This window comes from Lytechinus variegatus, chromosome 4 (genome assembly GCF_018143015.1).
Source record: "Lytechinus variegatus isolate NC3 chromosome 4, Lvar_3.0, whole genome shotgun sequence".
NCBI lineage: Eukaryota > Metazoa > Echinodermata > Echinoidea > Temnopleuroida > Toxopneustidae > Lytechinus > Lytechinus variegatus.
The window spans coordinates 16,856,184-16,928,272 of NC_054743.1; the positions used below are offsets into that span (position 1 = coordinate 16,856,184).

At 36.3% G+C, this 72,089-nt stretch overlaps 4 protein-coding genes across 6 annotated transcripts; 2 read left to right on the plus strand and 2 right to left on the minus strand.

The window, feature by feature from the left end:
• Positions 1-10,321: 10,321 nt before the first annotated feature.
• LOC121412841 lies at positions 10,322-12,663 on the plus strand. Its single transcript, XM_041605602.1, has 3 exons — positions 10,322-10,451; positions 11,243-11,461; positions 12,505-12,663. The coding sequence occupies exons 1-3, from the start codon at positions 10,322-10,324 to the stop codon at positions 12,618-12,620; spliced, it is 465 nt and encodes a 154-aa protein (XP_041461536.1). The 3' UTR covers positions 12,621-12,663.
• Positions 12,664-29,571: 16,908 nt separating this feature from the next.
• On the minus strand, positions 29,572-42,155 carry LOC121413505. 3 transcript variants are annotated; one of them, XM_041606328.1, is made up of 4 exons: positions 41,431-42,155; positions 36,219-36,724; positions 34,480-34,617; positions 29,572-32,241 (listed from the first exon to the last, which is right to left on the minus strand). In XM_041606328.1, the coding sequence occupies exons 1-4, from the start codon at positions 41,459-41,461 to the stop codon at positions 32,050-32,052; spliced, it is 867 nt and encodes a 288-aa protein (XP_041462262.1). In that variant the 5' UTR covers positions 41,462-42,155; the 3' UTR covers positions 29,572-32,049. The 3 variants fall into 3 exon arrangements, with proteins under 3 accessions (XP_041462262.1, XP_041462264.1, XP_041462263.1); XM_041606330.1 differs by having other exon boundaries at positions 41,427-42,155; XM_041606329.1 differs by lacking the exon at positions 41,431-42,155 and adding an exon at positions 38,300-38,605.
• A 650-nt stretch (positions 42,156-42,805) lies between these two features.
• LOC121412842 (sacsin-like) lies at positions 42,806-59,588 on the plus strand. The gene is given in 7 exon segments (XM_041605603.1): positions 42,806-42,848; positions 44,092-44,174; positions 44,537-44,795; positions 46,426-47,985; positions 48,382-56,252; positions 56,254-56,289; positions 56,292-59,588. Coding segments are annotated over 7 exon segments (13,149 nt in total).
• Positions 59,589-66,754: 7,166 nt separating this feature from the next.
• LOC121412581 lies at positions 66,755-68,018 on the minus strand. Its single transcript, XM_041605367.1, has 2 exons — positions 67,438-68,018; positions 66,755-66,925 (listed from the first exon to the last, which is right to left on the minus strand). Exons 1-2 carry the CDS (start codon positions 67,867-67,869, stop codon positions 66,767-66,769), a joined length of 591 nt encoding a protein of 196 aa, XP_041461301.1. The 5' UTR covers positions 67,870-68,018; the 3' UTR covers positions 66,755-66,766.
• Between the last annotated feature and the right edge of the window lie 4,071 nt (positions 68,019-72,089).

Below are 72,089 nucleotides of genomic sequence, written 5' to 3' on the forward strand. Positions count from 1 at the left end.
AATTGTATCAAAGTTCGATTTTGTCATTGTATTCAAATTCACTAGATAAGATTTGATTTATTCATTTATTTCTTTAATGATGTCTGATTTTTAAACAGTCTGTCTTGATGACCCACTCTTTCGAAGTACAGATTTGTGCTTTGATCGCAAATACTTATTGTAGTATTCTCTTACTATCGGAGTTTAAAGATTTGTTTTCGGGCTAAATGTTTTTACAAAACCAGAACCCAGTGATCAAACAAATAATAACACATTTATTTTCATAATTTTCTTTATTCCTTTGGGGTATATTCAAAGTAATATGTAGTAAATTAATGTTCACTGCAAGGAGAAAGATGTAAATGCTTTTAGGTAAACGTATGATAGTGTCTTCTGCAGGTTCTGAGCTAGATTTACACTGCAAAATGGGTGTAAAGTTACCAAGAACGTCTGCACAGTACACCACATCAATCTTTACATCAGTGTCCGATGTGTAAATTGGATAACTAAGGTTGTGGTCTAAACATCAGAGCCTCGTCTTTAATACAAAGATTTACAATTGATCCGATCAATCTCAAGTATATGGAAATCCATGAATGTCATTTTTTTTTTTCATTTTGGAAATCTATTTTATGTCCTTTGGAAACAAAGAGAATTATACTGAATTGTCAAGAAAACAGTGAATGTATGAATTTACATCATTTCTAGAAAATATTTTGATCACATGCACGGGCATTTTAGATGTTGACGTTGCTGCTGACGTTCCATAGATACGATTGATCAATCGCAACCTCTTGTAAGACGGGCCCAAGATGTGGGGTTATTGGTAGAAATAAGGTTTGGTAGGTCTGTATCGATCCCCATCTCAGGAACCTGCTATTACCTGTGAAAAAAAGAACACACAAAATAAACACTGTTTATATTTCATGAATCTGTCTTTCATTTTTTTCCGAATTAAGATGGGTATCGATTCCAATAGGTCAAGTCTACCCCAACAGGAATTTTATTTGAAAATAAAGGAAAAAACAAACAAGAATGTAGAAAAGAATAAAAAGGAACAAAACACAGGAAAGTTTAAGATATTTTAAAGTGATTTGCATAAAGAAGTTAAATGCTTGGTGTATTGATATGTCGACGATGTCACCAAATCGCTGTGACTTTTTTGCATTGTATGAATTATACAATGTTTTGATTCTTGCACAAATACAGTAAGGAATCACTTAACCAAAATACAGTAGTATGCACCAATTTCAATTCACATTTTTAGGGAGGAAGTAGAAAATTGATTAGTTATATATATATATTATTGGTTCCCTCATTTGCATACCAAGCAATGCATATGAATTTAGCAAAACTTTGACATGTAATAACTCCCTCGATGATATTTTCAGCGTTAAGATGGTTTGATTGTTTTCTTTTAATTCAAATCAACCTTTTGTTGGGGTGAATTTCCCTTTACAGAAGCAATATCAATTGTTTTCACATTTGATTTAGTAACTGGACTTTCCCGTGGTAGGCCTATTTGATATACATGGTAAAAATGAAATTGGATATTTAGCGCGACATCTCGCAACCCGAAGAATAAATTCATATTAACAATAAAGTTTTTGAAGAGAATGATAAGTTCTACATTACGAAGCATAAGATAGTAGACCACTGGGGGCACATCAGGCGCATGCCCCCCCCCCCTCCATTGAGAGGCATAATCAAAATGTGTACGGTAATGTAAATATGCCGTTCTAACACAAGTGACCCTCCCCTTTGAAAGCGAGAACATTTTTTTGCTTGTCAAATTGGGGGTGAAAACCTTTATTTATTCATCGGGGACGGGGACTTGGATCCGCCCCTGGCCCGTTACAGTAATAGTACTCACTTTGATGAAATTATCCAATGATGCCACAAGCCTTGCGAACGCCATTTACAAGCTTCTTAACATCGGCTGTCTCATAGAGGCCATATTCCATGTCTTCTTCTGAAATCATCTCAGGAAACGCAACCGAAATTCTATAGGCTAAAACAATTAAAAGGAAAAATAGACAGGAGTCTTGCTGATACATCTATAATACTAAATTTATTCCAGTTAAAAGAGGAAAGAGCATCAGCACATCAATAAGATGGGACTTTTTCATTCAGATAAACGAGCTGTTTTGAATGGTCTTGACTTACAAAAATCGGTAGTGAAATCATGATGTTTAATTATACCCCTTTCACAAACTCATCCTCCAAATATCTGCATATATATCCCTTTCACAAACCCAATTATGCGGATAATATCCGCATAATTTGGTTGTAAAATCGGAGCGGGATCAGAGTTATCCGAATAATAGCAGCATCGGGACCAGATTTTGGCGTTGTGAATGCATTTCCAAAGTCATGCTGATAATGGCCATTGTGCGGTCAAAAAGGTCACCCTTTTCCAGCACAGGTTTCACAAGCCTAATTCATTCCCCATAGACTCATGTGTTAATTTGGCACTTTAAAAAATTCATAAAAAATAAGGATGAAATTCGGGGGTCAAATGTTTACTACCAGTGGATGGGATATATATCTCGCAATTCATATCTGACCAGAAAAGGGTCCCTCGACCGGCTCATTTTAAAAATAAATTGGCGTGTTTGAAGACATCGTCGGGGGGAGCAGATTCATCACCTCAAACAGCTAAATAGCCCTAATCCTTCCGCCAGTCAAAATACAGTCCAAAATTTGTGATATTTCTTCCCAATTTGGGAAAAGGAAGTTCAGTAATTACCAAAAATAGAATCAGTGTTAGATGAACAATCATATGCATACACTTTGTCAATCAGCCATATTAAAATTTAAAAAAATAGCAATGGGTTGGCTCGAATGAATATCTATGGCATGCCACCAGTAATTAGGCCCGTGAAACCTGCACAACCCCGTCGGAGGGGGCTTGTGCAGTTGCCATGACAATTATCCACCTTTTTCAGGTCGGGTGCTCGTTAAAAGAGTGCGGATTATTTTTGGAGTCTGTGAACGCAATTTTTATTGAATTATATCTGAAGTTGGGGGAATGATTGAAACTTCGTAACACAGAATCATGAACAAACATGGACAAAAGAATGAGAGATGTGATTTCATCAGCCTGATATTATTGAAAATCCAAGATATCTTACAAAGAAATTTTAGATATGCTGCTTTGTATAGGGTTGTGTGGTATCTGTCCTTTTCTTCTGTTAATTTAATTTCAACATAGTTTTATATCTTATTTATTTCAATATTGAAAATACTTTATTTCCCCTACTAGGGTAGCCTGCTCGACAAACCATCTGGCTTTTTGTGGCTTTCTCCTAATTAAATATGTTAACATTATTCGTATATACCATGTATACCAAATTATTGTTTAATCTTTGCTTTCCTGTTGTGTATAGATATATGTATTTTCTTAATGTTATTTTTGTATGGAATTTGAAATAAATGAACTGAACTGAATAATAATAAACAAAATCCAACAAAGGCAAAAAACAATGAATGACTTTCAATGTCAGTTACTATTTTAGTGTTTATCTTATAATCTGCCACTATTTACTTATATCAAGTTAGGTGACAATTACCCACACGTTGTGGGAAATGTTTCACAGAGTAAACGAAAGGGACTTGTAGGGTGTAACAAAAAACTTCGTTTGACAACTTTCGATTTTTATTTGATTTTTATTTGATTTGATATCTGCATTCATCAGCTCATGATGAATATGCAACATAACTATACTAAAGTATAAAACCTTTCAAGTTTTACAAAACAATAATACAATAGTCATATAAGCATAGAAAATAGTATTAACTTGAAAGTAAATATCATAGTTAGAAGGAACGCAGGAGATCGCCATCGCGAGCGATTAAGCATGAAAACGATGGCGGCCTCGTAAATATATTGTCAAACGAAGTCTTTTTTAATCCGTCAGTTACCGTAGTAACATTGCTTCTCAGTAAGCCAATTTTTTAAGGTGAAGGTCTGACAAGTTGTCGGGAGAGAATATTATAGTGAAACGCTCCCTGAATACCGTTTCACTGAACATTGACAGTTGATGGCGCACTTACCTAAATCACGTGAAGGAATTTGATTGACTACATCACACCCAGACTGGACCCCTTTCTTGATGTCATTGCCGATCGACTTTCCTACATGTTTCACCTTGTTGAAAGCCCTCTTAAACCAGTTCTGTAGCTCCACGTCATTCAAATCTAAATCATCATCTTCTGTAAGCAAGGTAAGTAGAAGAATTTTAACTTTTTGTCCGTCAGCTTCAAAATACCGGATGAATTGCCATTTATGATTAGACAGTCTCCATACTATTCAATGTTCAGACTATCATTTAAAACCCATCTTTTTTTTCTAGTTTGTATGTACATAATAAGCGTTTTGGGTCAAATAGGAAAGGCGCACACATTATAACTAATGCTTGATAATAATTGTAAAAATAAGAAATATTTGATATGCTAAGCGAATAGCACTTCTAAAATGAAATCGATGCAGATGTAATAATCGAGAATGTTGAACGCCTGTACATTAATGACATAATCAAATATTGCTAATCTACTAACAAAATGATTAATCAATGTAAAATTGGGACAAAATGTTGATCATTATTGATCGTACATTACTAATAAAAAAATATGAGATTTAAACAGTTCTGACAGCTTGTCAGACGACAAATGTCCATCAAAATATACTCCCCAGAAAAGACTAACATGAGACTAAAAGATTCGTCCTTAGAACATGTATAATATTACGTCATTATACAAAACTAACCCTTTCTCCTCATACCAGCTCTCTCGCCCCCCCCCCCCTCTCCTCCCTATATCTCACTCTCTCCCCCTCTTAATACGCACTCTCTATCTTTCTCTATCATATCCATCAATCTATTTTATCTGTCTACCCCTCTCCGTCCCTCTTTGTATTCGTTTCTCCATATCATTTTCTCTCACACCCCCCCCCCCCTTCTCTCACCGTACTTGTCTGTGCGATGATGTATATATATATATATATATATTGTTCATTTATATTTTTATTAGGTGCTCAAAACTGATTCACAAGGTACAAATACAGGTTTGTACAAGTTAGATAACAAACTTTGGAAAGTGTTCCGTAATCTCATCATGTTTTGCAGCAATAAGATATTCAGGTCTAAACTCCTTTGTATAATGAAGGAAAGAAAGGAATGAAACTTAGGCGGTTATTTTTTTCTATTTTACATCGACAAATATGAAAATGAGTACAAAACAGGAGAAAAAGAATATACATTAATAATGATTATTTTGGTCTTTGCTTCATTAAAATATTCTTTGGAAAGTCAACATTTGCACTCCCTCTTCAGGTTTTGAGCTCAAGGACTTTTCCAAGCATTTCCAGAGAGGTAACGATCGCACACAAAGTAAGGATATTATTGATCTTACCGAGCATATCTTCAAGCATGTATTCATCAAATTCTTCCTCATCATAACCATATCCCAACGACACTGCCAACGCCAAAGCTAGGAAGAAAATCGTCACCTTCATCCTTTTTAATCTGCAAAGGAGATAAACAAGATGTTTTTAAAACTGTTTCAAATTCATTTTTTTTAATCAATTCTCCACTGAAATTGAATGTCTTCATTTTGTAATAAAACCTGAAATTTGAATGATTTTGATTTTCCTAAATGTTTGCCTTTTCAACCTACACAATGTAATGAACTCCAATGATTATCATTTTTATGATTGTTAACCTGTAAACATTTAAAACAAAATACACAGACTGCACTGGACTAGGTCAACTTATACAAGTAAGATTTTTATTTAAAGGGATACTCAGGGCTGAGAATATTTATATCTAAATAAATCGACTAAAATTCACAAAGCAAAATGCTGAAAATTTCATCCAAAGCAGACTACAGATAATAAAGTTATTGAATTTTAAAATTTAGCTATATTTTGTTAAAAATGTATGCACGTCGTCATGAATATTCATTATAGTTGGGCTGATGATGTCACATCCCCATGTTACTTTTCCTTATGTTATTACATGAACTCATAGTTGCTTGATTTTTTTTCATATATGTGTAAATGATGTGTCTGCACTATATTAATTCGCAGTAATAAATAACTAAATAATGCACTTAATCAGTTGTTTATCGTATTATTATAGTTTTTGAAAGAAAAATTATTAATAAACCTAATTTCATATAATAAAATACAAAGAAACTAGTGGAGATATGACATCATCAGTCCACCTAATGAATATTTGTGAAGACATGCCTAGAACTGTTTGAACGAAATAAGGCATATTTTTAAATTGAATAACTGCGTTATTTGTTATGCAATTTTGATCAAATTCTCAGCATTTTGCTTTTTTGATTTTACTCTATTTATTGTAATATAAATATCCTCAGTCATGAGCATCCCTTCAATTTAATATTTTTTTTCATTTTTAAATCTTCGAATGATTTTTAATTCAACATTTGTATGGGATGCAATATGCCAGTCAAATTTTGGATTTGTATTGGTTAGGATAAAAATCATTTTGCCAAATAATTGCACACTGGCTTAACCCCGTATCTATCTGGTCTGAAGAACATTATTTATAAACTGGTTAATTATATAAGATAGTCGAATCGTGGAATCAGGATTGCATGGTATTGTAATAACAAATGATTTTGCTCATATATTTTAAAACGAATCACATTTTCAATACAATAAAATTAAATATGAACAAGATATCACATTAGTATTGTCGTTGAGGATAAAAAATGCTCTAATGTGGAAATAAAATACCCCCAAAAAAAATTGAAATAGATAATACATATTCAATTGATTGATTGATTTCATTTATTTTTCTTCATTTCAAACAAATTTACAAAGTAGGTAGGAACAAATCAAAATATGAATAACAGAAATAAAAAAAAATAACTCACTGGAAAGCATCGCTTGTTTACGTGAGTCCCCTAAAATTAAATAACTTATTAAATTTATCAAATACAAATAGAAATTAACAATGTTCAATAGAAAAATGCTAATGGGGTCAAGCTTCGTGTGTTTTATGCACTATTACTTAATACAATCCTTAACACATGATCATACCCATGGCATACAGGAAAATATACAACACAACGATTCAATAGTGTTATAAAAGAAATTAGACAAGACAAGACGGAATATTAATAACAAGAACAAACAAAAAAAGACAGTGTACACAGAGGAGGACAAGACAAGACAAAACAGGACAGAGAAACCACACACAAAAAATACTACAGAAAACAATCCAAAAGACCAAAACAGACAACATAAACAAGTAAACTGCACAATAAGAATTAAAAGAGAAGACAGAAGTATGAGGAGAGGGGAAGAGAGAATAAGAAAAAGAAAATGAGAAGGAGGCTGCTTAAGTAGAGCCGTTGGAGATCGGCGGCTTATATTTTTGGAGAAGAATTTTCTTTAACCCTTTACTGAAACTAAGATGTATCGGTTTATTGCGCATTATTCCAAAAGAGAGTTCAAAAGTTTTGTACCGGTAAAAATAAATGTTTTATTCAGGATGGTTCTAGCTCTTGATGGGTGACATAGTCCGGCGAACCGTGCTGGATAATGATGAATAATTGACATTTTAGTGAACATGGGATAAACAATGTTTGGTAGTTCATTTCTATCTAAAGTATACATAAGCTTTCCAAAATTATAACTATATTTTCAACATCTATATAGGTTACTTAAGAAACATAAACAAAAAGAAAATCATATAATGGTTACCCGTGAGCTGTAACGATGATGAGATGAATCTATCTTCCGATATACAAACAAAGGTGATTCTTTGATATAAACTGCAGCAATATATCATTTAGACCAACGTGCTGATCTTGCCCTCTCGCACCTTTCACTTACTCTGACATCAAGCGGATGGAGACTTTGATGGCGAAAAATATATGAATATACTTGATACATGCCTTTTTATTTCACGATTTTCATACACTGCAATAAAAGGTAAGCAGTGAAAACACATTTCATCGCAATGCCCCGCTATTATTGGACAATTGTTGTGATCACGTGACGAGGAGCAGTGTGGAATAGAAAAGAGATAGGCTACTGTTAACTTCACTGTCGTGAATAGAGCTATCTCAGCATATGGCCGTCTAACACATCTTGTGGTAAAATATTACAGGCTATGTTGAAATAATAGATTTACAGGAATTAATTACATAAAAAAAAGATAAATAAGAATCGTTTGTGCTAGTTTTCTTCTACTCCCACTTTTTTTTATATCATTTACTTTTATACGTGCTTGGTGGGTTCTTTTTTGTGAGGCCCAGTGAGGGTGATGGAGATGAGAATCATAACACTTTATATTTGCTGTCGTCAGGGCCCTGGGAACAATTTTAAATGGGGGGGGTACTGTGGGTCTTGTTTTTAAAAAATTGTTCCAAAATGAAGGGGATGTTGGTAAGAAAAAAATGACGAACATTTTCGCTTGTCTACCTGATTCGCATGGGGTTGTTGGCTATGATAAATAACATTCGCATCACTTCCTGAAAAAATATTTTGGTGTGAACAGCATCCCCAGCATCAAAATTTAGATGACCTAAAAAGTATACCACGGCGAAAAGGTTTATAGCATTGTCCATATAAAAATGAAATGTGTCCGTTATTTTAGTTACTTCATGATTTTATACGACTTATGTTAAATGAGGAAATAAAAAAAAATCAAATCAATGAGAATTGATTTTGCTACACTCAGACAGTCATGGCAGTAATAATCATGTAAACTGCATTCATAAGAAAACGTATTACGGGTACAGGCAAAATAACAAAAAATGTTTTTTTTCGGTTTGACCATGAGTCCACTTTAGCATTCATTATTCTAATGAGTTCATGGAGACAATTCCATTGTTCCACTACCAATACATTGCACGTCATGTATATTTATTATTTGCTTGTTCGTTAGTTTGTTTGTTTTTGACTACCTAATGCCTTCCCATATTCTAAAGTATCCACCTTCTTGGTTTTTTTCTGAAATGGCATGTTCACTGTCTCGATATCTAAAATCAGAAAGCTTCATAACTTTCATTCTCACCCCTGGCTCATCCATCTCACTCAAGCTTGAAGGAAATCGTGAAAAAAGGGTGACCATATGTAATGATTTCTAGGACAACGCGAACATCTTTCTAATATATCTGGTATACGTCCAATACCAGCTGTTTTTATAGAGTGTGTCTTGGATTCATCTCATTTGCAATGCAACACCATTCTTGATTCTTCCTGAGTGTACGGGTAGGCGATCGATCAAATTTGAAGCACGATTAGTTGTTATAACGTTACATTCCATTGGTGATGAAAATGATTGATGATTGGAGGTATATCTTCTTTAGAGGGCGCTTTATCTATCTACAAATAGATGAATTCTGATACAAGACCGGTAGTTTTCATTTTCAGGGTTATTTTCCTCCTGTAAACCTCGATTCCAGATTGCAACCGTAAGGTAAGTTTGTCCATATTTTTATCCATTTTGTTCATATGTTATTTTTTTCCCTGATAATTGTATAGATGAAAGAAAAAAAAGAGGAAGAAGAATCACTGTGTAGGAAGGAGTGGGAAAGTCAAAAAGAAAATAATTTTAGATGATCAAAGTTTTTTGCTGTATATATCTAAATCTTAGAAATTCATTTTAAAAGGTCATGTACGATTATGTAGTAGGGCACAGTGACCACATTTTGGTGACAGTACTTTCTGAACTTAATCATTAATCATTATGCATCGCTTCCAGTATTAAACGTAATAGCCCATTGAAATCATTTATACCTACGATTCTTTACATTGAAAGAAGACACTTGCCTCTTTTACAAGCACTGCTCTTGGGCTTTTAGGCAAGCCTCCTCCGTTTTGTTACTTCATTTTGTTTTCTTAGCTGAGTCAGATTCGTTATTGTTAAATTGGGACGTTTTAGATTCAAACCTGGATTAATCACTGAATGATTTATTCATTATTATACATTCACAGTGTTATGGTTGATATATTTTTCGGTAAATATTTGACTCTGTAGGACTAATGTTAGTTTGCCTTTTGCTGACGGAAAATGAATTTAAAAATAAGCAAATGAATGAATGAATGAATAAGTAAATAAATGAATAAATAAGTAAAAAGATAAATGAATAAATAAATGAATAAATAAATAAAGAAATAAATGGATAACTAAATAAATGAATAAATAAATGAATGAATGAATAAATAAATAAGTAAAGTAGAAATAAAAAAAAATCTTGGTGAATCCTATTAATACGTAGTACTGAAATGTAACTGTACTGTTTTGCTTCAATGTTTTTTTTCCAGGGAAAGTTCACATCAGCGGACGGTCAATTCATAATGAACTACTCGTCAGTTGTCATCATAGTGCTGCTAGCTGTGATCGGGTTAGACCTCGGGCAAGCTACTTACAATCATGACCTTGAATTTACAGAAGATGAGTTCCAAACTCTAATGGATATGATGGAAGGTGAGTGTTCTTTCCCTTCTTTTTCAACTTTAACACTTTTGAATTTCAGATGGGAGGAGAGAACAGGGCTGACTCTTTATCATGAATAGAACAATGTCAACCGAAAATAAGAGCGGGGATGGGTCTGGCTTAAGTTTACATTCATAACCTAAACTAAAATGTGAAAAACCGAAAGAGGAAGATAGAGAAATGTTAATGTAACGACTGAGGTAAAGGCAGAATAATAATTGGTGTTGCGGATGGGGAAAACGACCGAGAGAGGGGGTCAGAGAGAGTGAGGGGCAAATTTGGATGAAGGGGCGACGCGGCGGCTCCCTGTATGCTAGGTTCATAAACTGTACCAAACCCACACGTAAAAACGTATTTAATCCCCTTATTTAAGATCATTATTTAAAGCTATACTGGAGACAAACGATGAAAACGTCAATAATGTGAATAACGAAGAAACAAAACGGACACAACAGCGACACTGTTAACTTTTACAGATCGAGAAAGATTTTAACTTGGAAGAAAATAAGTGAATGAAAGATTGATGAATGATTTTCCTGGTTTTAGGTGAATTGTTTGATTTGTACAACTTACTGGTAACATGACATGTGTATATGCTCTACAAAGACCGTCATTTTTTATAGCGCTGCAAGTTTTTTTTTATTTAATATTAAGACGATCGTAACAGATTCGGAGGCTGAATGCGATTGATTCTATTCATTAATACATGTACAAACACTATCATTTTGGGGGCTTGTTTTAATTGATCCATTTTCTTTTCAATATCTTAACAACTTCAAAAGATTCTGAGAATGAACGGGATGTGCGCCTTTCTAACTGGTTTAAAAAGGCATTTAATTCTGCCAAAGATTGGACCAAAAAGGCTGCCAGTGACGCAGGGAAATGGACGAAGAAGGCAGCCAGCGACGCAGGTAAATGGACCAAAAAAGCCGTCAAAGACGCGGGCAAAGCAATCAAGAAAGGGTGTGGATATGTCAACGAGATACCTGTCAAAGAACTTGGTAAGGAATTATCTTTCCTGTTTTTTTTTTTTTTGCTTTCATAAAACAAAATACAATGTCAAGATTCAGAATTTGATATTCATTTGCTGTCATTAAACCAGGGCAAATTTTTATTTTCGTATCTCCGTTGACTCAATCATTAATTCTAACTCCTTTTCCAATTTTACTGATTCAGACAATGTGAGCTTGTATGATGATGATGGCGGTGGTGGTGATGATGATGATGATGGTGATGGTGATGATGATGATGATGATGGTGATGATGATGATGATGATGGCGGTGGTGGTGATGATGATGATGATGATGATGATGGTGATGATGATGATGATGATGGCGGTGGTGGTGATGATGATGATGGTGATGGTGATGATGATGGTGATGATGATGGTGGTGATGATGATGATGACGATGAAGATGATGGTGATGATGATGGTGATGATGATGATAATGATGATGATGTTGATGATGATGATAATGATAATGATGATGATTATGATGGTGATGCTGCTGATGATGACGATGTCAATAAATCATGGTGATGGAGATGATGATTATGATTAAGCGAAGGTTGCAATTATTGTCTGACAATTGTCATATCTGACAACTTTTCTTGATTTTGATTGGCTGAAGCGCAGTTGTTTGACTGTTGCGAAAGTAACTTCTGGATAAAACAGACTCTATAAAATAATAAATTTTAAACTTATAAATTGTCTGACAAATCTTTTCAAGGAACTTCCCTGTGCCCAGTCTTAAGAATTGTAATTGATTCGATTGATCTCACCTATGGAAAGTCAGCAAAAAAAAATCGTTTTTAAAGTGTTTTTTTTAATTATGGCATAATATGCATGCAACGTTGTCTTAAGAAATCAGTCCGCCTTTTTCCTTTCCAAGTGGATTATGCTGTGTACGTTTCCTACATGAATTAATATGACATTGGTGGCTTTCCATAGCTGATTTCAGTTTCAACCTAAAACATAATATATACGTGTAATAACATGACAACAAATACTCAAATATACATTTTTGAATATATTTTATTCAGTTTATCACAGAACGAAGGAGATGACAGAAGAAGAGTTTATGTCGGATGTCGATGAGGCTCAGCTAGCAGCAGCTTACAATGCTTTAAAATCAGGTTGCAAAATCATTGGGAAGTAGAAGGATGTACATCGACTAACTCTCCCTCCTACAAATCAGGGCCCTGTCTTTCAAATAGTTACAATTGATCCAATCAATCGTAACTCTATGGAAATCCGTCATTGTCATAATTTTTTTAAAGGAAATTTGCAAAATGTCCTTTGTAAACAAAGCAGAGCACACCAATTGTCAAAAATAAATGAATTTATGGATGTACATTCATATCTAGACATTTTTTTGAGCAAGCATGCATTTTATATGTTGACTTTGCTGGCTTTCCATAGTTGCGATTGATCAGATCAATCGTAACTCTTTGTAAGATGGGCCCCTGGTGTCTCTTATGCTACAGTCTGACAGTCATACAAATGAAACCCCGTGCAAACCGAACGATTCTATGTCATAGGACAGACTGAATTAGGTTTCGCCGGTGTAACCGGTTATTACTCTATAAGAGAATAATCATTATCCCCAATAACATGCAAGAATCAGTCCATTCTATAATAAATTTTACCGGTCAGATGTCTAAATAATAAATACCATTATCCATTGCCTTTGGGGTCCAAAATTTGTTTGCATTTTATTCTTTGTTACGTTTTCAAACTTAAAGGACAAGTCCACCCAAACAAAAGAGAAAAATCTAACGAGCATAAAACTGACAATTTCATTACAATCGCATGTATATAGGAAAGTTATGACATTTTAAGATTTTGCTTAATTTCACATATCAGTTATGTGCATATTCTGGTCGGTATGCAAATGAGAGGACTGATGACAACACTCACTCACCCACTATTTCGTTTGTATTTTATTATATGAAATATTCTCCTCATTGGAAAATAAGCTTTCTTCCTCCATGAACATGGAGAATTACAAACGTTTTAACATCTTATGGTTCAGTCAAGCTGGTCATTATTATCAAATCTGTAAAATTGAAATATTGTAGAATTCAAACAATAGATATGGTGAGTGACGGACATCATTGACCGTCTCATTCACATGCCACTGACATGACTGAGTTGTGCATATAACTGTTTTGTAAAAGAAATTAAGCGAAAATATATAATATCATAACTTTCTAATTTTACATTCGATTTTGATGAAATCTTCAACGTTATTCTTGCTTGATTTATCTCCATTGATTCAAAATCAACATTTGGGGGGATGGACTTGAGCTTTAATCCTCATGACTCTCGAGATATTCTCAAATGGTTTGTTAGATTTGATTGAAAAGTTCTTGAAAGAGTGGATCATCCAGATAAAAATGTGTCAAGATATAATTAAAAAAAGAATGCATTTAAAACATACGAAACTGAGAACCAAACTTTTCATCATTACGAACAATACAATGTTATTTCATGAGATACAAATTTCCTCTTATTTCATTTGATTCAACTTATATTTTGTTTGCCAGATCACAGGCATATACATGTTTAGTTGCACTTGTTTAGTTTCCAATAATGATCGGACCTAGCTGGTCTATATAATATCATTAGAAAAAGGTGTTCATGCGTTCATGATGGTTAAAGGACGATTGTTGTTGTTTAAGATCTTGACGACGACTACGATGATGATAACGATGATAACAATGATAACAATAATGTAGGTGGTAATCATGGTGTTATGTGGTCGTTGTAGTCATGATGATGATGATGATGGTGATGACTTTGATGATGATGATGATGATGATGATGATGATGAATATGATAATGATGACGATATTGATGACGTTGTTGATGATGATGATGAGATGGCAATAGTGGTGGTGGAGATGGTCATCATGATGTGATGTGGTGGTGATGATGATAATGATGATGATGAATGAAGATGGCGCTGATGATAAAGTTGATTATGATGACGATAATGAGACAACGACGACGGTGATGATGATGAATATACTTATAACAACTAGACCTGTACAGGGATATTTTTGGAATACACGAAGACAATAGTTACTTGGCAAATCAAATGCGAGCACACAGCCAGAGCTGAAAATGTTGTTATTCAGACAATAAAAGGGATGTTTTCACAGAGCATTTTTTTTTAATCAATTTGTAAATCATAGAAAAAAATGAAAGCTCGATGTCTGAGCTGAACAGGGGCGGAAATCTCTCCCAAAAGGTAGGGGGGACACAGGGGCGGATCAAGCCTTCGCCAAGAGGGGGGCGAAATTTGTTTCAGCCATATTTTCCCCGATCGGCAGCTCGAAGATGATTTTTGTTTGTTTCTTTGAAGGGGTAGTCCTCATTAGTCACTTCTTAGCTTTATTCGTATAAATTGATATATAATATCAATCATAATTCTTATTTATATGATGCGAGCGCGAAGCGCGAGCTAATTTTTTGGAAATTTCATATATTTGAACTAATTTTTTGGAAATTTCATATATTTGAACATTCTGGGCAATGTTTGTTATCCTGAAAAAAAATGTGTATGCAACTTAATAATTACTAGCGTCGCAATGCGCGAGCAGAAATGAACTGATGGAAAAGATACCTGTTACAAAGTAGCATTTAACAGTCGAATAATGCGAGCGAAGGGCGAGCTATTTTTTTACATTTTCTTTTTACATTTTCACCTAAAGAATTGTAACTCAAGCAGAATAGGTATATAAGTAAACAACTGATGCGAGCGCGAAGCGCGAGCAGAAAGTTTCAAGATTTAGTCCTATAATATTTACTGAATGAGACATTCATGTTTTGTAAGTCATGAAAAGGACGAGTATTAATGCGAGCGCAAAGCACGAGCAGAAATTGTTTATATACCTTTTGAACTGGTACTTGTTGAAAAGGTAACTGTCAAAGAATGCTTGCACTTAGCCATGAAGGTGTTACATAATTCAACAATCAAAAGAATGGAAAATTGTAATTAGTTTTTGTAATCGTGAACAGAATAGCTATACAATTTAATAATTGAAGCGAGCGCGAAGCGCGATCAGAAAAAAAATCGAGATTTAGACCTAGAAATGGGCCACTCTGTTCATGTTTTGTAAGTCATGAAAAGGATGAGTAATATGGGGTCTTCCTACATTAATAATAATAAATTTTGATATTGTGATCTGAAACTGGATAATGATTTAAATAGAAAACAACTTGAGTATCTTAAAAAAAAATGCGCGCGTGTGTTTCATATTTAGACCTAGAATCTAGGCATTCTAAATACATCATGAAAATCATGAAACTTTGATATTCCGATCTAAAAAAAAGAGTAAATTTCAGCTTTGTATTTGAAGCACTTTGTAGAAAATCGAAGGTGGATATGGATCGCACTTAAAAAAGAGCTGATATTTCCACTATCATTACTCCGAGTTTTGACATAGGACCGGGACATCCTTACGACATGTCATCATATGAAAAAGATGACTATCTTCCTATTCCTATTGCTAGGCGAGATGAAACAAAAAGGACAATTTGATATTAAATTAATATCATATTTATTAATGCCTATAATGAGGGCGCGAAATCTGATAATATGGCATAAAAACTGGACATTTTACTTTTGTAATTATGAATAGGATGTTAATTTCTAACCATTAATGCGAGCGCAAATCGCGAGCTAAATTTTTGATAAACTGTCATGAAAAGGGGATTTTAAGTAGTTTGTTGTATAATCAATATTGAAACATATATAACTCGCCAGACCTATGAAGGGATATTTTAAAACTATATGAAATACACGAAAATAATAGGTACCTGATAAATCAAAATTTGCGAACGCGCAGCGCAAGCAGCAAATGTTAATATTCAGACCATAAAACTGACATCTTTACAGAGCACTTTTTAAAAATCAATTTGTAAATCACACAACATAATGAAAGTTCGATTTCCGAGGTGAAATATGTTTTGTATATTGACTTCCAAACTTGACATTCGAGCTCCATATTGAACAAGATATGTAAATCACCTAACAGGCAATGTGAGCGCGAAGCGCGAGCGAAAATTTTATATAATGGCACGAGAGTTCTTTTTATTTTCCAAATCTTCCCCTCATCTTTTTATGCACTTGTTGTCCTTCTCTTCTTTTCCTCCTCTCTTTTCCCTCCTTTATTCCTTCTTTCTTTCCCTTTTTTTTCTTTTTTTGGTCCGCCAAGAGGGGGGGGCAGGCCCCTCGGCCCCCTGGTCCGCCTACGGGGACAAGGGGCGGGAAAATTTGACAAGCAAAAAAAAGGTTATCCAAAAGTAAGGTCATCTTGTCCCAACTCGTCCCAATCATAAAAGACCAAAAATAGTAGGGGGACATTTGATATTGTGTCCCCCCTACTATTTTGAGTAGGGGGACACGTCCCCCCTGGGATTTCCGCCCATGGAGCTGAAATATGTTTTATATATTGATTTTAAGACCTGATATTTTAAGCTCCATATCAGCCTATTGAGCAAGATATGTATCTTATCGAATAGGTAAAGCAAGCGCGAAGCGCGTGAAAAAAATTTGTAAAGTGACCTGAAAGATTTAACTTTCTCACCTTATTTTGTTCACTCGTCTTCCTCCTTATTTTTCATCCTCTCTTTCAGCTTTCCCTTTCCCCCTTTCTTTCCCCCTTTTTTCTTTTTTTTTGTTCCGCCAATAGGGGAGGGGGCTCGCCCCCGCCCCCATGATCCGCCTACGTATATCAATAATAATAGTGAAATTGTTAGCGTTATTTTTTCATCCCGGTATTCTTCTGGTAGCACCCACAGTAAGCAAACAAAAATCCGACAATGTATACTATGAACATTATGTTTGTAATAATAATTTGTAAAAATTCACTGGCGTATAGATGGGGGGCTAAGGATAGCACCTGCCCTTTATAAACATATTTTTCACAAATTTCCACTGATTCAACAAACAAATTATTCTGTTTAGGAAAAAGGAAGCAAATTGACAAGGCAACAATAGTCAAAACTGACTAGTTTGCCTATTCAAACTCAAGATTCAAGGTTTATTCATAACAACATTTCACATTTTCAACAAAATCAACAACTCAATACAAACAATGTTATACAATACAACTTATCATAGATAAGCATAAATAAATATCGTAAAATATGAAATGTATACCTAATATAACAATATAAAAAATGGTTCTAAGATAATGACAAAGAAAGAAAATGTAGAAAAATAACAACAACAACACGGGGAACATGTTTTTAGGAATAAGAGGAAATAAACGAGAAAAAGGGAAATATCATTAATTTACAGTTATGTCAAAATGTATCACAAATATAGATTTTGGTTCAAAAAGCGTCGAAATTCTAATTTGCTTGCGACTTTTATAGAGATTTTGCCCCACATACCAAAGGCATATAATTCCCCTAGTAATTTTGACTCTTATGCCGCTGTTATTGTAGAATTGAATGGTTTCTGACACCATCATGGCGCCTTCATCTTTAGACATAACATGTACAATTTTTTGTATTATATTTTCTCTCTTTGTATGAATGTACACATTTGGTTAGATGGTAGAAAATAAGTGTTTATTTGAATTGCATTGAATTGAATTGAATTTAATGACGTGGGATGTTTGCCCTGTTGCAAAGAGTACAATAAAACATCTGTTAATAGTGAGTTGGTTTTCCCCACTTGTTTAAAGGGAAATGTATACAGTCAATTGACTATAATAAAACAGTACGCTCAAATAATTACAGCGATTTGGATTGTGAATCTGTTTTTTTTTTAACCGGGATAAGTAACATAGCACGGACATTATGCAAACGGGTTACCCGATAATTGATAGCGCTAAGGGTTATTTTCACGAAGCACTCAATGAGTTAAACATATAATTATCATATTATATGCCTCAAAAGTTTAAACTTTGTCGCTATATTGAGGATAATCGGTGCCTCATGAATGCCAAGAGTAGAATAAGTATAAGAATAAGGATTTATTTACCGTCCAAAAATGGAAATTCTTCTTGTTTACATGCCGTGCAACAAAATAAAGACAACAAATTATGAACAATGAAATCTGCATTTGGATCATGACAATAAACATAATAATACGTAATAAGTCATCGCAGTGTTTTTTTTTATTATTAAGAAAGGCATTAGGTAAGTTTATTGCAATTATCTGAAATTTGGGAGTTATTAAAGAAATACATTATTGGATTGATTCAATTACAAAGTGAGTTATAAACCTGATCCAACATACATAAACATTTCAGTGTAAGTATTATTATACATATGTATTTATTGTCATGTTCCAAATGTAGATTTCATTGTGTATGAATTTACATAATTTGTTGTCTTTATTTTGTTGCACGGCATGTAAACAAGAAGAATTTCCAATTTTGGACGATAAATAAATTGGAAGGGATTTAGATTATGATTACAATTAATTTGCAAATTCATTGAGTGATTTCTTGAATTTCAACAAGGTTTAATATCAAACTTGGTTTTATATTTTACATTTAATGTGAGTACTTCTTATGAATGTATTCATGTATTCTTGCTAGCATGGATCATAATCAAATAGGAAAGAGGAAGAGAAAAAGGGAGAGAGAGAGATGAGAAGAGAATGGAAGAGGGAGAGAGAAGAAAGAGAGAAAGAATAAAAAGATAGAAAGAATAGAAAGAAAGAAAGAAAGAAAGAAAGGGGGAAAGAGAACAAAAACAAAGATAAGAAAAGAAAGATAGATAGATAGATAGATAGATAGATAGAAAGATAGATAGATAGATAGATAGATAGATAGAAAGAAAGAAAGAAAGATAGATAGATAGATAGATAGATAGATAGATGATAGATAGATAGATAGAAAGAAAGAAAGAAAGAAAGAAGGAAGGAAAAAAAAGGAAAGGAAAGGAAACAAAAGAAAATATGAGAAAAGAAAGGAAGAACACAAGACGGAAAAATCTACTTTAGCAATTGAGTTTAGGAGACGGAGAGAAATGGGCACAAACGAGTTAGGATATCGGATGGTATTAGCCTTAACACACCGCCATTGTTTCCCATTTCCTAACATAGCATTACTGATATTTAGAGGATGTGATTTTTTTTGGATACTTCAATTTCCTTATTTAGAGTTATTTCCTGACAAATCAGGTCCAGATCAAATTCTATATTCAGGATTGTGCCTGCTTGTTTTACTTTTCTTTTTAGTTTCCTCTTATCTTAAAGTCTAGCACTGTTATATCACAAGGAGCACCCACAAATCATCACGCTTTCAATCACTGATTTATGAAACAAATTCATTATCTTCTCGTCAATTCTAAAGCTATAGCTTCCGAATGAATTACATACTTTTGTTTTCTTTCTTAGATAGATCATTGATTTGATTTGCAGGTTAATTTGTGAACTATCTGTTATGTATTATCAATATTATTATTATTATTATGTTTGCCCTGCTACAAAGAGAACAATACAAACATCTGTAAAAGGCGAGTTGGTTTTCATCACTTGTTTAAAGAGGAAATTATTATCCCAATTAGTTTCTGTACTACAAGAGTGCATTCAAATAAAGAAAAAAATATTACAGCAATTTGAATTGTAGATTTGTTTGCAAAACAGTGATAAGTAACATAAAACGGACATATTATGCAAATAAGGTACCGATAATCGATCTTGCCAAAGAATTATTTTAAACATATAATTATCATACTATATGCACAAATTTTGTGTACACTTTGTTGTTGAATTGCAGAGTGGATGGCAGGGGTATAACACTTTCCATTAAAAAGCACGCCCACGTTCTCCACTGTAAAATATTGGGTAAAATTTTAACCAGCAGGAGGGTAATTATGTGCCCAACCAATTTGGGGCAGTATTTTAACCAAATGCGGTATTATTGCCCGGTAAGGAAAAAATAAGGCGCAATAACTTTATAATGGACAAAGTGTTCATCACACTGGATAACTAAAAATGCCAAAAAGAAATGCCTAATGTTGGTTGGATACATAATTACCCTCAAGGAGCATTTTTACCCAGTATTTTTTTAGAGTGAAATGAAGACAGTTTCCCCCTCTGAAATATCATAACTTAATTATAACCACATTTGTAACCTCTTCCTCATAATACATGTCGCGGTCAAACGAGCCAAATCGACTATTGGAAATAAATGCCCTAGTCACGTTGGCAAACCTAGCTTCAGACCTATCTTAGGTATCGAGTTACTCTCTCAATGGCATACAATATAATATCGGTCGGTTTGAAATATGGGAAGGGACAAGACAACAAACTCCCCCCAAAAAAAAAAAAATTATAATAATAATAATAAAATAAACAAATAAATGAAAAAATAAATAGATAAATAAATAAGTTAAGGAATAAATAAATGAATAAATAAAAAATAAAATAAAAAGATCAGAAATAGCAGAAATATGAAATAATTGTCTCAATATTATGTCAAAGTATATCATAAAATTAGATTTTCATTTCAGTAAGGTTAAGATTTTCACTCGCTCGCGATGTTTTAGAAGTTCTCCCCTTCCGCCATGGCCCTAGGAAGAAGGGCTGCTGAGGATGCTGAAGCACCCCAAAATTTTCCCTTGGGGTGCTGCGTGTATTATTCCTCATAGGCAGTACCTCCTGGAATTCTGGTAGGTTTGTCAAATTTGAGAAATGTATGGTAAATGGCTAAACTTTAGCATCAAAACCCTTTCTTTCGTTTTTTTTTTGGGGGGCATGTTCACTTTACTTCAGCACCCCTAGCCCCCCAAAAAATGGTTCCCAGGACCATTCCTTCCGCCTGCATGTTTTATTCGCTTCCTCATAATGGTTTTGATCATTAGACAGTTGCCTATCCGAATATAAAGGAAAAATGACGATCAGAAGTAATAAAAAAAGAACCCTTTCCGGGTCATATCTGACCTTACTCTGGGTCATTGGTGACCCGAGATTGAATTTAATTCCGACTTCATTGCACTTACACTGCAAAAACTCTGGTGTTGATTCAACACCTGCCCGGAATAATTATGTCCACACCAGAGTATTGAAACAACACCAGTTTGGAATCAAACCGATGCTGTTTTAATACTAATAATTAATACTTTCTGGTGTTATACCAAAACGAAACTGGGGCTGTTTAATACTTATATGGTGTGGACATATAAAGATTCCTGGCTGGTGCTAAATCAACACCAGAGTTTTGCAGTGTACTGATCAGTGCATGGCCCATCTGACACGGGATATGTTTAATTTACTTTCAATCCAATTCGAGTAGTGTACATGATTGACACAAAAGTACCTAAATCATGTATCGGGATGAGTGCTAACAGTATCACGCCTTTAATATGTTAACCAAACTTGATTGGGGAAGGACGTCATGGTGTTGTTCTTGATCTCGATCGCACACGAGGCCTCTGTTACCTCGAAACAATGTATTGTGAAATCATCCACTGTCAAATCCTTTGTCTTTCGCAATACTTGTGTTGTCACGCCCCGCCTAGCGAAGATCTTTCACATATTTGTACCATTTAAAGGGGAAGTTTGCTCTGACAAAATTTTAGCCTCAGTAGAATTGAGAATTGAAAAAGAGAAAAATATATTGATAAAGGTTTGATAAATATTCGTCAAATAATGACGAAATGGTTTTTTTTTATTTTGACGTTTAAATTGATTTTCACGATTACATTAAAGGTATTGTTTGACTTTGTGAGAAGCCGATTTAAAAAATTCTCAAACCAAGATGAAACATGTGTACAAGTGCATGTATTAGAACTAATAAACCATGAAAACAACCATTATTGAGAACGGAAAGCTAAAACTACAAGGCAAACCCCGATTTTGTAAATAGGCGTCTTATAGACACCTAAATAATACACATAAGTGTATAGGATGAAATTAAGATGGTGTTTTTGGTCACTTTATGTTTCAATTTTTGAAGCACTAAATAATTATTTTCGAACGCAATTTTTTCTGGGTTTCATTTTTGTATCATATCACAGACACAGGTGACAAGTGTGACCTTAAGGCTCACATTTTTTAAAAGTCAAACCAATGTTAACCAATCACTTTAACCTTTACCTAATTTTCCATCTTTCTGTTATTGAAATAATCAATTTTCGTCAGGGTGAACTCCCCTTTAAAAAAAATCAGTTATAACTTAATACATAGGCCCCATTCCAATGCTTCGTCATACCCTCGCTACAGCTATACAGCTGCGACGGTCTGACGTAGTTGCAGCCAAGCAAACGAAAGCTTACAAAAAGGAGTAAATTTTCGTTATCATAAAATAAAGAAAGTTTTCTTATAGTTGATATTTTGTTTGAAATGGATAAGGTGTACGCCCTAGCCACTCGCAAGTTAACACGAATAAGACATCTTTACAGTTATAAACTTCAATATTTCCCAGACTTTCCAACAAAATTTGTAAGCTGTAGTTTCTTATGCTAAATAGGGCACAGTGAGTCCTCTTAATAAGTAGGCCACCTCTGTAATGGACGAAAATGGATAAAACGACACTGAGCAGTTGCCCCTTTAAACACCTTTCCTTCAAAAACTGTCTAATCACTTACTGGGGATTCCCAAAGACAATCCCATTTCAATAACCGGTGAAGCATGATCCAAATGAGGGATTTTTTTAAAGAAGAATATCAATGTGTCTGCTTTAACTCCATTGAGAATGGTTACTGAAACAAATAAAAAGTAACTTTTCTCAAAATTAAATTTGTAAGTGACTTCAGCGTTCATTTGAAAACACGCAGTTATCGTTTCGAAAAAAAAATTACTTCCCTCCTCCGTTCATACTGTAAGCCTACTAAGCACGCATGCGCATGTATCATTCCAGATATTATTCGTATATCACTATCAGCTTTTGTAAAGATCACCTTCTTTGATTGTTGGCTTGATGTGGAACATGTTGCAAGAGAACCATCTTGTTACTGTCTTCTACACCTGAAGGTGATTGATCTCTCCACAAAATGGACTTCACAGCATTACCAGAGTGATAAGGTGAGTACACTCTCCCTCCCCTCTCCTCCTCCCTTCTCCCCCCCCCCTTGCCCCCCCCCCCCCCCCCTCCTCCCCTTCTCTCTCCCCCTTCTATTCTTCTCTCTCCCTTTCTCCCTACCTCTCCCACTCTCCCTCTCTCTCTCTCCGGCTTAACACTTCCATTACCGATTCCGTTCCTCCAGAAAAGGCTCTTCCACACGATCACTTATTTTATTTTTAAGCGCTTATGTTTTGCGATAAGCGCTATACAAATAATATTCTTATAATTTGTATAGAATTCCATCCTTATTATTTTACGGACGGAATCATGGAATACGCATGGAGGTGATGTTGAAAAGCTTTTTAGGGCTCAAAGTTAGTCTGAATTTCTTTAGCTTAGAGTTTGACATGTAATGATGCACTTGGATAGCATTGCAAAATAGTTTACATTTTCAATGCGATATATGCAATTTTTACATTCATTTTATCTCTGTTGAAGTTAAATTGTATCGGAAACTATTGAAAATGCACCCCTCCCCCCAAAAAACAAATCAAATCGAAGATCGAATGAAATGACACGAAGATTGTACAAGGGGGGGGAGTATGCCCCGACAAGTGCAAGTTGCACCTTTCGCAGAATGTATGTTGAGTGGAATCAAATTTATCCATGTTTTTTTATGATGATAAAGAAGAAAAAGGACAAGAAGATGAATAAGATGATGATGGTGATGATGATGATTATGATGATGATGGTGATAGTGATGATGATGGTGATGATGATGATGGTGATGGTGATGATGATGGTGATGGTGATGATGATGATGGTGATGATGATGATGATGGTGGTGGTGATGATGATGGTGGTGATGATGATGACTCTAATGATGACGATCTTCATGACTATGAAATTCGTTGTCTTTATTTTCATTTTTCTCTGAGTCAACATGGCAGGCGCGTACGCAAGGGGGGGGTTAGGGGGTTCAACCCCCCCCCTTTTTTTTTGCTTGTCTCCCCAGAGGTCGGTCTGGTCAAGGAGTTATCGGGCAAGCGCCTGATAACTCCTTGGTCTGGTTACGGACAGTTCCCCTACCCAATAATGTATATGACAGCAATAATGAACAGAATCTCATGTTTCCGACGAAAAACACAGAAAAAATTTCCGCTCTCTTCGCTCGCTCCATTTTATTATATCTTTTATTTCCGCATGTCGCCGACATGATCACGGTATCGCCATTAACAAGGCCATACATGATTATCATGATGTATACTTATGAATACAAGTGAACCAAGACAAAGACATACGTTTTCTTACAAAATATGTTTTACCAATATGAAAACCAAAATGACGGAAAACGCTAAAATGTCGGTTAGCTCGCTCGTAATAATTTATGAAATTCCATAAGTATCTAGTCTCCTGTTTAAGGCCGTATTATGAGTGTTACGAATAGAAGGACATGTAGCATCGACTAATACTTGATTTACTAACAAACTATTGACAAGAAATGTATGTTTTGACGGGAAAACGCGAAAATTTCGGCTCGCTCGCTCCGCTCGCTCGTAATTATTCATGACATTTCTCAAGTTTCTAGTGTTCTGATCAAGGCCATATCATGAGTGCTACGATCCGAAGGACATGTAGCATCGACTATGATACCAACAAACTATTGACAAAAAGGTTATGTTTTCAACGCAAAAACGAGAACATTTCTGCTCGCTCGCGGGTCATGACCGCACTGTTACATACCCCATCCCCACTTAAATGTTATTGTCTTATTTGCAGTGCTGAAAAAAAGAAAAAAAAATCATCAGCTCCCCCCCCCCCCCCGCTCATCACTTTTTAGAGACTGGGCGGGAGATTTAAAAAAAATCAGCTCGAAACCCCCCCCCCCCTTTCAAAAATCCTGCATACGCGCCTGCAACATGGTCAATGTCAACCACAAAAATGCGCCACTTTTACTTTTTTATGATAGAAGTCAATTGCAATTCAATAGGAATAATTTATTTCCTACGCATGGAAATCACCATCAATTTATTCTTTCAAAGAATTAAAAGGCATTTGGAAAGCACAGATATGGAGTGAAATGATTTTAATCAAAATGATTGGGCATATATGGTCTCTTACCCTCATCGTCTAACCTATTATTAACTTGCGCTTAGAAATTATTATTGATGCGTCAGGTCTGAGAGAACATTATGCAGTGCGTATAAAAACGGGACATTTTTTAAAATTCTATAAAAATTTGGTTTCAAATTATGATGTTTATATTTTGATATTAATAGATGCTTTTAAGTCTTGTCCTCCAAATGTCATTCAAAAAATAAGTTTCGTTCACGCTTGAGCGAACATGGAACATTATTGCGCCAAGTGGCAGAAAATGAGAAATTATGGACGATCATACATTTTGTTTATCAGCAGTCTTCAGTAGACATTTCGAATTAGAATTCTGCTTTCAAATCCATTTACAAAGCGTTAATTTATTTGAATTGTTTGTTGTTGATTTTTTTTCATTTAAATGTGTTATCTTTTAGCATTGAATATTCCTTCATAAGTAAGAAAAAGAAATGTCAACTCATGCAAAGAGATAAAGAATTAAGTTTCATCGTAAGCCTGCATACTTTTGCATAAGGCACGAAACATGACACTAATTTGATGCCCCCCCCCCCCTTTGAGCAGATACTTTGCCAAAATTTGCTTGTAAATATAAAGCGGAAGAACATCATTTTGGGGACTCGGGGAGTGATGGTAGTGTTTATCCCCGCCCCGATCAGAAAAGCCGAATTTGTGTGTTAATGCAATAATAAAAAAATACTTTTCATACTCTTTACACCCAGTCATAAATACTTCATAATATCTGGCAAGAATATACGGTTCCTATAGCCGGGGTGGAGAAAAACAGAGTCGAAAAAGGTGTGGGGAAGAAAGGGGAAAGGCACTGTTTTTCCCCGCGGGTAGCACTGAAGCAAAGGTTTGTATGAAGAGAGAGAAGAACTTCTCGTTAAGCTTTTATATTTTGGGGGCAAAAAAAGAGAGAAAAAAATAAAACTATTCTCTTCTTCCCTTTTCTCCCTTCGCTTTTTCTTTTTCTCCCTTTTCCCTTTGCTTTTTTTTCTTTATGGGGTGTTTTGGGGGAGAGCGACCGCCCCCCCCTGTTACTCCCTTGGTAACGCGGCTAATTGATTCATCTAGCTAGACAGATTTCTTTTAAGTAAAAGTAAACGCATGTTGAGAAAAAAACTAAAGTTTCACTTCCTTTACGTAGCACTGATGAGTCAGAGCACTTTTATGATTTGAATGATTTAGGTCTAAGGGCCTTTTCACACGTGGGAAGATCTGTCTAGCTAGGGATGTAATAAGCTACAGATATTTATATTTAAAAAGGGACAACTCAATATAGGGCCTTTTCTCACGTGAATCTTTGAATCATCATTGTATTGATTGCAATTCGTCTTAAGAATCATCGGACCTTTCACTACGATTTGAATTCGAATTCCCGAGAGAATTGAATTCGTGATTGTGATTAGCGTTCATTCCATACATTAAAACCTTATACATCCGAGAATCTCGATTGTTATTTCGCAATTTTCTTCCAAGCTTCAGGGTGGTGTTCATTCATTCCCTGTCATGGCTACTCATCATCACATATAGTTATTGATAATAATATTATTTTATTTACCCAGGGTAGCCACTTCAGTTAGACGGTTAGAAAACTGCTCTTCCAGCGGGCCCTGCTCAAATAATTATTATAACCAATCAGAAATGATTTGGGAGCAACTGGGATGATCCTTGTGGTTGAAAGGTAGGATTGAAATCCAGTATTTCTGCTGATATTTCTCCTTTTTTTTAAATTGAGGCGAGACTTTGAAAAATTCAAATACATGTAGCCTGGTTCGAAGAACTGTAATAAGAAGACAAAAAGGGGGGGCAACGACAAAAATGTAAGAAAAACCAATTCGAGTAGTACGTAGGGATAAACTCACCTCCCCTCGACCCCAAACTCTTCATATTTCTCATAACTTAAGATATCTGAATTTTATTAGGACGAATCCTATACTTTCAGTGAACAAGATCGATTTCTAATAGACATTGAAATATATAACTTTATCACTGAATTTCACAGATATATCAAGCCAAGGCAATCATGGCGGGGGCAAGAGCAGATAGCAGTAAGTGAAAATTCTTTCTTTTTACACCCCCCCCCCAAAAAAAAAATGATGGTGATGTGATGATGATGATGATGATGATGATGCTGATGATGATGCTGATAATGATGATGATGATGATGACAACAATGATGGTGATGATTGTGATGATGGTGACGATGATGATGATGATACGTATTAACTGGCATATTCTAGAATAATTTCAGAGGTAGACAAAGCTTGTGTATGGGATCTGAAGTTCTTTGTCAGTGACATTCACCTACAAAACCATCCTCAGCTGCAGCATGGGATACGAGGGTTTAAGTACAGCTTATAATAGTAACAACTGACATTAAATATCACTGACAACCCGCTTCTTGAAACACCCTTAGCAGAAAATAGAATATGCCATTTCTGCAAGAACAATATGGATATTATTTGATGTAGTTGGGGAGAAAAAATCCAGACACGAGTGTCGAGATTCCTGCTTTAAACCCGGGGAAGGGGGGGGGGGCACTTCCATTGACGAGTGGATACCACGCGCGACCACCGAAGAAACGAGTAAAATAATCTCTTTTCAAGATACGGCAAAGTAATAAGGGTGTCAAAAACACTAAAATACTGAAAAGAAAAAGTGTATAATATTTCGCTAGGAAAGCTATGCGTGTTTAAGGTCAAATTTACGAGGGTATAAGCCAGACTAAAATGTTTTATTAAAGGGGAATGAAAACTTTGGAACAAATAGGCTTGTGTAGAAACAGAAAAATAAAAAAATAAGAATAAAGAAAGTTTGAGAAAAATCGGACAAATAATGAGAAAGTTAAAAGCATTGGAATATTGCAATCACTATGCTATGGAGATCCTCCTATTGGCAATGCGACAAAGATGTGTGATGTCACTGATGAACAACTTTCCCTTTGGTGGACTATAAAATACCCTCAAAGTGTCTCTTTTTGCTTTTTCTTATGATGATACAAACTCTTTATCCATGATGTATTCTTAAAAAATATGTATTACATGCCCTCATGGAGAAAGAACACATGATCTATGGATAGATGTGATAAAAGAGGCAATTCAAGTGAAATATATACTAAAGTAATGGGGAGAGTTGTTCACAAGTGACATCACACATCTTTGTCGCATTGCCAATTGGCTATCTCCATAGCATTAGTGATCGCAATATTCAAATGCTCATAACTTTCTCATTATTTGTCAGATTTTTCTCAAACTTTTGTTGATCTGTTTCTTTGATTTTTCTGCTTTCACACAAGCTGTCTTGTTCCAATGGTTTCATTCTCCTTTAAGGATGATTTTTTTTTGCCCCAGCACAGTTAAGAGTCCGATTTCAGCGAGGTGAACGTCAGTAAAGGTAAAGCCGCAATCCATAATCGCGTCCGTGACATTGATTAAAATATCGATGCTGTTATATATTTGTTTAGGGGTCAATATTTAGGGAATATTAAATTTGTCGTTTTGTTTCAAAAACTTATTAAGGGGATTGTTTCACACGCAATACTTGTTAAGGGGTGCATGTTAGATTATGTAAAATACTTGTTTAGGGTGCTTTTCGAAGCCGAAAGGTCTCGCCTGGTATCCACATGTCAGTGGAACCCCCCCCCCCCCCCCCTCCTATGAACATGATTGATAACAACTGTTTACTAATAGAAATTGTATATTGGTATTACTCGAAATGTGTTGCTTAAGCTTCTCAAATATCATCTGTTTTATGAATATATATTACCATAACTGTTTGCATAATATGAAACGACCGACAGGCCTTGACACGCTTTACGGGGAATGTTCGCTCCCGTTGCACCCTGACCCATAACGATTTTCCCAAATCAGAAGATTCCCTAGAAGCTTTAATCCTCTAGTAGTTTTAAATTATGATTAAACACTTTCTTATAGAAAGTTATTTTACTACAGGCTAAATGAAAAAACCTGCACTGAAATAATGAACACTTAAACATAAAAGGGTGCAAGTATATAAAAGTGTGAAAAGTTTTTATTCTCTAAATAAACAAATGAAATTATAAAATGACTGCATAAACCTCAATATATGTATAACTGAGAATTGAAAATCAAGTTTACATTATTATCACGATTACTTAAGATAGGGGTTTGTTTTTCGAAATCATCGATCTGCAAAATGGCGAAATACATGCCTCTAACTTAAAAAAGCACATAATATCGTTGACCATATGCATAATAATAATAACCACCATATTTCTAATGCGCACATATCCACTCCGAAGAATGCTCAAGGCGCCTGACAATTCATCATAATTAAAATATAAACAGTAAATTGGAAAAATATAAAATCATATATTAACAAAAAAAATATGCTCAAATTCATAAGGAGAGGGGGGGGGGTGAGTTATTAGGGTATTATTGGACGTTATGAGACATAAGATAGGTTTTCAAGTTTGTTTGGAATGACTGAAGAGAGGATGAAATTTGAACAGTGTGGGGAAGTGAGTTCCAGAGACGGGTGCAGCAGCAAAGAATGCTCTGTCACCCCATGTCCTCTTTGTTCTGGGTTCTTTTAGTTTGATAGAATTAGATGAGCGAAGACCAGTACGAGTAGTAGAAGAGGAATGAAAGAGAGAGGAAATATTTGAAGGGGCAAGGTTGTGAAGTGAACGGTAGGTTAAAAGCAGTATCTTATATTTAATGCGTTGTTCGACGGGAAGCCAGTGAAGGTTTTTAAGTAGTTTGGTAGTGGGGGTAGAACGTTCAGATTTTGTGACAAGTCGGCATGGTCGGGCGGCCATGTTTTGAATTTTCTGTAATCTGCGAATTTGATACTTTGGAAGGCCAAAAAGGAGTTAAATTATGAAGAGGTTAAAAAAGCATGTATCAACTGTTCAGTCGTTTTGGGGGTTAAATAATTTCTTATTGCACGGATGTTCCGGAGATTATAATTAGCAGACTTAACAATATTAGAGATATGAATATCAAGAGTCATGGTAGAATTCAAAATAACACCAAGATTTCTTGCCTTTTCAGAAGGAAAATATGAGCTGAGTCGACCAGTATATGACTGATATGCTACTTGTTGTCTAGAGCCTAACATTAGAAATTCGGTTTTATCATCATTGAGTTAAGAAAACAATCATTCATCCACTTCCGTGTATCTGAGATGCAATCCTCGAGATCCTTAATACATTATCAAAGTGCTCTTGTATTGGAGAACATGAAAAGTACAATTGTAAATCATCAGCGTACATATGATAGCTGATATTATGTCTTTTAATCACATCATGAAGTTGCATGGTATACACGTTAAATAAGTGAGGGCCTAGAATAAAAGAACACTTTTGGCACATTAATCCACGCAACGCATGATATTCTCATAAAGATTACTTTGAATTAATTTTATTTTCATTATCAGCAGCAAAGGATGGCATTTGTTAGAATATAAGAATATAAGCAAACAGGAAAAAACACTATTCGCCACATAAAATGGCGTAACCTTTTGACAAAAATGTTGTGAGAAATATAACTTGGTAGAAGTTATCTACATTATTTATTGTCTACCCTTCATCTTAAAATATATTGACCTATCAAGTCTTGTCTGAAGGAGATTTTCGACGTTTAAAGGCGGAAGTTTTAACACCACTATATAATAAAGAATAAATTTCAGTATTTCTTTTTTCGTTTAGTTCAATGTGTGCTCACAATTGCCGTACAATAAAGATGTTCATAAATACAATACAATTGAAATTTCATTACAATTATTGGGTACATAGTATTGGGTACATAGTATAAACTTGATGGATAGATTATATCAAGCTTACTAAAAAATAAAAAAAAAATAAAAAAAAAGCTTTTTCACTATATTTACTATATGGTTTTCTATTTTTCTCATTTAATACCATCATATATTTTGAATAGAAATTGGTTGCAAAAAAACATGTTGATCAAAATTGTATCCCACTTTAAAAAAATTTCAAAAATCAACCACAATTGTGGTAGATTCTTCGAACACATTTTGGTCAGACAAAATTCACCAGCACACCCTCCTAGTCTGCAGGCACAGACCCTGATTAGAACTTTGATCAACAAGTGTGTCTCCATGCAAGGACTAGCACATACAAAACTTGATGCTCCCTTCGCGGGAGAGCCTTCAGTACACAAGGCATGAGTAGGCTGCACATTCAGACTAACACCCTCCCGCCTCTGTGTTTTGATCAATCGTTTTTTTTTTTCGTTGGGTGAAGAAGGTACTGAAACAAAATGATTCTCATAGCGATTTTTTTTCGTGAGTTTCCAATGCATAAAAATTAATCGCGAGTGACCATTACCTCTTCCACCATTATACCTTCGGAATACATTGTACAGGCAGGAGAAGAAGATAGCCGAGTCACAACGCTTCAACGGTTCAAAGAATCCATAATTCTATATTGCTAAGGCGCATGATTATTGTAACCTGTCATCGAAGATCAGAAACTTCATCGAGTTCACTTCATCATACGCCCTCAGGGCATATTCCCTGAAACTGCAATGTTCTTGTGAGAGGGCAAGGACTCACGAATAGAAGGAAGAGGAAGACGATGATGATAACGGCGCCGCTGATGAGCGCGAGGGTGCCCCAATTCCGCGCAGAAGTTGAAGACTTTTCCGCTCCTTCGTAATCACCTGCTTCGAATTTGACGGGAACCTAAGAAGCGAAGTAATGTAAAAGGTGAAACACATCAATGGTGCAATTCAGACATTAATCCGAAGTATCAGAATTCTTCTACAAAATTATTTTGCAACGATTATTTTTTTTTAACTTGAGAGCCAACCCCGGGGGGCCACTTCCATTCACGAGTGGATACCATGCGCGACCACGGGGTCTCGAAAAGCACCCTAAACACGTAATTTCCATATTCTGAAAATGCACCCCTTAACAAGTATTGGCGTGTGAAACCCTACCCTTAACAAGTATTGGAAACAAAACGATACTCTTGGCAAACATTCCCTGAAATGAACCCCTAAACAAGTACAGGAATGGTTTATTGTTACGGGTCCTTTGATTGTCGGCTTTACCGGGGCTTTACCTTTTTGGTTTAGTACGACCCCACCTTCTACACCTCGTGCAAATAGGACTCTAAACACGTAGTGTTGGGGCAAAAAGGACATCCTTTATAAAACATTTTAATTTTGTTTTATCATCCCCGCAAATTCGACCCTAAACACGTAATTTTCCTAGCGAAATAGATACCCTTTTTTCCTTATTTTTGTGTTTTTGACACCCTTTTCACGTTACGTACGTAACGTGCCCTATCGTGAAAAGGACATCCTTTTTACGTGTTTTTTTGGTCGCGCATGGTATCCACTCGTCAATGTAAGTGGCCCCCCCGGGGAGCCAACTTTACCGAGAAGACGTTATTCATTAATATGTCTCATGAAAGATGCACGTGACAAGGAGATAGTATTTTCGAAATAGGATCAGACTCGAAAGTTATGAAGTATTGATAATTATTTCCATTGATAAGCGCTCAGTTGAGTCGAGACAGATATGTACGGCCGATAGATGGCGTAGTCGATTACGTCAGTATCATGGATTGAGTATGCCAACCGTGGTTCGTCAACTCAGTTCAAGTGAGAGACATGTAGGGGAAGGAGGGGTAAGTTGTGACACTTTTTTGCTTTTTGCATGTTAGAATTGATATGACAAATAATCTTGTCGAAGTATGAACCTTCCCTTGAAATTTAATTCTTCTGAAATATTTTCCACCTATATATAACTTTCTACCCCCACACTGAAAGTCATTGTCACCTTTGAAAAAAGAGGTGTCAAATGGCTCAACTTGCCCCATCTGCGGGGTAAGTTTGAGCCACCTTCTGGGGTAAGTTGAGCCACAAAAACTATGTACAAAATGTATGGGGGAAGAACCAGCATATCACTTTTTTTAGTCTTTTCACTTGCTAATTCTCTAAATTCTAACATCCACTAAAAGGAAAAGAGCAATCATGTAAATTTGCTCCTTTCAGCCTGCATTTAGATGGATTTTTACGGGGTTTTTTGTAATACTTTACCATAAGAATTACCATGGCTCAACTTACCCCAGGTTACCTGGCTCAACTTACCCCAGTCCGAACTTAGTGCGATAATTTTGTATCCACACATTTCTTATGCATCCATCATATAAAAGACTATGACAAGAATGAAGATCCGTACCTGGACTAACAATGTTGTTATCATGTCTTTATCATATTCAAAGACGTGTGTGTGTATAAAGCACTTATCTATTTCACACTCTTTTTTTATACTGTTTTGGCTGAAATTCGAATTTTTCCCTCTAAAAAATTACTTTTTGTTTCAAAGTTGAAAACAATGTGGTGGGGTTAAGGGTTATATAAAGGGTCATCAATACATGACACCACCATACTGTCTGACTCGTTCATTACTGGCCTGGGGCTGGTAGCTCAACTTGCCCCTATGCTCAACTTACCCCACCTTCCCCTACTGTACTCATAGTTGCTTGACAGTTCTAAGCCATGAAAGTTTTTACAAATTATAAAAAAACTAACCCATCCTATGTTTCTTGAGTGGCTCTGAAGTGTTTTTTTAATCATTTGATGATAGAGAGTAAATTATATTCACATTCACCAGGGATGGCGCCCCAAAATGGGAACAGATGAGCAACTACCCCTCCCCCGTGTGTGATTTTCAAATGACCCCCTCCCCCAAAAAAAAATAAAAATAATAAATAAATAAATAAATAAAAATAAGAAGAAAAGACAGGGCTAGTTTGAGAAAAACACAGCGTTGCCCCCAAATAAATGTCCTGCATACATATCAAGCCATTAGAAGAGTTGATATCGATTAGATTTAACATCTAACATTTTTCAAATATTTATTTATTATAAGAGAGGAGACAACGTGACATTTTTTTTTCATCCAACTTACCTCTTTAGATCGTATCAAAGAGAAAATTCCAAAGAAGAAACAAAAGGCCATGCCCACGAAGGAGTACCACATATAGTCATTGGGTCGAATTGGTCTCTCAATTACCTTCTGGGTGTTCGGAGTTTCGTGATCTTCGGGCTTTATTCAGGAAAAAATGAGAGACATAAGTCAGAAGGAGAGGAAGTGAGAGGGGGGGGTGGGCAAGAGATCGGGCAGAAATCAAAGGCCAAGGAAAACACGCGAGGGAAATGCAGGATGAGACACAACATTGGACGAGAGAGAGAGAAAGAACAAAAAACACTGATGAGTATATAGGATCAAATATTTGTAATGATGAAATATTCTAATATCACAAATCGACAAACGCCGACTTGCTTTAATAACGGTGCAAACATATTTAAGTCTGGTAAAAATATCATAAAAGTTGTTTGCGTTATCCTAATAGGGTCCACTGATGTTCAGTATGTTTAGCGAGTTACAGAAATAGAACATTTCGACATTGTCATTCCTTTCGCTTTGTGCAACCCAAGAATATTTGCTTAAAATCGACACTTTGCTTTCTAATGTGAAATACAGTGTACATGTACAGCAATGTAAATAAATGTGTTAAAATGTGTTAGTAATGCAGGAATTCGCAAGTACAATGTACCGTAGTATAATAAATGTTTTTTATTTTACTTATTTTCCCAATTTAATTGTTATCAGGTAATATAACTGGAATTACCCAAGAGAATTTTAGGTGTTCGTGATCCCTATTTAGAAATAGTAAAAAACCTTATTTTGGCATAAGTCGTCATCAATCGATGGAAATTAATGACTTATGAGGGACAAATCGATTCACGCGAAATCTTTGTCATATTCACATGATAGAAACGAAACTAAGCGTTCTTTTGGGGCTTTGAGCTGATAACATCTTTCCTTAGAACAACATTTAAGTGGAGACTGAATCGGAAAAAAATCATCCAAATAAAATTCACATTCATGCTCCGAGAGCTTTAAAAATGAAATATAATTACATTAAACCGAGACCTGCGTGAGTGGCATGCCAACGGTGTATCAAGGGGACAGAAGGGCAGGAGGTGTGAAAAAAATGATTAAAAATGAGAAATAATAAAACAATTTTTTTTGAAATATTTAGAGGACCCCATTCCCGCCGCATTTGGCAAATAATGGACAAAAACTAGTCTTAACAGCCTGAAAAGGGTAGACATTCTTATATAGTTCGGTCTCGTTGTTTCCTCGCAAGAACTGCATAAATTCGGAAACCCAGTAGAACATTATGAAGCTATGTACCTCTTCATATAGGCATGATGGGAGGTTACAATTTGAAGCATTTTAAGATTAAAATTTAACCTGAAATCATTCTAACCTCTGAGTGCAATAAATGCGAAGACAAAAAAGAGAAAATTAAAAGAAAGATTTGAAGAAAAATCAAATCTTTGAAATATACATCAGAAAAGAAGCAATCAGGCTTTAGAATAACAATTTCAGGAGCTCGGTAATTTTGTATTCTTGCTGATCGAAGTGAGACCTAAGTATTTGTCAAGGATTTTCATAAATTTTACTTCTGGTCGGGGAAAAGTGGGCAACTTCAATAAATGCCTAGATACGGCACTGGTACATGATGTAGTATGAATGTAATACTAAAAGTTCATTTAAATTGTAGCTCAAGTTCCACTCGAACTCAACTTCAAAACCGTTCAATGTCGATCGATTTACCAACCAATAAACATCCATACCTGAACGACAACTATACTGGTATCTCTTAAGTATGTCCTTCCGTCCGGTCCAATCCGTGTTACCATCGGTCGTACGAGGATAGGTTCAATATTAGGATCAATCGTAACCGGTTCTATCGACGACCAGTAATCAACGCTCTGTTGGTTCTCGTAAGTGTAAGTGTTCGGATCCCGTTTCGACGTTGATCGGGAAATCAGTTTCTTAAATCGGCTTTTCTTCGGGGATCCTCGGGGAGGTTCGGGTGATGGGGAGGTGGCTGTCGAGGTTTGGGGCATGAGATTTGCGTCATGCTGTTTGTAGTTCGGTTTGACTGTTGTGTGTGAGATGGTAGCGGGTTGGTCTGACTGGTATTGCGGGGTCGTTCCAGCTTCATCGTAACCGACATCATCGACGTCGGTTCTTTTCCTGTACACGCCTTGTCCTGGTGATGTCGGGTCGTGTTTGGGGTGTTCGCCACTCCTCCTCCGAGCTAATTCCTCCATTGTCTCTTCATACGATGGCGGAACTGCAAAATAAAAGGAAAAACAAAGTGATAATAATAAAAGAAAAAAGGAAGGGAGACAAACGATTACTTTTAAGTACAAATATTTATATTTGTTTTCATATAAATATATATGAAAATTATTTTGTATGCATGAATCGAATTTGGGGATAGGCCTACCAGCGTATCTTTCATTGGCATAATATATATCATGTTGTTTACAGACGTGGCAGAATAAGGAAAAAAAAAAAAAGATGACATCATGGTAGGAATGGTAGAAAGGAAGGATGAAAACCAAGATCAACAAATAAAAATCACTGATCATGGTTCATAACAAGTCTCATGAACATGATGAAGCTCTATCGTCACACAGCTTTATCAACGTGATCAATATCGTAACATATTGTCATCATTATGACAAAATTCATGTTCTATAGAAAGTAGTATTGTGTAATAATGACATTGAACAATCACACTGGGAGTAACTAGTATATTGTTTATCAGTGTGAGAATACTCGGATGAATCAGATCCAGTTCTCATACAGGATGCTCTAATGAAAGACTTCATTATTCTGATAAACATGGTAGTAGTAGTAGTAATAGAAGTAGTAGTAGTACTAGTAGTAAAGTAGAAGTAATAGTAGGCCTAGTAGTAGTAGTAGTAGTAGTAGTAGTAGAAGTAGAATTAGTAGTAGTAAAGTCGTAGTCGTAGTAGTAGTAGTATATAGTCGCAGGAGTAGTAGTAGTGGTAGTAGTAGTAATAGAAGTAGTAGTTGTAGTAGTAGTAGTAGTAGTAGTAGTAGTAGTAGTAGTAGTAGAAGTAGTAGTAGTAGTAGTAGTAGTATATGCACTCTTAAAACAAATCAGTCAAATTGACTAGACCAGTAGTCAGCTGGGAGCAACTGATATGACAATCACTGATATTCACATTTCTGACATATATTCTAGCCAGAAATAATTATGTTCTAGTACAATATGACTAGAAAATAGTCAAATATGACTAGAATAACAGTTGCTCCCAGCTGACCCTATTAACCAGCATAGTCGTAGTAGTAGTAGTAGTAATAGTAGTAGCAGGAGTAGTAGTAGTAGTAGTAGCAGGAGTAGTAGTAGTAGTAGTAGCAGGAGTAGTAGTAGTAGTAGTAGTAGTAGCAGTAGTAGTAATAGTATTAGCAGGAGTAGTAGTAGTAGTAGTTCTAGTAGTAGTAGTAGTCCTAGTAGTAGTATAGTAGTAGTGGTAGTAGTAGTAGTAGTAGTAGGAGTAGGAGTAGTAGTTATAGTAGTAGTAGTAGTAGTAGTAGTAGTATAGTACTAGTAGTAGTAGTTCTAGTAGAAGTAGTAATAGTAGTATGCCATACTAGTTGTGGTAGTCTTATAGTACGGTGCCAATGGTGGTGCATGGTAGCTGTAATTGTTTTTGTCATAGTAGACATGTAGGCAGCAGTAGCATATAACTTAAGTTTTATAAGAAGTAGTTTTTGTTCCAGTATCAGCAGTAGTTATTTTTGCGTGTGCTGACGTACATAATCTACAGTATAGTAAGAAGACAAACAACATAATTAATGGTGTTCAACAATATTATCATACTCCAGTACTTACATTATTAAAATCCAAAAAAACGATATTACTGAGGCAGCAGTACGGTGGCCACTGGAAATTAATGAGTATTATCCCGGCAAAACGCAATCCCACCTACACCCAGCAAAATCACTAGGAACATTGCCACAGCTCGAGTGTGTGGATCAAAATGGTAGATTTTCTCTGTAATCATCCGTGTTCCTATAAAATATCCTCCTTTTTTGGCTGCGCCGAGTAAATACAAATATGTTTTGATACAATTACTTGGCACATCGGCAAGGTCGTGCTATTGAACGAGATCACAACAGTTTGTTCAAACACAAAACAATGCTAGCTAGTGGCATTATATCAATATAATCTCTGAATTAAAGTCAGTCCTAGGAGTAGATTATCGTATCCAGTCTGAACGTCTGGTATGTATTAGGGCAGAGCATGTTAAAAAATAAAACATTAAAAACAACGAACGGATATGAACACCAAACCGCACGGTGACAAATGTGTCAAGGTCTGCTGCAGTTGACTTGATATTCTAATGATCCAAGTTCAAATTAGTAGGTACGTAGCTTACGTGAGTAATAACAATATCGAGTAATGAACCCAGTTATATTGCGATAAAACATTGCTACAAATATTTTTAAAATCTACGAATTGAATCGTATTACGACTTTGTTAACATGAAATTCTGGAAATGAAATTGAAAAAAAGGCGAAATAAAAAATGCAAGAGGCAATTTTGTGTATTTATTTATTTATTTATTAGAACATATTTAATCAGGTACAAAAGATCAGGGACCGATTGCACGAAATGGTTTTTCCAAGGACCGTCTTTCGTGTCGCCCATCTTTTATGATGCGCTATAAGCGAGGTGTTTCTGAAATTTATGATAAAAATGAGATTCGTTACTTACTTTTAAATCAAAATTTATACAATTTCATGATATATCACATCATTTTATGAACAAATATTTTATTTTAATGGACGAATACAATATGTTTGCAGACAATTTATTTAAAATGCGTTTCACATGGCGCATCATAAAAATGGGCGACACGAAAGACGGTCATTGCAAAGACCCTTTCGTGCAATCGCCCCCAGTATAAAACTGTTTTTCATCAATGACCTGATGAAAACATAAAGAACAACATAACTCATCACATCATACATGAAAATAAAGTCAAAATCTAAATCAAAGATAACAATACTTAGTAAAATAAATAAACAAATATTGTTACTTAAATGATAATATGAATCAAACTAAAATATTTTAAATTAAGTTATTAAATTATTAAAATGAAAACATAAATATTATCTTAAAATGTTTATAGGACAACGAATTTGAATTTCAATTCTAGAGAGATGTACTAGACATGATACGCAATGTGATTTAAAAACTAAGAAAAAAAAACATTTGTGATAATTGACCCTTACAAAAAGAAGAGAACGTTAACATAGTTAATTAAGATTATCAATATACTGTTTGCTTCATTAAAGGTCAAGTCCACCTAAGAAAATGTTGATTTGAATCAATAGAGAAAAATTAGACAAGAACAATGCTAAAAATTTTATCAAAATCGGATGTAAAATAAGAAAGTTATGACATTTCAAAGTTTCGGTTATTTTTAACAAAATAGTTATATGAACGACCCAGTTACATCCAAGTGAGAGAGTCGATGACGTCACTCACTCCCTATTTCTTTTGTTTTTTATTGTTTTAATTATACAATATTTCAATTTTTACGAATTTTATGATTAGGACCTCCTTGCCTGAAGGCGGCGTTAAAATAATGGAATTCCACGTGTTCAGGGAGGAATGAAACTTCATTTCACATGACAATGACAAGAAAATACAAATATTTCTTTCATATTTCATATAATAAAATACAAAAGAAATAGTGAGTGGGTGATGTCATCGACTCTCTAATTTGGATGTAAGTGGCTCGTTTATATAACTATTTTGTTAAAAATAAGCGAAACTTTGAAATGTCATGACTTTCATATTTCACATCCGATTTTGATGAAATTTTCAGTGTTATGCTTATTGAATTTTTCTATTTTTATTCAAATCAAGTTTTTGTTGGAGTGGACTTGTCCTTTAACAGCGTATAGCTTTTTTTTTCATTTTTATGTTTTAGCTCTCTTGATCAGTGGTGCTTTGTCATATACATTTTAAACTGGGAATAATGTTTCATAATAATTGCAACATCCTTTGAGTATTATAACTAAGTCATCCACCTGATTTTTTTAAAGGACCTCCTTCAAAGGGTCACTCTTGGTTTTTAAAAGGGAGGTAGTCTGTGTTTGAGGGGAGACTTGAAAAAAGAGAAAGATGGTAGTTTTAAAGAATTTGAACATGGACTGATATAGATATGGTTATTTTATCTAAAAATGAGGTTACTAATACTGGTACCACTTTAGTAGACATGATAGATAATGGTATGAAAAGCTTTCTCGTTTGTCATGCATTCTACTTCCCATCACAAATGTTCTAGATCAGGGCTAGATTATATAATTATCATTCCAAACCTCCATATTTTTTTTCAATTTTAGCGGGGATACATAATTATGGAACTCGTTTCAGATAGTTCATACCATGACACTCCTTGTGATGCGACTAATTGAGAGGCCCAATATAGTGTTAGACTCATACAAAATACAGGCTCTGATGATGTTTCGAAATCACGCAGCATTTCCTACTTGCCCCATTAGAAAGATGTTTCACACGCAATTTAATTCATCCGTTCGGTAAATATATGTTAAATTGGCTTAATGTTTTTATAGGAAGTTCGATCATGACCTTTTGCAGCTGTGCTTTTCTGTCTAGATCAAATAAATTATATGCTAAAAAGAGAATTCTAAGAAAACTTATCTCATTTTTATGACTCTGGGTGTCTTTCATATGTAAAGAGCTCACGTGTTTATTTATTACCTCATATCTATTTGGAGTACCAAGTACATGAAGTATGTAACTCGCTATTTTTGTGGGTCATTATGCAAGTGGTACTTGCATTCTTAATGTTTTTACGATTATTATGTGAAATAATATTGTCGGGAATAATAACACAAAATTTTTAATATATGGTTACATTTTCGATCAATCATTTTAATCTGGGTGCCTATATTGGATAAAATGGTATTGAAAATACATGTACCTACCTCTCCTCCCTGAGTGTTTGGACGATGCCATGCTTGAGATTCAATGCTGGGGGTATGTCGCAATGAAAAGAATTGTAATCATAATGTGTTTATGGCTTAAAATATCCAGAGGTTGTATCATAATATGATGCATCCATTGTCAAATAACCGTTGCATGGCGATGAGTAGGGATGTTTACACACGTCTGTTCATGTGGACTCAGCATTCGTCTGCTACTGATACTTTGCTGTGTGAAGAACGAGGACGATTTACAGCGCTAAATCATGTAAATGTCTGTTCTTCAGGGTTCTTAGGAGCTGAGTATTGGTAGCTTCTGCTAGCTGCATCGGTTTCCCTCGGTTATTATGAGACCAAATTAGTATTACAATTCGGCAATATTTCATGCTACAAATGCTGCACATGAGTACATCCTTGCACACAGCTTGCGATCTAGGCACTCCACCACGATATTCTGAACGGCAAAGGAATGGAACATTATTATGATGTATAACTGGTCGTGAAATCTATCGGTATTATGTTGCCTAGTACCACGGGTTCACATGTTAAACGTGCTGCATTCCGATAAAAAGAGTAATTCATAAACGATAATATCCATCAATATACTGCCAATTTCGCGCTGTTGATAGAGTGTGGCCGACTTTCCTTCTGTAGAAAGAATGTAATTCCTGAACAGAAAGCCTTCAGCTCGCTCGGGGCGTTCAGTAGCCATGAAATGCACAATACATACCGAGAGCGACAAGGAGAGTCAATACAATAATGACAATAGGTGACGTATCGTCACCCCTGACTGAAGTTCGTCAATAAAAGTGAAGCGTTGACCCCGCCCACCTTCAAACGTGCCCGACAGCTCAGGTTCTTTCACAACATTGGACTAGATGTTTCTTGCACTGACCTGTTCCTCGTTCCATATTTTATACCAGAATATTCTTATTAAAATTTAGTACAGACAAAGACCGTTATCTGATCTAAACGATCTTCACTACACACTACAAAGCAGACGCATCCGAGAATGAATCAACAATTCATTCTAAAACACGACCTGGGCCCCTTTTCAATCCGATATTTTTAGCAAACGAATCGACGAAAATGGGATAAGATAGCTTTAAAAACTCTTTAATGCTACATGATCGCATTTAGGTCACTGTGTTTGCTAAAATATCAGACTGGAAAAAAGATATGTATGACATTGCGAGAATGCTATCACAGATCTTGAACATATTATATTTTTTCAAGGAAAACAATGCAAATTCATTTTAGATTCATTCTAAATTAAAAGCTCAATATGCTGTCTGAATGTCAAATGTTTACATTTCGAGTTTGCAGGAAACTGGCAAAACTTGAAAGCGTTTAGAAACTTCTTACTTCCGCGAGCGACATGAGCGACGGGGTCTGTGAGGTGTCCATTATTCTAACGAATGGTGAAGGCCAGCATTACATCGTAACATATAAACAATTTTCAAAAGGAAAAAAATATCAATATCATCGATTAAAATATTGGAAAACCCTGAATATAGGGGAGGAAGGGGAAATTGTTTTAAGATATTTCATTATCGAATCGTTTATTTCATCCATTACAAACGGTGGGAATAATGATGACGACCAATCGTTAGATTATATCATATGTTATTCTCAAAACTTTTTAATTCTTCCTCCTCATCCTCCTCCTTTGCCGGGGAAGGAGCCTTCATGAGAGGGTAAAAAATGTGTTTAGCTCCCGTACCACTTGTTAACAGCCCCTTCCTCTTCCAGTGGCCCTGCTTATGTGCACAGACATTCTCTCTATCACGGTTCCATGGCATTTGATCTGGCGACAATCGCTCCGCTACAAATTCCACGCGCTAATGAAATGACCAAATTCATCCCTGAGTTGCTATACCCTACCATAAAACCCTTTTGTAACCGTTACCTTATCTCTTTGACGAATTAAAGCCGGGGCAATTGTCACTCAGTGGAAATATTGTTACACCCTCTACACACACGCACCTACCCTCACAGACAATAAACAAAATCTAAATGTGTGATAGAGAACGGGGAATAATTATATTCACGCATTTTGAAGGAAATATACATATTTCCATACTCATTTGCGTAACATTGTCACACGTTCCTGTCTAAAAATTATAGTTGTGTGACATTTTGCTTTTATATGCCTTTGTCTCTAGGTCCCTGATAAAATTATTTTTCTCGGAGAAGCAAAGTAAACGAAGCTCATGAATTCTGCGAGTATTATTTGTTTCATTTAAACCTTGGTGTCAAGTAATAAAATGTTCATGATAAAAAAATCCTGATGCCATAAGAACCTGCTTCCACTAACCCAAATGTGAAATTCACATTTGGGTTAGTGGAAGCACCGTGGTCGTCATTGTTTCGTCTGTTAGTTGAAAACTTGTTTCACGTAACACATGTATGTTTCTGTTTTCTCCAAATACAGTATTGAGTACTTTGAAACTTTTATGACAATAAAGGCTTATTATAAAAGGTTTATTTTCGTTTATTGACATGGGCTCGAACAAGCTGCCAAAGAATTTTTGATAATTTCATGTTCTAGCATGATTCAATAAAAGTACTTTTTGAGTGAGCAATTGACACTCCCCTAGTGACTCTCACATGAAGATAAAACTTCTAATAATTTGATTCATTATGGATTATATATTTTCCCAGCACGCTTTGGTCCCTCTCCACCATCTCTTCTTGACTTCTTGAAGAAAGTTTTAAGAGAATACACCGATGGACAAATAATGAAGGTGAGCATAGCAGAATATATTTATGCACATATACCTCCACATTATTAATTCATTGTAAACTAATAATGGAAAGGGTCGTAGTATAATGATCTCATTATTGATTATTATAATGGGAATGAGTGATAGTGAAAATCATTAGAATAAAAGATAATAAACGTCAGTAAATTGGTAAGCTAAATGACACATCTAATTTAGTGAAGAACTAAAAGTCCTTTTTATGTGATACTGATCAGATATCATTTTCATGCAATAGATTAGAGGGAGCTTAATAATGGCAAGTTTTTGTGTTCAATACAAAATCAGATGAAACGACTTACTCTTATTTACTCTTAATTTTCCGGGGTTTTTTTTAAATAACAAAGGAAATAGTACAGAATGCCGAGGACGCGGGAGCCAAGACAGTTCGCTTTCTTTATGACTGTCGCGAACATGGAACGAGTCGTCTTCATTGGCCTTCTCTCGCCCCATTCCAAGGCCGGGCTTTGTATGCTTACAACGACGCCTTGTTCAAGGACAGAGACTGGGAGGGAATCCAGAGGCCAGCCAGAAGCAACAAGGAAGATAACCCACTCAAAGTTGGACGATTCGGTATCGGATTCAGCTCAGTATACCATCTTACAGGTACTTTTATACAGTCTGATTGACCAATGAAACCGACTCCAGACCGATCTGTCATTGGAAATAATATAGTCTGGAGTCGGTTTCACAATTGTCGTTAGAGAGCGTATCAAAGGTACACACTTCATGCCCTTCCTCTTACGTGGTGTAACGTCAATTCTTCTACAACCACTTCATTTTGACCATTTCGTTTAATTTCCATTCGACTACAAATCAAGTTTTTCTGGGCCTGGGCGGATCCAGCAACAGCAAACACGTTCGCCACAAAGGCATCCACGTTCAACCTGACTGAAGGATCTAAGAGGGGGTATAACATGCTCCATGATATTCTTTGTGCTCAAATTTGACTCAAAGAAAGGACGGGACGTGCATCGTGTGCTGGCCAGCCCCTAGACTTATACCAGAACTATCTGATATCTTGATCTTGTAATATCAGGGGCAGATGAAGAATTTTTCAATTAGGGAGGGGCACATTTTCATAAGGAAAATTTGAAAGAAAAGGAAATGTCACTAAATGTGAAGGTAATGTTGTCCCGCGTAATATTTGACAAGAAAAAGGGACATCACTTGTGCATGAACGACACTATTCCCATTAACACAATATTTTCAATTTGCTGTGACTCTCAAGGTGGGGGGGCAGGGTACGAACGACATATTTATAGTAAAATATTGACTATGACTTTCAAATGGGGGTCACGGGCCTGAAATTCTCCCACCTCCCCCTTTTGTTCTTGTAATGTACTCAGTTAAACAGTGTGACACGTTTCTTGGGGTTTGCAGCCTTTGCCTTCTTGGCTTTTACCTTCTTGGTCACCTTCTTGGCTGGATCTGATTGGTTATAAGCCCTTATTGACACAGCTCATCTGGAAATTAGAACAAGCGGTTTTAGATAAAATGTGTTGAACCAAATAGAAAATGCTTTGATATTACCGTTTCCCAATCTCACTTTCAAAATGAACATCATATAATTTTCATTGTTAAAACCCAATATCCTCGTCCTAAATTATATGGTGTATATTTCGATTATTCTGCGCGCTTAAAATGATTGACTCTAGTTACGGGTTAATGTCTTATTTTTGTTATTGTTAACAAAAATTATTTTGTCTGAATAAATAGACGAAAGGAAAAGCTATAATCCAACTTGGTTTCTTCGTTTACACTTTTGTGGGATATGAATTTAAAAATCCCACATTATTAATCCGAAATATTTGAGCACTTTGGAAATGAAGCCATTTAATGTTCAAATTTCTATCAAATTTGCTTTATGTCCTAATGAAATTTATCAATGACCCAAGTGATATCAATAGCAATACTAATTTTAACTCATTATAGGCATATGCATAATTCCTCCATTTATGAATTGAGTTTTCTCTTATAAAAAAATTGTTTTGACGACATATGTGCATAACGGTTTAGTGATTGTGATAACTTTATTTTCAGGCAAAATGCCAAGTAACTAGGCAAAGTTCACATTCACATCAGTGTACTGTCATAAGTCCTCTTAGCGGCCACACGTTCTTAATGAAAACTCTTGAAAATCCTGACCTTACTGGCCCTATGCTAATATATGATAATAACAAACATGATTAGTGACCTTTTATTTTTTTTATCTATGTTCTCTCATAAATCATAGATCTTCCAAGCATCCTAAGCGGTGACACACTTGCCTTCATAGATCCTCATGAGCGTCACTTTGGAAAGGGTGAAACAGGAACAAAACTGAGTGTGACCGAACATGCAGACACTTTCAATTCGCCAGACTTCGTTGATCAATTTACACCATACAACACCATATTCCCAGAAAGCACTTACACCATGAATTGTGGGGAACCATACGACGGAACTTTGTTCCGATTCCCAATACGGCAAGAAGGAAGCACTCTCTGTGACAATGAGTATGATGACGCTGCTATGGAACGCCTCCTTGAATCCTTCATTGATGATGCTGATGTTGTACTTTTATTTCTTCGATCACTGGAGACAATCGACATCAGCAGAAGGCTTAATCGAGGTCAAACCCAAATCCGATCAAGAGCAGAGATATGCCCCATATCTCTTGAGGATATGAAATCAAAGCGAATAGGGTTCTCCAGAGCATTAGAAGCGAACGGCAAGATGGAAATTAGACAGAGAGCGAGAGCTTCTTTAACCCATCAGCTCACGTTGACAGTGGAGGTTGCAGAGTCGAAACGTCGAATGGATTGGATCGTGAGTCAGGTTGTTGGAGGAAAAGAGATGCCAGACAATTTAATGAGTATCGCTGACAAAAACGGATACCTACCTTGGGTCGGTGTTGCTATGCCTTACAACTTATCCCGGAAAAAACGAGATGGTTTCCGTGGACGAGTGTTCTGTTTCCTCCCTTTACCTCCTGGTGATGAGAGTTTGACTGGACTTCCGGTTCACATTCACGGGTTCTTCGGGGTTAACAGTGATAGAAGATCAATCAAGTGGCCTGGTGCTGATCGGATTCAAGGAGATGTTGATGCGCGATGGAACTTCCTACTGGTGACGAAACTGATGCCAGATGCATACATGGATATGCTGATGTTTGCAATTAGAGAGCAGAAGTTGTCCCCTGATGAAATCTACAGATCTTGGCCCGACCCCGATAAGGTCAGACCACAGTGGAAACAGCTTCTCAAACCAATTTTCCAATTGCTAATCAAGCTCCCTGTTATCTATACAACCGTTGATAACGAAACAGGTTTATGGGTTAAGATTGAGGATGCTGTCTTCAACTTTATGACAGGTGAGGACAAAAATACCGAACGAATCTTGTTGAATGTCCTCAAGGCTGCCAAGATCCCTGTTGCTGAGGTACCAGAACACATCAAGAAAGTCATCAAAAGTAAAGAATACGCCAACTTCAATGCCAAAGTGATTTCACCCGAGATTATCATCGATTGTATTCATAAGAGCCAGCATGGAGTCTTGGAGACCCTGAGTAGTGATGACAAAATGTCGCTATTGGAGTACATCATGATGAAGACTAAGACCCCTCGACTTATTGGTCTAAGGCTCCTTCCGTTGGCAAACGGTGATTTCGCCCAATTTTCAACTAGATCAGCATCAACTCCCTCTGTCTTCATACCCACGAGAGAACTTGACAAGAGCCTTTGCTACAACATGGGTAACAGGCTTATCCTGCCTAACATCAACGAGAACTTGCATAAACTCCTACAAAAAGCTGGTGAGAAGTGTTTATATCTTAAATCCAGTATGTACTTATGACATGTTTTCCAGCTCTTGCTTGCTCATTAAAAGTGGATTTTTTTTTATCATAATGAATTGTTTCTTAGTAGTGTATTGCATGATTCAATGTCAATATATCTCTTATCAGCAGTTTTAATTTTGATTTCCTAGATATTGAGTAAATTAGAATTTCCTTTTCAAATACGTTTATTATTGAATCGGAACTTTGATCATATTTCGATATGTTTTCATTATGACTTGATATCTACCCGTTGTACAGCCTTATGATTCATCGGAATTACTATAATTATTTTTTTTTTTACCTTTGTGTGATCTTATTTCAGGAAGCAAATTTCAACTGTACTATTTTTTCCAATGTTCTTTTGATTCTTAGCCGGGCATGGATCCGTCCAATTGCAAATGATGTCAGATAAAAACCTAGCTCGACTGATTCGGGACACCCTGCCAAAAGAATGGTTCTCGTCAAACCGAAGTAGCACTATACTCTGGCATCCTGGCAAAGGAAACCAACCTCCACGAGAATGGCTGCATGGGATCTGGAATTTTCTGAATACAATTCAACGTAAGTCAATTGGTATATATGAAGGACTTCCATTGATACAGGTTGAAGAGAAGCAGTCAGGTGAAGTTGTCCTTGCTTTCCTTAAACGGAACGCAACTAATATCTGCCAGAACTATGGTTCAGATAAACTTGATCGGAATGAGAATTTGGTTCTTACCAAAATTGGCCTTGTCGTCTGTTCTTGTCCTTCATTCATAGATACTGCTCGACTTATAGGGGAGGGTTACCTCAGAAGTCCAACAAGAAAGGGTGTAATTGGTGCGTTGACAGCCGTACAAAATGGGAAATCACTACAAAAGACTGTCGAGAATCTTCCAAAGGAAGAAAGACGGTTACTAGTAAGGTTGTGCACCAACTGTTCTCTCACTGATGCAGAGAGAAATTTTCTTGCTCACATACCCTTCTTCGACACAATACCAAGAAGCCCATCGATCAGAAGTAAAGTTATGTCTGCAGGTGATGAACGTGTTTTCTTTTGCAGAATGTCTTCAGATCAACTGCCGAACTTTCATCTTCCAGATTATGACTTGATTTGTTGCCTTGACAATGCAATCCTGAATTTCATTTCCAATCTAGGAATGAAAGAAAAAGAAAGGAAGGATTGGTTGAAAGACATTGTAAATTCTATTTGCAATGGTAGTCAAGACAGGGCAGCTCTCCAGGAAGTAGGGCTATGGATATTGCATGATTTGAAAGCTATCAAAAGAGATATTGGCAGTCACCTGTTGAAGCTGAAGTCGTGTGACTTTATTCTTACCCGTGCAAATGGGCTCAAATCACCCGAATGTTTATTTGATCCAGAAGACCGGCATGTATCTGCACTATTTGGCAATGTATTCTTTCCATCTGGAAGGTATGTGAACGAAGGCCTCTTGGGATCATTACGGGAGCTTGGTCTTCGTCATAAAAGTAGTGTCACAGCAACTGAATTAGGCAAGTTGGCTGAAGAAATAACTAAGGAGAGCAATGCTAATAAGGCAGGCATCTTGATGTCTCTCTTGGGAGAATATCCTGACAAGCTTAAAGAACCCATTGCCAGTGAGAGTGGCCTGACACTGCAGCAGTTCTTGGCTGACAAAAAATGCATCCCATGTCTTCAAGAGAGCCCAGACTTCTATCCTCAAGACATTCCATGGCACAAGTCTAAGGGAGAGAAAATGATCAGTCCGGGCGAAACAGTTATGTCTACCAAAGTTAACATTCTCGCCTCTGGTGCAACCACACCATTTTCGAAAGAAGGAATTCCAAAAACCCTACTACGTAGTCTAGGAGTGAAACAGCATGCTAACATCACATCAATCATTCAACAAATAGCCGCTGTTTCAAAGTCTCTTGGAGGAGTCGAAGCTTCTGATAAATCAACGAAACTGGATAAAATGGTTCATGCTATTTACACCTTGCTGTCAGGTACGGATAGGAATGAGCAAGTGATACCCCGACTGACATCATCCTTACCTGCATGCATTTGGACTGGCACACAGTTTGTGGATATTCATCGGGCAGTATTATCGAGCGATGTGGACGATTTCCATCCCTACATTTATTCAATACCAAAAGAGTTCAGGGAAAAATATCAAACTTTGTTCCTAACTCTGGGGGTCCAGAAGAGCATATCCCTTCAGCAGATTCATGACACCATCATGCAAATACACAAGCTCGAGCCTAAACTTGGTTCTGTGACAGAACGGATGAATTTCTGCATAGAAAACAAGCGTGTTGTGCTAAAGGCGCTCAGACTCCTCCATAAAATCTGCGAAGGTAACCGTTGTAGATATCCACCAAATACCTTGGTACCAACGAGTAACGAAAACTCTTTAGAATTAGTTAAACCTGGCGATTGTGTTTATGAAGATGGCAGCAGTCGCGGAGATTCTGACGAAGTTCAGGATAAGCTGAAGGAAGATAAAACTTTCATCGTCGATGGGTCATTGCCTATAGCCATAATTCGATCTTTGGGGATTCCACCCCTTAGTCGAAAGATTCTTGCACCTGAGGATTTGATAGGTATAGAACAAGCAGGCCAGTATGAACCACTCACCACAAGACTGAAGAATATCATTAAGGATAGCTATCTGGAGAGTGCAATACCAAAAGAAATGATTCAAAATGCTGAAGACGCAGGGGCAACTAAAGTACATTTCATGTTAGACCTTCGGGAAAATTCTGAAGTACGTTCAAGTTTGTTTGACAAAGGTATGACTGATTGTCAAGGGCCAGCACTGTGGGTATTCAATGATGCATGTTTCTCACCCGACGACTTTCAGAACATCACTAAGCTTGGTGGTGCGACTAAGGAACTTGACACATCCAAGATCGGGCGCTTTGGGCTTGGTTTCAACTCCGTTTATCATTTAACAGATGTTCCCAGCTTCCTGAGTAGAGAATACTTGCAGATTTTCGATCCACATACAGTACATCTTGGTTCCATGCTACGAAGCAAAGAAAGCCCGGGGATCAGGATAAAGCTACAAGGAAACAACGCAATATCTATGTATAGAGACCAGTTTGCACCATATGAAGGTGTTTTCAATTGTTGTCTGCAAGTGAGTGGTGGTAATGTATATTATGATGGTACACTTTTCCGGTTGCCTCTTCGATCAAGACATGCAGCACTGAATAGTGAGATCTCTGATCAACATTACGATGAACATAAATGTAAATCACTACTCGTGGATCTTTGGCGTTCTTCAGAAGATTTATTGGTGTTTACTAATAGCGTCCGTGAAGTCAAAACATTTGTGCTTCTTTCCAATGCAAAGCAGCCATCTGAATCAAGTCCACTCTTCGAAATTGCGAAAGAACATGTTGCTGGTCGAAATATAATAGCAGAATTCATGCAGAGTAAAGGGGATGCAAGAAAACAGAAACAGATCAAACCTTTGATCAAAGAAGAGTGTGTTGTGCGAAGCTTAACTCCGTTTGGAAAGCAATATCTCAAGATTCACGAAGAACCAAGAAAGCGTGAGCTGATGTCAGTCACAAGCGTCGGAACAACATCAGCACACAAGATGTGGCAAACATCACAAGGGCAGAAAACAGGACTGGCACCTGTAGGTGGTGTGGCAGTGAAGTTACCTCTCTCTGATGAGCAAGACAGTAAACTCTACAATGGCTTGCCACTCGCAGTTCCACATAGCCACCTTCCTTGCCATTGTAATGGATTCTTTGCCATTTCAGCAGACCGTCGGAATTTATGGAAGCCCGCAGCCGACTCAGATTCCAACTACTTTATGAAATGGAATGAAGCTGTCTTTGAAGATGTCATATTAACAGCCTACATGATTCTGTTGACTAATGATAGGTTTCGCTGTCACGTCACAAAAATGCCGTCAAATCTACGCATTTCAGGAGTGAATAGTTCACCAACTAACTTCTACACGCTGTGGCCGAAGGACAGAAATATTTCCAAGGGCAGTGATTGCTATGCTATGGTTAAGGGGTTCTACAAAAGATTGGTTGTCTCTGATTCACCTGGCCCAAATATATTTTGGGAAGGAGAAAAGACGTGGGCATTCAAGGAGGCTATGTTTGTTGATACAGTACTTTATGAAATCCCGCACATTGCTGTAGCAGTAAAGACGGTTTTTCAAATGCAACACACGAAGCGAAGTGTTACAGAGATGCCATCGGAGATACGCCTAAACCTAGAAAGGATGGGATTCGGGGAACAGCTGAGGAAACAAACCTGTACCGAGCGCGATTTCTTCCTGAAGCACTTTCTTCCCAAGCTTTCCATATTTCCATCCGAGGTTCGAGAACCCCTTATCCACTACTGTTTGCAGAACACTGACTTGCGAAAGACTCTGAAAACAATCCCATGCATCCCTACTTCTCCAGACGGTAAGATCTTAAAGAAGCCTGAAGAATTGATACATCCTCATGGAAAGGCAGGTAACCTTTTTACGAGCGACGACGGACGGTTTCCCCATGGTTCCTTTGCAAATTGGGATTGTTTGCATATTCTGGTGCATTTAGGAATGGTACAAGATGATATATCTGGCATGGACTTCATCAAATGTGCACGGAAATTATCGGGGGAACCTATTCCCCATGAGTATGATCGCATACTAGTTGACTACCTTACCTACAGATTGAAGTCACGGGAGTGTTCATGGGCAAAGGACCAATCACTTCAGAACCAAATGAGTAAGGTTGCTTTCCTTCCTGTCACCTACATGAATTCCTCGATGAGAAAAGCATCATGCGATACCATATTTGTGCCCGAAAGACTGGCATTGGTCAGCGACGTATACCCGGTTCTAGACGAAAGCAACATCTGGTTTCCATTTCAGGTTAAGAGATTTCTTGGTATTGTTCATGATCCAAAAGTGGGTGTCGTACTCCAACAACTCAACTCCATCATCTGTAGACCTGAAATTTGTGGAAACCTTCCACGTGTTTGTCAAGAAATCTATGAATACCTCGATGCACGACTAAAAAGGGAAGAAAACATACCCGAGATTCGACAATTCTTTCAAACAAAAGAGTGTCTGTTGGTTCACAAAACGTTCAGGAGTTGCGATCAACTGGCACTTGACTTTGAGGAAGAGTCGGTTGGATCTTACCTCTTTCGGTTACCCAGGAATTTGCTTAGCTTCAAAACCCTTCTAACAAACGCTGGCATAAGAATCCGATTTTCAACAAATGACTTTGTGTCTACTCTAAAGCATATCAATGACACAACTTCTGGAAAGCTAGATCATAATGCATTCGAAGAAGTTATGAAACTAATAAAATGCTTGGTAAATGCTGCATCGACTTACCCCAAGGAAATGCAAGAGGTTTCTCCGAATGATATTTATGTTCCAGATACCAACGGCTACCTCCGAACTGCTGATGAACTCTCTTTCTGTGACGTAGACTGGATTTCAGTGCCAGATGGTGTGATCAAAGCTCACGGTGATATCCCCCTACCTTGGGCGAGGAAACTTGGAGTGAGAGATATTCGACAACACATCCTTGAAAGCTATTCTGTGCCTGTGCCTGGTCTTAACAAAATTCGATCAGAGAATCTATTGCAATTTGGGCAACGAGAACCCCTGACAGAGAGAATAAAGAACATCCTCAAAGGATACCCCTGCGATGATACAATACTCAAAGAACTTGTGCAGAATGCAGATGATTCATGTGCTACTGAAGTGCACTTAGTTCTTGATCTCCGTACCCATCCTAAAGACCGACTCTTTAAAGATGAAATGTCTCATCTGCAAGGTCCTGCCCTCTGTGTATACAACAATAAGGCATTTACTGATGCTGACATCGAGGGGATTCAGCGACTAGGAGTTGGTAGCAAAAGAGAATTATCCTCAAAAGTTGGAAGATTTGGTGTAGGTTTCAATGCGGTCTATCATCTAACAGACTGTCCAAGCTTTTACACAAACGGCGATACGCTGGGAATGTTTGATCCAAATGTCACATATGTACCTAATGCTACCCAAGAGTATCCAGGCTTCATGGTAAACCCAACTAGTGAACTGACCGACGACTTTCCAAACGTTTTCAACTGTTATCTACCTGAATTCTTTGACGTAAAGGATTCAACCATGTTTCGATTGCCACTGAGAACGGAATGCATGGCAGGTGTATCGAAAATCTCTTCTAAGGTCCATGAACCCGATAGTATAAAGCCACTGATCCAGAAATTCGAGGAAGGTTTACCAGAATTGCTACTTTTCCTGAGCCATGTTAAAAAGGTCAGCATATCCACTATTGATGAAAGCGGAAATATGATTGGAACGTCTAGTGTTCATGTAAGCATATCGGAATCTGAACAACATGAATTAGAAACATTTCTTACGACAATATCCTCTGAAGAAATTGATCCAGTGACTGGAGCCGCAAAGTCTCTTAGAGACATTCCAGTGACGAAAGTGCATTATGATATCAGAGTGACTGTAACAGAACAGCGAGCCAAAGACGTGAAAACCCAAACGGAGGACTGGTTAATTTGTCAACAACATGGCTTTGAAAATACAAATGACGTCCCAGATACTCTGTTAGAGGCATACAACAGCGGATATCTCCATGTCTTGCCATTGGGTGGAGTTGCTGTGCCATTGGGCAACCAACAGGCTCCAGCGAAAGCATATAGCTTCCTCCCCCTTCCCATAGAAACTGGTCTCCCAGTCCACGTCAATGGATCTATTGAGTTAGATGAACGTAGACGAGACATTTGGAGAGCATGCGACGACACCAGAGCACAGTGGAATCGTCAGCTCATGAAGAAAATCGTGTCACCTGCATATGTCAAGGCGCTTTGCAGTCTTCAGGATAAAATCATGGCTCGCATTGAAGAAGCAAAGGAAACCTTAGATATGCAATACATCGTATCGTCATATAACGCAATTCTACCTACAGTAGCTGAAAATAGGTTCTGGGAAGAAGTTATTACACACGTTTATAGGATAATTGCTGATTGTGCCCAACCAATGTTTCCCTCGATAATGCGAAGTGTATCTGACAAAAGAGAAGGAGAATGCATCATTGGAGTCAATGAAATTGATACTTTAGAATGGAGGACCCCTCTTTCAGAATCTCAGAAACCAGGATACTTTGATTCTCCAATCTCAAGAAATCCGATCTTTAGATCGATTGTAACAGATCTTGGATTTCCTCTAATTGAATGCCCTTGTCCAGTACAGGCAGTGTATTCAGATAGCTTGGAGGAGTACAGAAGAGGGGATGTCCTTGAGGTCACGCCTGCTAGTTTGATCAATCATCTCTCAAGTAATGCAGTAGAAGACGTAGGGCTGAGTCCAATACAATTACCGAAACCAATTTCCGACACAGTGATACAAGACACATGTACATTGCAAGCCATTCTGGAGTATTGTTCACAATATGACGACTTCAAAGACAATACTGAGGCCCTCCCTCTTCTATTAACATCAGATGGATTTCTAAGAACCTTCGCAATGGAAAGACCTGTATACAGTACCGAGTTTGACTACCTCTTTTCATCCAGCAGTAGCAATTTCCTGGATAAGTCGATAAGGAATTACTTCAGTGAAGATTTCGATGTTATCTCTCATTTCGACATATCAAGTATTGCTGATTTATTGAGGAATGAGTTATGTCCTACAAAATTCAATTGCAACCAATATATTCAGTGGGATAAATCTGAACCGACACAAGAATGGATCAGCGGGCTATGGGAATGTATCGCTGCATGCACAAGTCCTGATGACGCGTTGCAGTGCCTTTCGACATGGAACATTGTGCCTTGCCGCAAGGAGGAAGCTACAGGCGTCGTTTACCACCTAGTTCCACTGTCAAAAGCTACCTCTGTGGTGAATAAGCTAAGTGGCATGTCTAACATGCTTGCTGCTTTAAGTTCTTTGGGAGTTTCTGAGGTTGATCATTTTAATAACCATCCAGAAGCAAAACAACTCATAACCAAGTTGGTTGCCCACGAAGATAAACCAGATACGATTGTTGCAGTGCTTGACCACGTCATTCAGACAAATCCTAGTCAGTTCGATCAATTGATATCCAATCAACGCGACCACATCTTGCGATACGTAACGACACACATGCCAGAGAGATTGATGGAAAATGGTGACAACAGAAAGATCATCAAAGATCTACCATGCTATAAACAATTAGACGGGGCTTACATTTCACTATCACAATCACCAATCGTATATGTGATAATGGGAAATCTATCCTGTGAAGAGATGATGAAGTGGATGGCGGAATACAATGCCACTTTCCTACGTGAAGACTACGGTTTGAAAGAACTATTCAAGGCAGTAGGGTGTATTTTTGTATCTGAATGTGAGGCCCTCTTCAAGTTCATCTTCCCAAAATTCGACCTGTTGTCGTCAAAGACACGACTGCAATACCTCGAAACCCTGTCAAAGCATAGGTTCACAGTGGAAGTCGTTGGTGAGTATTGTATGAAACTCCAAAGCTTTCAGCTATTGGAAAACAGCGCCGGAGTATTGAGACGTGGCAGGGATTTCTTCGACCAAGGAAACAGAGTGTTCCAAGAAATGCTCTCTGAGGATAACTTTCCATCGAAAGAAATCATACAGAAGCTCGACCATTCTTTCGTGCTTACATTCGGGGTGCAATGTAAAGTCACAGCAGACATGTTTCTTGAGTTTGCAAACACCCTATCGATGAATCTGGGGAAAGAAAAAAAGGAAAGAAAAAAGCTTGCTGAGCAATCAAAGTTACTCGTAAAGGAACTCTTTCAAAATTGCACTCTACACAAGGACGAATCATTTCTAAACAGGATCAAACTCATTGACTTCGTTGTCTCTGACGCCCCAGAATTGACATTAGCGAAACTGCACCCCTATCATATGGACATAAATATGGGCGTAAGATTTGATTCATCGAGTGTACATGTGAATAAGGAACTTGTGTGGTGCTCAATGCCGCTTCTACCAGAATATATTTCAAGCATAAAGTCCCACTGTCACTGTCACCGTTCGAAAGATTTCATACTAGAAAAGTTAGGTGTAGTGAACAAACCAGTGATCGAGAGTGTCATTGAGAATACAAGAAAGATGTGTTGTAGCGTCCATGATCAAGGGATAACAGACTTTCAGGTGTTGTGCAAGGTCATGGAGACAGCTTACCATTACTTCAATTCAGCTTGTGGTCGTCATCATGAAAATCATCGCTGTGGAGATCGCACTGATAAATGCAGTGCTTGTCAAATGATGAGCGACAAACTGTCAGACGTACCATGCGTAGTCACTCAAACTGTACCTCATCTTGTCAAACCTGATACAGTTTGCCGTCTTTTGTGTGGGGATCTGTTCCAGCCTCATCTGTACCAGTTGCCTGATAGTTTGATCCCATTCAGCAAGTTCTTGTACTGCCTTGGATCCACTCCGACACCGTCCTTTCGTCAGTTAGCCAAAGTGCTTAATGGTCTCGCAAGTCACAATACGAAAGAAGTGCAAAACCCAAACATGCTCAACGCTATCATGTGTGCTTCTCAACTTTTCCTTAAGAAGATCGAGACCTTGACAACAGGTACCACACTGAGAAGGGAAACGTTGCAAGCTGACTTGGAAGATATTCAGATTGTTCATCTTCCTGGTTCTTCGAAAGGACAAATGTTGCCCTCAATAGAAATCTTCATCAAGGACGATACCGATCACACCAAACGCCTTGTCCAATCTCGCGTACCATTTATGCCGGATGAACTTACGAAGCCGTTTGAAAATGCCCAGTCATTGATAGATTCATTTCCACAACATCTCAGACCCCGATCCCTAAAATCCTGTGTGATCGAGAGGGTGGGTACATCAGCAAGGCCTTGTTTGTACCAGCAGAATGGCCAGTGTAAATTTGGAACCAGACTAAATGGCATCATTAAGTCAATGGAATTTTCTGAAGCAGTTAAACGTTTAATCGAAGAAGGGTGTGATACAGGAATTGATGCTGATCACGAATGTATTGCTAAACTTCACAGTCTTCAACTGCAGTGCATGGCGGAGCTACCCACGTTCTTATTCCTTGACGGGAAGAAGATTGAAGGTAGTTTAGCAAAACCTGCCACCTGCATGAATACTGATGATGGTGCATGCATAAAAGTTACACATACTGAGGACAATGAGCGTTCAGCATACATGGAAGTAGTGACGGGGGTTGCCCAAGCAGTGGTGCAACATGTAGGTGGGATTGATCGAAAGCATTTACCGTTCCTGAAAGACATGTTGTCTGCTGATTCCTCACGTGAGATTCCAAGACTCCTTCGTAATTACAAGCTGATCAGACCAAACGAACGAACTGAAGATCATGACGAAGGAATTGCCCCACCGAAACTTGGCTCCAGGATCCCTACTGACATCTTGCATTTGCTCGACCAAAATCCTTATCTCAGGTTCGTAAAGGGGGAGTATGTGGCGTATCAGCTCGACAACGACCTTGGAGAGCACGTCGTTCCTATCCACATCTACGCTCAAGTACTAGATATTCCTGAAAACCTGCTATCACCTCTTCGCAACAAATATCGAATTGATGTAGGGGCGGAAGATCCTGTTTGGGTTAGTGGATTGAACCTATTCAAATTCTTGATGCCAGATGAGCCTGTTGAAACAGGCATGTCAATAATAGTGTACTGCCATCCATCCGATGGACATGGACCTGAAGACACCGCCTCAAGACAGACCCCGCCTACAACAGAAGTTCCTCAGACAGAGGTTCCACCAAAACCTCAGCCGTATCCAGATAACATCGATGAAGCAAAAGAAGAGGTTTCTAATCAACTGGAAGAAATTTGGGAACTTGATGAAGAAGAACGAAAAAAAGCTATCAGGAGAATGTACTTGAGATGGCATCCAGACAAACATCCAAAAGAAAGGAAGATATTCGCTACTGAAGTCTTCAAACATTTGCAAAATGAAATCGAGCGCCTGAAGGCGGGAAGAAAGCGCACCGGAAAAGCTGGGAATACTGGTAAAAGTGGCTCAAGTGATCCGAGGGGCGGTGGCAGTTTCTTCGATGATGATTTCTTTGAATTTATGAGAAATTGGGCGAGAGAGGAAGGGAGGAAGAGAGAATCATACCAGAGGAACTTTAGAGAAAGCGGATATTTTGGAAATTCAAGATCAAGACATTGTCCTCCATCATTTGATGATGCACCCGAGCCAAATATGCCTAGAGCATCAGTTTGGTTGAAACAGGCTAAATCAGACCTTGCAGCCACCTTGAATGATTTTGACAAGGAAGCATACGAGTGGGTTTGCTTCAAGAGTTACCATGCTGCTGAAAAGGCTTTAAAGGCCGCCCTGTTTGCCTCTCGTGGGACTCCTAACCACTCACACAACCTACAAGTCTTGGTTACTGATTTGAAGGGCCAATTTCGTAACGAGACTCTCACTGATCGGGCTCATGAACTGAACCGACTTGTGGATGTGAGTGAATGTTTGTATCCAAAGGATAGAGTCCTCCTACAAACACCCCCATGTGAGAGATTCTCCCGTACCGACTCAGAGAGAGCCATGTTGTGTGCAAGTGACATCGTGAGAATAATCCAAAAGCATTTCAAGCTCTAGATCGTTCATCTAGGCCATTCTGGAGTTACCAAGTTATAATATGAAGTATCTGTCTACAATTCCTTTTAGTAAGTAAGTTTAAACATAACATTGTTTATTGAACATGATAAATTTTACATCTTTACTTAGCAGTCGATTATGATAGGATTCGAAAATTTACGTTAAAACTTTCGGTCTTTTATAGTGATTATCGTGAGTATATTCAGAAGACCAAACTTACCCAACATTATCGTTTTATTCCCTACCATACTGATGGTGATCACAGTTGTATTCTCTCAACAGTAAATATTCAAGTTACGTGTTTTCTCCTGAGAAAATTAACAATAAGTGTAATTAATAGCCAAACTTATTAATTTACTTTAGTCTCTTGTTATGTTTGTATATATGTTTCACTGAAATTCATGCAATGTATATACATCAATCAATAGATCTGAAGAGGAAAAATTGCATTGCATATATCTGTAGTCATGATTGAGCTCGCTGTTAAGTATGCGTCACCAGTCTTAACAGCATTGACTGACAATGTTTTATATGATGTGCAGCAGCTTTGACAACTCTTTTTTTTTATTTAGATATGATTTGAAAGAAATGTGGCAAAAGAACACATGCAAAAAATATACGTTAGAGCATTGCGTTTTCTTCTAAACTCATGTATTTGATGGGACTTTTATTCCACTGTACTACACCATTTTGTCCCGATAATCTTAATATGTAATCAAATGAATAAATGAATAATATCGATGTAATAATATTATGAATATGGTAAGCGTTACAGTGTTATTGATGTGAGGGCATTTTTTCGAATTTGCCACAACTGCTCTTGTTAAACCCCACCGTTTCATTTTTGTATACTTTTTTCTCTGGTGCATAGGCTCCAAGCTTGAATTGGAAAAATGGCCACACTGACTGTCAATTTGCAGTTTAGCAGTTCTAAACTTCGGATTGAAAAGCATTTTTTGTGACTGCTTGTGTATTTATATTGGAATATTATGATCAATTACATTATGATAATTACAAGCATTGTGTTTCAGATGAGACCATGTATATGTTGGTTTATAGTGAGCACCGGTAAGAAGGTTATATTGTTTAACATTTTTAAAGATACTCGGCACACGTCAATCAATATTGATTACTCAACTTGTCGTAACAAACAGACAAATATCACACATGTCAAATTATATTGTATATTACAAACCAATGTTGTGAGTGAATTCGCTATTTCTTGTTCCAAATTTTACATTAAAACCATCAAATTTGAGTTTTGATCTCGGGTACTGAATATTTTTTTTTCAATCATTATGTTTATACATATAATCTAATGTCTATTCGATCGACTGTGAATAGTCTCAATACAGAACACTTCACTAAAATAACGGAGTACTGAACATTACTTGATAGTAATGGATATACTTATTATTCTCAAGTATTTGATATTGCCCTGTAATAACCTACCTTGTAATTAATTTCATTTTGTGTATGTATATGTATGTATTATTTCAATTTGAATATTAACGCTGCAACATGTGAAAACCGTGCAAAAGAAGGATGGTCAATTGCAACCAATTTATACAATGAAAGTAAATGATTTTTTTTTCATAATCATTAATAGACCTTAACCGACGTACAATTATACATCCCATTCATGTTTATATTTTTGAAAATATGGATTACATGAACATTCGGTGTGGAATGCAATTCTGTTGTACCCTTCTACGATTTCGGCAGATCTAGTATACATGTAGACGAGACTGGACTATAGCTGGTAGAGCAATGTCCCTCTGAGGTGCTCCAAAGCCGTCGGTCTTTAGACCGATTGCTAAATAAGCATTTTTTTCTGATTGTTAGATAAGCATTCGTAGCAATTAAATGACATGAATAACAATAAATAACCAGCCACTTACAATGTTCTTATCACTGCGGCTACTTGTTTGTGCCGAAATTGTGGACTTTTTTGTATTTAGAATGAGAAAAATAATAGTCAATAATGAGGAAGAATTTTGTTACATGTATATAGTACAACACTGATAAGTTGAACGTGGATGACTTTGTCGTCGTCGGTAAATCATTAAATGACAAATTGATTATAAATCACAAAAGTGATTTTTAGTTTCAACGAAACAATTTATGTTTCATTGTATGACTTGATATATTTATTCCATTATTATTATGAGTTGTATGCACATTCATACAACTTTTTTAAATGATGATCCGCCTATACGGTGTGTGCTTTTTACACCCATTTTCGAGTTTTTCAGCATTATGGAGACATAAAACCAATTTATCATTATAATATGTGATTTTGAAAATACAGATTACTTATTGGAAGGCCTTTCGTTGCTAGTTCCTTTTCATTACATCACATCACCAAAATGTAAAATGTCACTATTTGTATGTATATTAATGTTTAAAATTGGAATAGTGCGTTGCCTTATTTACTGTATATTATTATATATATTCTGTTCTTTTCTCAATTGGAAATGTATGATAGCTTTGAAATTCAACTAGATTTAAGAGAAATGTTGAAGAGAAGAATATTTGTCGTTTTTTCCGAATCTTAGTATATACAAAGGCTGTGACTCATTGAGTTTAATGCACAATATCGAATATACAGTAGTCACAATAGCTGTATGCTTTTAACAAACCGTTCGTTGATCTTATAACGGAAGATATACAAACAGGTAAAAATCTGTTTCATGTTTCGTCTTATTTTTTGTATATCCTCTCATAGCCGAGAACAAGCATTTCGATGTTGAATCTGAGTTTTCATATTGCCATAAACGTCAAATGTACAATGTCAAGGGTTTGTCCTTTAATTTTATCGTTAATTTAGCGAACATGTACCACGAGAAGTGGTCTTTTTCATTATCAGAATTCAATTTCTTATCATTCTTGTTTCTTGTAATTCGATATGGTATTTTTTTTCCAAATTAGAGGAATCTGCCTAGTATGAAAAGAATGCTAATTGGTCTTTTTTTCTTGTTTGTTATCGTTGATATATCGAATGTAAAAAAAAATACAAGGGATTTTCTTGATCATAACGACATATATCAGTGTATATATCATTTGTTTTTGTGAATATTTTCTTGTGTTCTTTGAAAGTCTATTTACTTCTGCCAAACACAGTAATTTGAACATTATTTTGCCTGTGTAATGGATAACGAATTTATTTTTCTTCTTAATTATCGTTAATATTAGGAATAATACCAGACTGAGCATGATGAGCGTTGATATCCATATGATCATTGATGATTTATACTATACATCATTTTTTTTTTCTTTTCTCTTCTTTGCAATATAATGAGGTATTCTTACTCTTACAAAATAGAATATGATAGTTGTATTATTGTAGATATAGAATGTCAAAAGTTTGACTTTTTGTCTTAAATTTTTGTCGTAAATATAGCCGAAATATATCACAAAGAGTTTTTGGTTCATAATTAAGATGTTGAATGCATTGTTTGTGTTATTTGATTTGTAATGTTGTTTGCGAGGCGAATCGTGAATACACGACTGAAATTCAAAGCACTGTGACCATTATGCTTAATATGTAAATATTAGATTTCAAATTTACATATTGTCTTCCAATTTTATCATATTTTCGGTATCATACACACCGTAATCTAGGGCCATGCATGACAAGTCGACACAACGATTTATATGATAATGTTGCGGTATAGTACTATCAGAGAGTTGTGTTGAACCTGTTACTATATGATGTTTTGATTTGCATATGTTGTGTTTGTATTTGTTCTGATACCGACAACTGCTGCAAACGGCAGCTGATTGAATACTCTTATATTCATGTTAATAATAGAGTATATGGATAAATCTATATGATAAATGATGTGTTGTTAAAAATATTGAATTGGTTAAACCCACTTTGTTGAAATAGCTTTGACATCAGTACTTCATATTTTTGTTGTCTTTAGACCAAACAATCAGCCTCAAATTTGAAAACAATGCGATTATGCACCAACTGAGATAAGTTTCCATTGAAGTCTGCACAAGATTTTGTATAGACTAATGTTGTTTTATCTCTGAAACAGCAAAAGTGGATTTAGTGCCTTTGGAAATGAAATTATTATTCAAACGTCACTTGAACGTTACTTTACTTTTAATTACATACGATTAAGATTACTATAAATTTATCCTATGGGATTTACAATTACAAGCTTCGCTTTTTAATAAGTTCTTCATTTTCATTTTCACATGCTAACTAATCTATAATTTGTCTTATCATCAAAATGTATATGGAACAAAAAGAATTGTATATATTCCATCTATTTCCTACGAATTTGTTAATTAATTATTGAAGTATTCTTACGACACTTATTCTGTTTTGTGCATTCATACATATGTATTTATATGTTTGTTATGTTTATTATTAGAAAATGGAAGTGAAATAAACTAAACTGAAACTGAAAGTCCATATATCGGTGTGATATATCTGTTTATCAGATGTTGCAACAAACAGTTTTAGTTTGTTTACGATGTAGATTCAAGATAAACATTCATGATTTATCAAAACAATGGGATCGGAGCTTGACAGCTGAATTGATTAATGTTTCACAAAACACAATAAACTTCTGCACAAGAGCAAATTAAATAGCTGTAAGTAAATATAAATATTTTTGTATATATATATGATTGTGTATGCTGACGTCATAAACGGAATACGTCAAAATTACGATGTACGTCAAAATTACGATGTACATGATTGTCTGATTGTAGACGCTTGAATAAAACATTTTGATGGAATACAAATCTTTTATTTGCATTCTAAATGGAATGTTAGTGATTCACCCAACGCTAGTGCTATATATGTGATAGCGTCACTATTAATATATTTACCACTACTTTACAATATATTACCATGTCTATTATCATGATTATAACGTTCATTGTACATGTATAGGTCCTAATACTGTTTACTGTTATGTTTAATGTTTATTGCCTACAGTGCGCCTCTTGTGAACGGCGACTACATCCGTAGAATGATTTTGGATTTTGATATGTATTGTGAATATCATACATTAATTAATTCATAGCACTATGATGATTATTTCATTGTAAGATGAAACCATAAATCTTTAATTGTGTTTGGTATTTACTCAATTTGTTTTGTTCATTGCTTGCGAATTGTTTGAAATCATTAGAATCTACATTACATAATTATAAACTCCCCAAAAGACAGCAAACCTTTAATAGAAACGATTAATGATATGAATATTCTTTTTAGAATAAGGTATTTTTGACACGTGTCAATTTTTGTGGACAAGAATTGCAAATATCATAAAATGCATGAATATGGAGCAAATGTCACGTGTGTGGCCAATTCATCAAGTGAATAATAATATGACCACCACGCCTATTTGTGATATTGTTAAAAATCTACTCTTGTGATAGTGATTGTTATATCATTATATAATTGAAAATGGTCATATGAATGAATGACAAAGACGGTAAAGGAATACTTATTATTTTCGTACAGACTGAGAGTTTATGCCAAAGTTTTAAAGAAAATAAAGTTGTGATGTTCCTCTATAGTAAAGTAAATCACATTTCATAAGTGTTTTTATTCAGCGCAAGCAGCAGTCAAAGTAATGTTGATGTATTATACGAATGTCATTGGAAAAGTGATAGATTAAAGAGAGATTAAAGCAGATTGATTGGTCGAATGCTTGAATGATGGATTGATTAGTTGAATGGTGTTGCTTGATTATGAATGGTTGTCTGATTGAATGGTTGGTTGGTTGGTTGATTGATTGATTGATTGATTGATTAATAATCATTTTAATGTCATCTTTTTCTTCATGAATAAATCGCAGGAATCATTAATTAAGAAAAAAAAATATTAATCTATGAAGGCCTATTCATGCCTTTGTTCACAGGATCAGGAATTATTGTTTTTACCGATTTAATCAATGAGGTATAGAAAGAGCAATCAATAACAATCTGAATCACAAAATGACATTGAAATGTTAATAAACTAGTAAATTTATTTTCCTTTATTTCATTGAATAAACTTAAATTAACCAAGTAGGAAGTCCGCTGAACTGCATGTCTTTCCATGCATTAATAAATGGTTGGTAAACATAATGTGTCATTTTCTGTCCATTAAATCTTTACCATTATTTCTTTTTTGGTTTATTTTGATAGACTATCTTAAATATTTGACCCAAACGCATTTGAAGAAAACAGTATCAAATAATGTATTTTTAAGAGGATCAGATATTGGTTTTCCATTTGAATTTTATGAACGTATCAAATTAGAAGCTATTGCCGTTTTCTTATATCAGTCAAACTTCGTTTTTATAGATATATTTTACTTGCAGTTTTATGTTATCACCATAATTAAAATAAAAAATATCAAATACCAACTACAAGAGACACAGGAGATCTTTTACGAAACCATCAAAGATTAAAATTCCATTTGCATCTTCTTTCATAATGTTCACCACCCATACCTTAATTTCAGAGAAAGTTAAGTTAAGAATTAAGGTAAGTAAATTGGATAAGGTACGGAAACTGGATTTTGAAGCAGAATGCCTCAAAATCGTACCTGCAGACCATTCAGTCTTGAGCTCCTTGAAAACACCTTAACAATAAATTTCTAAATTAGTGCAATCTATAATAGTGCATGATTAAGAGCAATTAAGTGATTGCCCTGCAAGTCAACAGAATAAAAAAACATATATATATTATTGTTATACACTCTAAAACATGTCAAACCATTCATTCGTTATTTTTCCTATGATTACTCCTGGTATCCCAGTATTTAATGGATAATGGTCATTTTTAGTTTCATGCCCAGAGCAATACTAATAAAAAACATTTCCAGTTTACCCCTGTCATAAAATAAACCAGGAGAGTGTGATGATCAGGAAAAGTATTATAAAATCCATATGCAATAATTTGCAAGGCTAAACTTACATTATCCATTATTTAGGCATATTTGATATATCATGATTGTGTATTGTGCTCTATACAGTATGACTTTGGGCAATAATAGTGATCATTTCAGTGACAAAATGATCATATTTTGATTTACTAATAACAAATTCCAAATAGCCCCAAGCAAAAACGAAAAATACAAGCATTGACTTTGATTACAAAATCCCCCCCCCCCCCCTCCTTACGTATTCAGTTTTTTAATGATTGTGTAACTTGAGAATAAACTACGCGTCGCTGACTTTATAGACGATGCCATTGGCAACAAGTAGTGTGACGTCACGAGGATGTTGCGCAGTGATGGTTGAGGACTGTGTGTGCGCAGGGGCTGGTTCGTGCAGTTGATCGTGACGTGGGCCCTGCAAGGATGCTAATGGCATCAATTCCTAGTTCATGAGATATAATTATAATATAATAAAATTATGAAATTAGTCACATTTCCAACAACAACAACAGCAGATTTTAAGCCGGTATGCACTCGAGAATGAATAGATTCCATCTCATAGCACCTGTCTAGCCTTATATTTTGCCTAACAATAACTATACCGGATTAATTCGGAGAAGTTTCCCTTTATAAGAAATAAGATAGTAGGCCTATATAGAAAGTATGAAGGCTTTCTGAAAACATGAGGTAGCGCTTGCAATTGGAGTTATCACTCTTTCCATATTGTATCGTTATTCTAAAATCTTTGACAGGCCTTGAAATAAGAAAATGATGAGTAAAATAATACGAATTTAGAGATAAAGAATATGGCTTTTCTAGGCAGCGCTTTAGCATCGTAATTCTGCTCTGCTTTCCCCCCTTCCCCACCCCCGTCGAACCCACCCACTCACTTTCCTCCCCCTCTTTTTTCTGATTGACTACAACTACTCCTGCCCTCCATCCCCTCCCCTTTACCTTGATCCTTTCTGCCGCTTTATAGTTGCTCTTTGCTCTCCAGTCGATCATGATATGTCCTGACAATGCTCTAAACGCGAGAAGAGTTGGGCCATCATCCCTCAAGCCACGGGGACGAACCTCTACAAGTTCCCTGCTGTCTTGAGTCTGGAAATACGGCCGACGATGAATTTGAACAATTTCGAGATCGACGAGGTATTCATCTGGCAGTGGTTTACTCTTTCCATCTTTCTCTGTCAAACTCTCCTCGATGTTACCACGGTTACGGGTGGAACTCGACATCTTTCGAGATTTGCTTTTTCTCAGACGATTAGAAATAACTCTTGCAGGCGATAAAGGGGTTGGTAACGATGAATTTTGTGATGAAGTATTTGGCGCGCTGCACCGCTGCACTGAATGCGCGTCGAAACCCGGCTCCTGATGGCTTATCATTCGATGAGGTGGTTGTTTGGTACCAATTTCTAAACATGCTCCATTCGATGATTTATTGTATTCCGGGATGGAAGGAGGGAGGATGAATACTTGATTTCTGAGTAGGTTAAGAAACACAAAATAAGATCGAAAAACAAAATATTTGTTATCAATATAACAAAATCAGCGTTTTAATGAATTTATAAAGTTTAAGGTCATTATCTACCCACTCCATGAATGCCATTACCATTACATGAAAGATGGAAAGGTGAAAGTGACAGTTTCTGAATATCTATCTCCTCATTGCTGATTGCACACTTTGAAAGATGGGTGCATGTGATAAGAATTCATCATTGCATCATGTAACTTTGGAAAACCAACAAGCCAATAAACAAATTAACTATATTAGTTGTATTAATCAACATGTTATTTAAATGTTTTTAAAAAGAACCTACCCTAGATATTCCTGATACTCCGGCGTCCAATTCGTACTGCTTTGCATTAATTCACGTTTTCCTTCTGTTCTATAATTACGATTACTCGTCGCTGAAAAACTCGTTTCGCCATGTTCACTACTCCTGAAAAGTTTCATAGGTATCGGATATTTATCAGGTCCTAAAGTAAGAGCGATTTCACAATTTTCCCGCGAAAATTCATTGCCGTTTCTTAGTGCATGAATCGAGCAAGGACTGACACCATCTGTTGTTGAACATGTTGGGTAAGAAAAACTGCGCGCCCTTTTCTTAACAAAATTCAATTCTGAATGATCACTGAACTCTGTTACGCTCCTCTTCATCTGTCTGATGTCGGGATCGAATGTTTTACCACTTTCTTCCTTCTGTAGCTCATCACGTAACCATGGAAACGCATCCAATCTTGACGCAAAATTATCATCATCAAGTGATCTAACATTGGTGATTCTGATATCAGAAAGGTCAGAACTGACAGATGATGATCCTGTGGTATGGATATCTGAAACCAAGGCTTGATTTCGGTGAGAACCGTATCCTTTCGTGCCGACCTCCTTGGATGAAAATCCACCTTTTTCATTATGCTTGGGAGCGTTTCGTTTTCGAATGGACAAATCTAATGGCTGATCGGAATACGATTGAAGAGAATCTTGAAGAGAATGTTCGTGAGATCGATAACCATCGTTGTCGTTGACTTCAATAGTGCTTGTTTGTCCGTGATCGATGACCACGATCTGGGGGCTTGAAGAAGCCACAACACCAAATGTAGAATTTGAGAGAAACATGACAATTAGTGTCAAAATATCAATAGCCTTAAATAAAATTTCAACTAGTGAATCAAATAACTATGCGAATAACATTCTCTTTGCTTTTTGACAACGGGCAATATACTCCGGAAACGTAGGCCAACTATAAACTTTTACATGCTTTATGATACGAGTAACCACCCCTGCATTAATTTCAGTAACTTGCGTTTAGATTGCGTCATAATAAGATGAATTCTGTCATCAGATATGATTGGATGAAATAAAAAGCGCGCACTTGGCCTGACCTATTACATCATTATGACGCTTACGTTTGCATCACAATGGTTGCAAATCCCTAACATTTAATTGGTTCTTACCTAGATGAGCGTTTGCGCATGGGTAGCATGCAAGAACACTCGGCACATAATAGTGTGCATGTACGATGTTAAAATTGAAAAATAAAAGCGAAAAGAATTTGGCACGTCCTCTTTCTGACATTATTTATGTCCTCTCCTGTCTTCAACGGCCTACAACCTTCGATATTTCGCCTAAATTCGCTCACCCAAGTTATTTTTCCTTCTCTTCTCTCTCCTCCCTTTAATTACTCACTCCACATTTATGAAACATCCATAGAATCGTTTCATTCAAATAATGCAAAAAAATAAAATATAAATAAAATTGTGTTTGTTCATGCAAAGGTTTTTTTTGGATGGGGGAGGGGGGTGTTTGTCTAATCTTACTCTATCTGTTTAAATCATAATTTGATGATTTCGCCTTTAATTTGATGGTGGTTTAACAAGTTTATCCTTGTTATTTTCTGTTTATTTCTTTATTTTATCTTATTTTTTATTCATAAAATGTACTTATGAAAGGGGGCCTTCACCCTACAAGCTCTGCTTTTTAGTTGGTGTCGTCTCTCTCGATTTCATAGTATTATTGTATTGTAGAAATGATTTATATGATATAATTTTGTAAATATGTATATTGAACTATCATTGTAATTGTAAAAAGATTGAAAGAGAAAATTAATGAATTGAATTTAATTGAATAGGGATATGACCATCTCTAATTCCTTCTTCATACAAATGACAATCACACACTTAAATTGACAAAAAAGAAGTAAGTCCCATATAATCTTTTATTCCATAGCAATATATCTTGATAAATTCAGTAGCAAATATAATCATATATAATAAGGACTTTGATGTACAAATTACAATGCACACTGATTTCCTTCTGGTTTTAAATATCTTTGCAAATATCAATAATAGATTACCGTACCTTGTCGCTTTAGATGAATCCGATATACATAATTTGTTCTCATTGCTCTTCAAACTTATTGGATGTATTCAGGTGATATTTTAGGACAAAATAATCAGTAAATGCCTTAAATAATTACTCTGTAGTTTTGTAAATATGTACTATTTCAAAAACAGTAAGAAAGATTATGAAATTAAAGGCCTGTGAATTTTACCAATATTTACACTTTACTTGAAGGAAAATCCAACCTTGAAAGCAAACACTTTGCATAGAAACAAAGAAAGATGAAAATAAAGAGGAATGGTGAAAGTTCAATTCAAATTAGACCGAGAATAGTTAATATCATTTGCACCCTTTATAATATCACTCTCATGGAAAATGGCTGAAGCTGTAAAACTGAAATGTCTTCCCTTTATTCAATCTCACTATGTGATAAGTATGTTCTAATTTGAAATCACCATCTATGACTCTTTTCTAAAACATGCTTGGTGATCTATAATTACAGGGAGAAACAGACGAGGTCAACGCTACAACTTGCAGCAAAAATGATTCAGGATCTATTTGGACACATACCAATCCCTATTCATAATTTGTACAACTTCAGAGCTCCCTTTCTGTGTTTTATGCAAGTCAAATCTATTTCAAATTCTATTTCAAACCATTCTTTTTCCACTTCCACCTTCCTACAAATATAATTACGTCAAAGGTTGGGTTTCCCTTCATATTCCTACTTACCAAGGCAGTTATACAAGTTAAATTCTAAAAGGCTTATAGGAGTTTCAAAAAGGCAGTTTATATCATAGGTTTGTATAAAATAGTCACTTATCAGGCAAAATGGCAATAGTGTAGTGAAGATGGGGTGGGGTGGGATACATGTAGAAGTGGAGTCTAATCTACAAGCACAAAATCAAATTTGATACTAATAATAATACCATGTCTAGGGTTAAGAGTAGACACCAAACTCTCTGCATCAAATACAATTGGTAGAAGCATCTACAATAAGCCTGTTCACGGTTGTAAACTGCGCACGAGCAGAAAAAGGTCATTGGAGAAAACCATGAAGGTGGCTTTCAAATTCACTGACATAGGCATTTGTGATTTGATGATTATTCATGTATTCCTTTCAAAATATTCATTTTATCACATCCAAGCTGAAGATAGAGCCTTCATAATCACTGGTATTCAACAGTAGCACAAACAATAGTCAAATGTACCAAAGGCAGACAATAAAACAGATTTCCAAACTTTATCCCTGATGTACTATTCTAGTCACCTGGTCTATACAATGCCTTTTGTTCTTAGAATTTGAATACTCTACTTACGCAACATCTACATTTGAAAATGATAGTGCTTATCCTAATGCAAAATCACAAAGGTCATTTGAGAATAGTTGATCATGAGCTAACCGTGAACTGGCTTATACATGAGTGAGTCTATTCTTCTGCTTCAGACCCGGTACCATCGGAGAAAGAAAATCATCTGTGCCTGCATACTAGGGATTTGATTCAAATCTTTTTCAATCCCTGTATATTCACTTCACTTGAAATGATATGGAATGCGCATACAGAACAATGACGGGTATGATAATAAAGAGCTATAAAAGAATCTGAATGTTTTTCATTGTTGCATACAGTACATGATGTTCAATTGATTTTCTTCCCCTTTCTTAAAACTTCAGCTGTGTAGGTCAGAATATAGAATCACTTAAACAACAGCATTTTTGACAAAACCATTAAAAATCATGAAAGTGTATTCTTTATACAGA

Excerpts from the sequence above, each read along its gene's own strand:
- LOC121413505 (XM_041606328.1), bottom strand. The coding sequence starts at position 41,461 with ATGGCATCGTCCAAACACTCAGGGAGGAGAG. Across the intron at positions 36,725-41,430 it reads CAAACACTCAGGGAGGAGAG|TTCCGCCATCGTATGAAGAG; the intron begins GTAGGTACATGT and ends TTTATTTTGCAG. Across the intron at positions 32,242-34,479 it reads CTTTGATACGATCTAAAGAG|GTTCCCGTCAAATTCGAAGC; the intron begins GTAAGTTGGATG and ends TTCGCTTCTTAG.
- LOC121412581 (XM_041605367.1), bottom strand. The coding sequence starts at position 67,869 with ATGATAAGCCATCAGGAGCCGGGTTTCGACGCGCATTCAGTGCAGCGG. Across the intron at positions 66,926-67,437 it reads AAGCGGCAGAAAGGATCAAG|GAATTGATGCCATTAGCATC; the intron begins GTAAAGGGGAGG and ends CTCATGAACTAG.
- LOC121412841 (XM_041605602.1), top strand. The coding sequence starts at position 10,322 with ATGAACTACTCGTCAGTTGTCATCATAGTGCTGCTAGCTGTGATCGGG. Across the intron at positions 10,452-11,242 it reads TCTAATGGATATGATGGAAG|ATTCTGAGAATGAACGGGAT; the intron begins GTGAGTGTTCTT and ends CAACTTCAAAAG. Across the intron at positions 11,462-12,504 it reads GATACCTGTCAAAGAACTTG|TTTATCACAGAACGAAGGAG; the intron begins GTAAGGAATTAT and ends TATTTTATTCAG.